Source organism: Sminthopsis crassicaudata, chromosome 5 (assembly GCF_048593235.1).
Source record: "Sminthopsis crassicaudata isolate SCR6 chromosome 5, ASM4859323v1, whole genome shotgun sequence".
Taxonomy (NCBI): domain Eukaryota; kingdom Metazoa; phylum Chordata; class Mammalia; order Dasyuromorphia; family Dasyuridae; genus Sminthopsis; species Sminthopsis crassicaudata.
The window spans coordinates 114,470,477-114,542,565 of record NC_133621.1 but is presented as its reverse complement, the minus strand read 5'-3'; the positions used below and the strand labels follow the sequence as shown (position 1 = coordinate 114,542,565).

At 39.1% G+C, this 72,089-nt stretch overlaps 1 protein-coding gene and 1 long non-coding RNA gene across 5 annotated transcripts in view; one reads left to right on the top strand and one right to left on the bottom strand.

The window, feature by feature from the left end:
• IMPDH1 (inosine monophosphate dehydrogenase 1) overlaps window positions 1–9,965 on the bottom strand; it is a 20,344-nt gene extending 10,379 nt beyond the window's left edge. Inside the window, exons 1-3 of one of the 4 annotated variants that reach the window (XM_074268005.1) lie at window positions 9,745–9,965; window positions 3,634–3,735; window positions 615–663 (exon numbers count right to left, since the gene is read on the bottom strand). In XM_074268005.1, coding sequence (XP_074124106.1) covers window positions 615–663; window positions 3,634–3,735; window positions 9,745–9,944 — 351 coding nt within the window. In that variant the 5' untranslated portion in view covers window positions 9,945–9,965. Of the gene's footprint in view, window positions 1–614; window positions 664–2,990; window positions 3,492–3,633; window positions 3,736–9,744 lie in introns of those variants that run through there. The other 3 variants (XM_074268006.1, XM_074268007.1, XM_074268008.1) reach the window with 3 other exon arrangements.
• Window positions 9,966–35,269: 25,304 nt separating this feature from the next.
• On the top strand, window positions 35,270–60,334 carry LOC141543121 (uncharacterized). Its single transcript, XR_012482341.1, has 3 exons — window positions 35,270–35,525; window positions 56,650–56,749; window positions 59,742–60,334. It is a non-coding gene; the product is annotated as an uncharacterized LOC141543121 (long non-coding RNA).
• Window positions 60,335–72,089: the final 11,755 nt, after the last annotated feature.

Genomic DNA, 72,089 nt, shown 5'->3' with positions numbered 1-72,089 from the left:
ATCCTCAGATCTAAAACCTCTGAGAAAGTTGTTGGGGGCTTCTTACTCCAGGACTAGCTCCTAGCCTATAACACGTTGCTCCTAATTACCTTAACTTAGTATTTTATGTCTGAAGTTGTATATTATCTGTTTTCCTTGTAAATAAACTCTGGGAGGAAAACTGCACTCTCATGCCCTAGAATTCATCAAGACTTGAGTTAGCGCAACAAAAAAGCTATCAAGGCCAGGGGCAGATATCCAGACATGATGACAATGCATAAGAGGAACAGGTAATTAGGGTTTAAATAAGTAGATCTCTCTGCAGGTAGGAAGCCAAACTGGTTCAGGAAGCCAGAAAGGTCCAATAGGCTGAAATGCCAAGGATTAGGGGAAGTCTGGAAAGCAGGGAAAGATGAAAGCCTTTAAAACCAAAGGCAAAACCCCCCATGGACAGGCTCCAAGCAGGGTAGATGATGTCCTAGCAAGATGATGGAATCCTTGGGAGAGCTGAGCTTCAGCATAAAAGATGAGGGCACCCTTTCCCCTTGTAAAAGCACCCAACTTGGGAAGCTCTAGGTGTCTCCTACTCCCAGCTAAAAACAAAACCCTAAACCCACAAATAAAGAGGCACTCACCACTTCATCAGCTGTGAAGTCTATGAATCCTGGCAGGATCAGGAAATCACTGTTGAGATACAGATAAGCTATGATTACTAAGTGGGGAATAGAGGCAGGAAGAAGAAAGTCCTTTCAAATGAAAGTCATCCTTAATATTAGGAAGGTCAACAAAAATGATGCCCTCTCTCTAATATCCCTTGTGGCGAGGTGGCATTTGTGGCTGGCAGCAGTCACTGTCCCTGTCTCCTAAGTTCCATTAGGCTGCAGAGAATGTCAACTCCAACTACTAGTGAGGTTCAAAACGATTTCCCTTTTCCCTAATACACATTTAAGAGGCTTAATAAATGCTTGGTGATGAATCCAGTCACCAGACAGTGCTGGGTCAATAAAAATCTATTGTTTATTGTTTCCCAGTCAATTGAATTTACAAAATTCCTAGTAGCTGCAGGTGTGGAATACCATGGGGTGACCAGTACAGGAAAATCATCCCCTTGTGGCCGCCTATAGATGGTACCATCCTTGTTTGGTTTTTTTCCTCCCATCCAATCCAGGGGGGAAAAAAAGCCCATAGAACTTATTTGAGAATAACTCTTATGAATCCTCTAGGTCTAAGTCCAATAAATATAATTTTGGGGTTTAAACCTATAATTTCACTTGTGTGGGGAACTCCCTGGGGGGATGAGGAAAGCTAAAGCTCCTTATCACCCCAAGAGATCAGCAGCCTTGAGTAATTCATAGTAGTATGGGGAAGCTGAGGACTTCTAAATGACTCCTGGATTTAGTCAGTGTCATCAAACCTGAGTCTAAATGGTAAATGGAACATGGAAATGCTTTCAGTCCCAAAGAAATGTATTCAGTTTTATGTGTGTTATAGAAAGAACATGGGCTAAAAGGAAGACTGGAGACCATTTCAGATGGGACCTTATTAGCTGGAGAGGATTCAGGAAGAGCAGAGTGCCAAGGTTTAGGGATTGAAGGGAAGGAAGAATTTGCCCCTAAAAGAACAATTTCTTAAATTAGAAAGAGCATAGCTCTTTCATGTAGACCCAGGGCTCAAGGCAGTATAAACCTAACAGAATACAGTCTGCCAGACACACCCAAAAGCAAACCCCTGAGCCACTCCCCACAGTGCTAAGCAAAGTGGCCCAACTAGAGCCACGTAGGAGAGGTGCCACATCAGACTACAGAAGGGACAAACAGGCACCCTTTCCTGGTCACCTGGCCTGCAGCTCCTGCAAATCCAGGCTGTCAGGTCCTGAGAAGGAAGCTGGCAAGCTGGAATTTTAGGAGCTGGTGGGGTTCCTCCATCTGCCCCTAATCTGCGCCCCCCCCCCCCAACCATTCTCAGCAGTGACAGCACCACGCCCCCTGCATTCTTTTTGCAGGCTGTCTCCTGGAGTGTCAAGTTTAGCTTTAGTTCTCCTGGTTGTTTTCAATAAAAGCAATGGATAAGCAGGGAGTTAAGAAACAGAGGGGAAACTTCAAATTTTCTTCAGGATCTTGGGAAGATTTCCCACTCTATAATCTCTCAATTCAGGTCTATCCTCACAACAGAGCCCAGAATTTAGATTGAGATGGATGGGACATTTGAGACCAGTCTACCCCTCTTAAGTCCCATAGCTATTAAGGGTGTGAACCCAGGCAGTTCTGACCCAAAGCTTAGTACTCTATCCATGATACCAGTTGACAACAGAACTCAATTTCCAGCACTTTCCCTATTTCCCAATTTCCAGCAACATTCCCTACTGGAACTGATGCAGTCGGGAGTGACAGAATCAGAAAGGGACATTAAAAATCTTAGTCCAATTCCCCCATTGTACTGAGTATGAATTAAAGCCCATTTCCCCCTAGGATCATGAGTGGCAGGGCCAAGAAGGTCCCCAAGAGTTGACCGTTTCCATTGTACCAAAGGAAGGTCCTTCACCATGCTAATGAGCCCAGGTGCCTTGAGCTCATGACCACTCCTCAGAGGTCAACAGGCCTGCCTCCAATCACTCAGCTGGAAGGATTTTTTTTAAACCTGTTGCCAGGGTCACTTAACCCCATCCCCAATTAGGAAAATAAAGTTCTGGTGTTCACCAGGACTACCGGGCAGAAGAGGGGACTGGACAGGCAGAAGGGTGAGAGAAGAGGAGACCGCTTGGCTTGTGAGCGACTTCGGCCCCAGGCTCCAATGCTTCTGTCTGGCATGTGCCCGGCCCTGCCGCCAGGATCCAGGGCTAGTGCCAGGCCTGCGGCCAGCCAGGCAGCCGGAATTGGGCCTGGGGAACAAAAAAGAGCCGCAGACCAAGAGGAATCTGCTCCCTTCCCCCACACCCCCAAATACCCGGCAGAGATGGCCAAGGGAAACTCGGGGACAAAACTGTTCCCACCAGAGTGAGCACCAGTGCCAACCTGTGGGGCACTGAAGCAGCCGTTACAAGTGGAAGAGGACAGGAGGCGAGGCAGCTCAAGCCGGCGGACCCTTCCCCCCGTAGATGACAATCGGCTTCAGGGGCCCTTCCACCACCAGCTCCCGGCGGGGCGGGGCCTGGATATCCAGGGAGGGATGACACCCGGGGGCAGGGGTCCCAGGGAGGCTCTCAGTAACGACCACAGTCCCTCCCACGAGACTGCTCAGGAGTCCACATGGGAGGAAAAGGACGGTATCCCTTCCGGCCCTCCGGGCAGCGCAGGGTCTCCACAAGCCCTCGGGCCTGCAGACAGGCTGCCACCTGTGTACCGCCCCATGTGGAGGAGCGACCACCTCGCCCGCACACGCGAGGTGGGGTGCACAAACATCTGCTGGCCCGGGGGACAACAAGCAGGGAGGGAGGGGCCGGGGAGGGGCGGGAGACACACGCCTGCGGGGCAGCGGCTCGACGCACCCCTCTCCTCCTCGAGCCCAGCCCCCGCGCCGCGGGGCAGCGAGCGGACAGCGGCGCGAGGACCCCCCGCGTGGGGGAGGGAGCCGCTGGGCTGCAGGGGCAGGTGGGGGCGGGGGCGGCTCTGCGGCGGCGCGGACACGCCGGCTGAGGCCCTCGGCGCGCGGACTTACTTGTAGGTGAGGCCGTCGGCGATGGCGAAGAGTTGCTGCGCCGTGAGCCCGTCCTCGGGCACGTAGCCGGTGCCGCCGCTGATCAGGTAGTCCGCCATGCTGCTGGGAGACACGGAGAGCCGGCATCAACGCCCCGAGCGCGCGGCCGTGATCGGGCCGGGGGCTGCGGCGAGGCTGCCTGCGGCGGCCGGGGGAGCTCGGACCGTCGCCTTCTCCTAGTCTTTCCGGCCGCGCCGCACAAAGAAGCACCGAGCGGCGAGTTCGGGCTCGGGATGGCGCGCGCAGTCCGCCCGGGCCCGGGGGCGCAATGAGGGCGCTCGGGGGAGGGGAGGGGTAAGAAGGGAGGAGGAGGAGGAGGGGGCGGCGAGGAGGGAAGCGAGGGGGAGGAGGAAGGCTTAGAGGAAGGGGCCGAGCCAACGCCGGGACACGCCCCCTCCACCGCCCCTCGTCCCGACCCGCCCTCCGAGCCCCCGCTGCGTGCGCCCGGCCCACCCCCTCCTCCACTCACCGTCCCTCTGCGGGGGGCTGCGCGGCCAGCCCCGGCCCAGCCCCCGCTCGCCCCACCCCCGCCGCGGGCCTCTCCAGCCGGCTCCCGGGCAGCCCTGAGCCCCAGGCAGCGTAGAACCCCGGAATCCCGGCGGTCTAGAGAGGAGCTCAGCTCCCGAACGGGCGGCCGCGCTTTGGATCGGACCCTCTGGTGCTTGGGTGGGGCCGGCAGGGCCGCCGCTCTCCCGCGCTGCCCATAGGGGGCCGCCGAGCTCACTCATCCCGACCCGGAGGCTGCTCCAGCCCCAGGGCAAAATGCAGTGTCACCGGTCCGCGGCGGGATGCGGGAGGCGTGCGAGGTAGGATGGAGAAGGATTTGGGAGGGTGCCCGACGCCCGGACCTTTAATTAAGGCTTTGGAAGCGGCCTGCCTCTTCTAGCAGGATGCCGGATGCCCCGTCGTCGGATACTGTAAAAGGCAAACTATGCATCCCAGCTAGACCTGGAATCAAGAAGCCCTGAATTCAAGTGTGGCCTCAAGACACTCAAACTCTGCCTCAGTCTCCAAATGTAATGACCCAGGGTGGTCGTGAGTCATTTGTAAAGAGCTCTGCAGACCTTACATGGCTCCATGATTGCCAACTATTAAGAGCTGAAAGAGACCTCCAGATTCAAGCCCCTTTTTGGAAATGAAGCAGTTTGTCCAAGGTCACCCAAGGAGGAAGAGTCTGGGATGGAATTCTACCTGCCTTTGGCTCCGCGGGTCCTCCTGCCCACTGTGGCCCTGCTGCCCTGTGATTCTCAGGATCAGAGATCCAAAGTGATTCAGCTCTAATAATTGGCCTGACCTGTGGTTTCCCTGTGAGTAGGGAGCTCCCGAAACTTAGGTTCTCCTACTGATGCATTTGGGAACTTTCTCTGTAACTTACACAAATAACTAGTACTAATCAAGAGAGAAATTTTAAAACCAAGAAAACTTAAGCCCAAATTGCAAAGCCAGGCTTCATGATCCAGGCTGCCTCTCATGTGAGGGATTCTAGCCTTGTCATCAACCCTTTACACAGGCCAGTCCCCACCTCTCACCTTGGAGTAGAGCTTGCCTAAGTCCACTCTTTGGTTTCTTACTTACACTACCTGTACAGTATCTGAAGTCACTTAAATTCTCTGAGCCTCATCTCGCTGAAAGATCTCAGGGTTCGACTAAATATCTAGTTCTCAACCTAAGATGTGTTTTGGAAGTGGAAGAAATGGCAGAAAGGATCCAGGGCCAGGATACGGTCATCAGACTGGCCCAGACAGATTCAGAACAGTCCTGGGTGACAACCCTGAGTGAAGGGAGGCTGTGGGTCTCTTGTGCACCTACCGAGCCCAGACTTGCCATCCCTGGGAGGGCCAGAGTTTTGTTTACTCTGTGATAGTGTGGTGATAGTGTGATTGCAGAGGGGCCTCTAGGGGAGGGTTGGCCTCCAACCTGGGATCCTCCCTGGGATATCCGCTAATGACACCTCCAGGGAACCTGCTGGGAAAACACAGGCTCTTCCTACCATCTGTGCAAGGTCAGAATGGATTGGGGTGGGGGGGGTGATCCTAGATACTGAGGCACCCAATGCCTAATTAGATCGAAGATAACTGGAAATGGAAAGCAGAGCAACCCCCGCAGTTTACCAAAAAGAAAACTCAAGGACTTGTGAGGTTTCATACCACCTTCACCTCAGGCAGTAGACAATATAGGGTCCCTAGAACTTTCAAGCCCATAGCTCACACACTCTATGATCATTTGGGTCTAGAACTTAGCTTCTGGAAGATCTTAGTTCACTGGCACCCCGATGGTCTATGCTGTTGACTGTCAGGTCAATGACTAAGACCAGACAAAGGCAAGAATACCTAAGCTTGTGCCACTTGGGGAGGGAGAGAGGATGTCTATTCAGAAGGTTTGGATAGTGGAGGATAATTAGAGGTCTGGTGGGAGAAAAATTACTGGGCATGGAGTCAAAGGATTTGGGTTCAGATGCTTGTTCAGCCTGAATAATAGCTAACATTTAGCTCGCTATGTGCCGGGAACTATGCCGAGCACTTGATAATTATTTCATTTGATCCTCACAACAACCCTGGAAGGTAGTGCCATTTTTCTTCATCATCATCATCATCATCATCATCATCATCATCCTAACATTTATATTATCCTTACTATATGTGCTAAGTAAATTACAATTATCGCACTTGATCTTCACAGCAATCCTGGAAGATAAGTGCTATTATTATCCCCATTTTAAACATCATCATAATAATAGTAGCTAACATTTATATAATGATTACCATATACCAAACACTATACTAAGCACTTTACAATTATTATCTCACTTGATCTTCACAATTCTGGAAGGTAAGTGCTTCTCATTTTACAGATGAGTAAACTGAGGTCAACAGAGTTAATCGACTCGCCCAATGTCACAGAGCTAGTCATTTTTCTGAGGCTGGATTTCAATTTAGTTCTTCCTGACTGTAGACCTAAGGCCACCAGCTATGGTACTAGAGGGGGTGGCCCCTAGAAGCCTCCTTTTTCCACCCAGATACCTTTTTGCATCATCTATTCTAGAAGCAGGTGGAGCTCTGTGCTCACACCCCACCTCTTTCCATTCTGGTGGCCTGCTGCAGGCCATCTTTTTCCTAGGGCATGGTGTATCTATGAGACAGGTACTGCCAAGTTAGGTGTGGGGCTAATGACAACACCTGGATTCTTGTTCTTGGCTGGGATTAAACCACGAAGATATCCTTGCAATATAGGGAATCTTTATCATTCCTGTCCAGGTGTTAGAACATTATAGACCTATTTATGGATTTCTCCAGTGTAGTTTCACTAGGGCAGAAATCTCCTGGAGGGGAAATTCCCTCTACAATGCAGATGAAGCCTCAGTCCTTGATAAGGAGTTGTCTGAAAGGGGTTTAGAAGTTGTGACATGACCAAGGTCGCACAGTCAGGACATGGTCCAGGTTTTTAGATTCTGAAGTCAGGCTGGCTGCCTAGCTTACACATTACATCACAGTCCCATAACAGATGGGTTTTTTTTGTTTTTGTTTTTGAGTCTCATTGAAGTGAACTGCCTCTGACCCAAGATAAAAAGGAAGGCCATTGCCAAATCAGGAATATTGTACTCCTTAGTGATCCACAGATATTTTCCTGTCTTTACTGCCAATGCCAGGGCAGTTAGCTGGCAAAGTGGTTGGAGTGCCAGGCCTGGAGTCAGGAAGACTCTTCTTCCTGAATTCAAATCCAGCCTCAAGACACTAACTGAATGACCCTTTGCAAGTCACTTTAATTTATTGATCTCAGTTTCCTCACCAGTAAAAATGAGCCAGAGAAAAAAAAATGACAAGCCACATCAATATCTTTGCCAAGAAGACCCCAAATGGAGTAAAGACACAACTGAATGGCAACAAAAATCACTTGTGGGAGGCTGCTCATACTACTTTTCTAAGAACCCGGCTAATCTATGATGTTCCCTCCTCCCCCTTCCTGACCTCCAGCTGCTTCCTTGGGAAAGGGAAATCAAGATTTCCCAACCCAAAGCTGTGTGTCCCATGGTTCTCCTGCCAGGGAATAGCAGGGAATAGAACAATGAGCTTTTCTCCAGCCCTGCTCCCAAGACACATGGGTTTAGGAGCTTAGCTTGGGGCAAAAAATATTGTCTAGGGAATACCCTACTCTCTGCGGTACAAAATGCTGGAATGAACCTTAATGATCATTTAGTCCCCTGGACCTGAGTTCAAATCCTATCTCAATCATTTTATTAGGGGTGTAGCAAGGGACAAATCATCTAACTCATCTCACTCCTGTTCCCAAAGCAGGATAATAATAGCACCTACTTCACAGGGTTATTGTAAGAATCAAATGAGATTATGTAAGTAAAGTGCTTTGTAAACCTTAGAGCTATATATGACCGTTAGCTATTAACTATGATATTATCCAGTGACAGAAATGCTAAGCAACAGAGTGGGAATCCATCCCCGGCTTCCCTTAAGTGCTTCTCAAAGACAAAGGTTTTCCCCCTTTTCCTAACTTGTGTATTGGGCTGGAGCAAGGGAAGAGAGCAGCCTTAGAACCAATTCAGCAGTTGCTGGTGTGAAAGCTAGAGTTTTTAGAGGCTCTTTACAGAAGAATGAAACAGTCTTATAGGAAAATTTTCCTCCTTCAGGCAGAGATGGTATCTCTCAGAAAGGCCTGAACCTAGGCTCAGAAATGTGGAATATGGAGGTGAGTGTTGGTCTTGGAGTCCAAAGATTCCAGTTTAAATCCTGAGCCCAAGGACTAGCTATGTGACCTTGGGAAAAGCAGACTCAGTTTCCTCCTCTGTGGATTGGAAGATTAAAAGCTGCCTCCTGCTGAGAGAAAGGCATCTGCAAATATGAAGCCACTATAGTTGTACTAGTAAAAACAATGATCCTTCCTGAGGAACTTACTTTTATCCCTGGTTTTACATTCAGTGCCAGAAATAGGTACCAAATCTGCCATCTGTAGAAGCAGCTACACTTGTGTGTACATAACGCTTCTAGTCACCCTCACCCCAGTAAGGGAGGATCCCATCCCCCTCACCCAGGGCCTTCATTAGCAGGATTTCCTGGGGGAAGATGTCCTGGGTCAGATCCCGGGAGGGGGGGAGGGGAGGGCTGTGTGACAGCCTGAGGCTACTTGTCGAGTTGGGGGAGGGGCGTACTCTAGAGGTTAAGCTGTTAAAAGTTCTTACATAAGCACCCAGTCCCGGAGCTGGAGCTGCATGGCTAATTCCCCCAGAGGACCCCCTCCCTCCAAATCCAGCTGCCAGGGTCACCTCCCCGAGCTGCTGAGCACCAGCAGATGGGGCCGGCAAAGGAGCCCAAATCCTTTGGACAGGAAGGACTACCACTAGGGTTTACATTTCAGGCTGCAGATCAAATCCATAGATTAGCTGCTGTCTCCTTTACAGTCCAGCTCCGCCGCGTCCTTTTCTCCCCAGTGACTCCCCCTTTTAGAAGGACCCTGGCTGCTTTCCTCCTCCCATGATCATTAACAGCGGGAAATACTCATAGAGATCCTGCAGAGGCTTGGCTTCCAGCCCCCATCATACCTGTTGATTGGAGGAGGTGCAGGGTGAACAGAGGATAATGCCTATTCATCTGCCTGCCTCCCCGTGTCCCCCCTGCCAAAGTCAAACCCGGTAAACCAGGGTCTCAGCAGCCCTGAGGCCCGTCTTTACTAAGCAGCCCCAGTTTTGAGAATGGGTCCGGGAAGAGGGTAGCCAAAGAGCTCTAAGGAAAGTTTCTATAGGGCTGGGCCAGGAGGAGGAGGTGGGGGCGTCGCCCCTTCCACGTGCCTACAGTTCCCCACCCTCTCTGGACCGGGAAGGAAAAGGAGTTGGAGGGAAATGGCCCACCGCACCTGCCCCAAGCCCTGCGGAATCCTGCATTTGCATTTGCATCCCCCATCCAAAGTGTACCGGCGGAGCCGAGCCATTGGAGGAAGCGGGGGATGAAGGTGATGGAGGCAGTATGGGAGGTCGCTTCCAGACCGCCTCCTCCCCGATGGTGGGTCCCCTCCTGAGCTCTAGGGCCGGGCTCGCGCCCCCCACCCAAGCCCCGCCCCGGGCGTCACCTCTCGGGCTCGTAGCCGGCCTGCAGCAGGCGGGCGCTGTACCGTTGCGCCGCCGTCTCGTGTCCCTGGTGCTGCCCCCGGGCTCCCGGCTCTGGAACGGCCGCCGCCGCTCCCCCTCCCCGCGGCGACCCCGACCCCGGCCCCGGCCCCGGCCCGGGCCAGTGCCGGGGCGGCGGCGGCTGCAGCAGCGGCACCTCCATGCGCCGGCTGCAGCCTCTCCGCCTCCCGTCCCGGGGCTGGGAAAGGAGCCCCCGCCAAATCCCCGGGCCCCGGGAAGGGGCGGGGCCCCGACGGGGAGGAGCGGAGGCGCAGTGGAGTGGGGCGGGGAGAAGAGGGGGCTCCCCGAGAAGGAATGTGTGCCCGCAGCCCAGCCGAAGGATTCCTTTCCCTGCCCAAGCCCTGACTTGGAGGAGCGGGGCCCAGGCTCCGAACTGGGAAAGGAGAAGCCGGGCACGCTGGCGCAGAAAGTGGGGCTCGCTTTCCCTTGGCCGGCCCCATCCTGGGCCTCTTCTGGGTCCTTCTATCCCTGCGAAGCTTAGAGCCTCTTCCTCCCTCAACCAAGGAAACCCAGATTTCAACGCTTGGCCCATTTCCCCCTTTTTGGCCGTCTTCCAACCGACCCCGGGGACAGAAGAGCTTGTCTGTCATTTGGGAGAGGAGGTTGTGTTCTATTTTTAATAAACCTGAATTGTATTTCGTCATTCTTTCAATTTCCTCCTCCACTTTGGGGAAGGGAAAGTTACCTAGGTGACTGCATAGTGATTCTGGGGGCGTGGAGGGAGCGTGTGCACACGCACACCCAACCCGCTCAATCCGGAGGCTTTATTGGGACTGGATGCTCTGGGATGAGCCAGGCTACCCTAGAAATTAAGAGAACCTCCCTCCCCCGCGTGGGGACGAAAGGCAATCAATTTTACATCAGCGTTCTATTCCTGACTCTATCAGAGCCGTTGGGTTAAAATCCTGTCTCTGAAGCTTGCTAGCTTTGTGATCTCGGGCGAGTCGTCCAATCTCGGTTTTCTGTTCTGTAAAACGAAGGGTTGGAACTCTAGTTGTTGGTCCTGAGTTCTGGAAGAGGACGTGACATAGGGAGGGGATGCCGTGTAGTTCAAGTGAAATGGATGTCTGGAGGGAGGGCTGTGTGAGGTCTCCTGCCTCATTTTCTCCTCCAGAGCCATCCGGGTCCAGTGGCCACATATAGGTCAGGACCGCTGGAGATGGCCTTGGATGCTATGGGAGATCTTGATCTTTTTAAGCAAAGGTCTTCCACAAGTCTCTGACTGAGGCCTCGGCCCATTCATTTCAATGATTTAGGTTAGGAAGCAATTGGGGCAAAGAATCTCCTCTTAAGCCTAGTCTAAAAATAAATCTAAATAAATAAATGAATGAATGAATCTGGGAGGGGAAGACCCCTAGGATTTCTGACCAAAGCAGAAATGATACTATTTACTTTTAATCTGAGTCAGTCAGGTTCCAGATAATGACCAAATCAGGGCTTGGCCTGGGACCTGTTGGCGGGAGAGAAAGTAGAACAACGGTCTACATTCATAAAGACCTTTGCTACAGTCTCACCCTGGAACATTCATCTGCTATGCCAGCTCCCTGTTTCCATGAAAAAATGCCATATGTCCGCCATTTCTGCCCTATTTCCTGCCCTTTCCCCACCTCCAGCTCCCTTTAGACATAGTATGACTTCTTGGTCTCCTCTCTCAAATAAACTTAGGAAAGAAACTCTCCAGGCTAGGAGTATTCAGTAGTGTATCCACAGACAATTAACTGCCCACCATATGTCAGGTATTAGAAGTGCTAAGCCAGCTATGTGACCCCAGGCAAGTTATTTAGCCCTGTTGGCCTCAGTTTCCACATCTATAAAATGATTTGGAGAAGAAAATGTTAAAACATTCCAATACTTTTGCCAAGAAAATCCTAAACTGGGTCACCAAAAGTTGACTTCACTGGAAACCACAGTGGGAAACCACTGGAAACAATAAAAACTTCTCAGTATTGTGAGAATAAAATGAGATATTTGCAAAGCTCTTGGAAAACTCTAAAATGCCATGTAAATGCTAGCTATTATTACTGTTATTAATATAAAAGATGAGAAGGTCTCTGCCCTCCAGGAATTTCTGTGCTATTGGATTTGGAGGCAGAATATTTAAATAGTAAATTTGTTACTTGCTAACAGAGCAAACCCAGTTCCCTTCTCTGGGCCTCAGTTTCCCCATCTATGAAATGAGAGGATGGACTTAAATGATCCCATAGGTCCCTTCTATTTGTAATTCATAGGAGATATAGAAGTTGAGAAGTAAATTACCAGAATTAAAGTTCACAGTCCGGTTTAGAAATTAACTAAAAATGAAAGCATTTGAACCCAAGACCAAAGTTCAGAAGAGCTCCTGCAACTTTAAGCTGGGGGTCCACTTGAGGCCTAGTGTTAGTTGTAGCTGTCAATCTCAAATAGATATGTGCACTAAACTGTACTTGAGGATCCCTGGGATCCGGGTGGAGGGTGGGGTTTGTATATTGACATAGAAAACTATTAATGTTGGCTACATTCCTTGGTATTTTTATTTTGTTAAATATTTACCAATTACCTTTTAATCTGGTTCTGACCTGGCAGTAGAGAAAGTTGCTCAGGCCTGGGGCTCTTGGGCCTAATAATCCTTTTGCTCTAGCTCTAAGGCTGGAGGTCCTTGACCAAAGACTTCCATCTGCTGCTCCTGGATCTGGAAATAAACTACAAGTTTTTTAAGAGGTGGGGGCCACTTGTTTGTCATTTAGTTGATAGGGATGAGCCCTTCCTCTATGTGAGATGGTAGCCTCTTTATATCTTCAGTTGATGAGGCAACTAGATGGCCCATGGAGAGAGCCTGGAGCTTGGAATTAGACTCAATTCAAATGCTTTCTCAGTTATTTGTTAGCTAGCTGTATGAGCCTGGACAAGTCACTTAGTCTCTATCATGTGGAAAATGGAGACAATAACAGCTTCTACTTCAGGGTTGATAAAAGGATATAAAACACGTTGCAAATCCTAAAATGCTGTACAAATGGATCATCATCATTCTCATTGGTCTTGATAGTTGCAACACTAGGAAAATTTTTCACACTTTGACTGATGTCCTGATGGCCTCTCCACATATAACTAGGGTAGTTGTGAGACAGTGGAAATGTAATTCATTGTCAGCCCATGTTAGAAACATATCTAGCTTGGTAGGACACTGAAGGAGGAAGCTGGATGATTCATTGGACCTGGAAACAATAAAACCTTCATTCAAATCCAGCCTCAGACACTGAGTGACTATAGACACATCACTTAAGCTCTGCTTCTCTTCCTCCACTGGAGAAGGAAGTGGCAAGCCACTCCTGTACCTTTGCCAAGAAAATCCCATAGACAGTATTAGTCCATGGGGATCACAAAGAGTTGAGGTGATTGGATGATTGAAAAACAACAAATGATGTGGTCCCTCACTGACACAGCTTTCGAGATACCAGAGTTATCTCAATGCCATGAGATGCTAGAGTATAACTTTAATACCTACTCAATAAATATTGGTTATCTGAGGGGGAAAGAGGGGAAACAGGGAAAGGCATTATGCATAATTAATCACTATGGCTCTACAAACCTTACTTAATGTCTGCCACATATAGGACCCTGTGCTAGGTTTTGAACATGAAAATGTGTAGGACATCATTCTTGGCTTTAAGAAATTAATGATTCTGTTGGGAAACAGAAAATGTACCCTGAAACATAATGCAAAGTAGCAAATTCACCAAATGACTCTAGGAGAGACAATGATCGAATGATTACAGGAGTTCAGAGCAGGGCAAAATAATAATATTTATGTATATATATGAAAATCAAATGAAGCAAAGTATGTCCCAAATGTAAAGAACCATATCTGTATAATTTAGACAAATAGATAGATATTTAATAGCTATAACTCTTTAAGGTTAGTAAAGTACTTTACAAAGATCTCATTTTATCCTCATAACAAACTTGGGAGGTAGGTGCCATTATTGTCCCCATTCTTCAGATGAAGAAACTGAGATAAACAGAGATTATGTGACTTTCCCATAATCTCACAGCTAACAAATTTGAATTGAAGATTTCCTGGCTCCAAGTTCAGCACTCTATCCACAAAGCTATTAGCTACAGAGAGAAATAAATGACTTTATATGCATATACATACACACACACATACACATATATATACATATATATCCTATACATAGTTGTATATGTATTTATGATTTTGTGTGTGTATATATGTATGTGTTTGTATGTGTATGTATGTAAAAGCAACTAAACATTTATTAGTAAATCATTTAACCCTGCTGATCTCAGTTTCCTCACCTATAAAGTGAGCTGGAAAGGGAAATGCCAAAACACTGCAGTATCTCTGCCAAGAAAACCCCAAATAAGGTCATGAAGAGTCTGAAATGACAGATCAACTTATATATGTATATATACAGTTGCAAGGTACTTTGCCCCATTTGATTATGTCTATGGCTCCTTACAGTTGTAAGAGGTACTTTGTCTCCTTTGAGTCCCACAGCAATCCTGAAGGTAAAAGAAAGCTGAAATTTTATCATTCTGATTTTAAAGATATGAAAAGGGACCCCTAGAGAGTTTACAGTCTCACAAAGTTCAGTGTGTCATTGCTGAAGCTTCATCTCAGGCTTCCAATAATAATCCTCTATATTATTTCTAGTTCCTTAGTTCTCTCATCAAGTAGCAGTTTATCTTTTAAGTCTTCTTGCTCCTTGGAAGTTTTCCAATTCCCTGGGCTCTCTAATTTATTCACCCAAATCCTTCAACCAGCCACCAAAATAGCAGTTAGAAAAGGAGCTGGGTAGTTTGAAAATATCACTTCCCCAACTGAGTTCAAAACACTAAAGGACCATGTATAGAGGGATTCTTTCTTTCTTCAGATCCCTTAGATTATAAATCTAATTTCTTGTAATATGTTCATGGTAACAATTCCAGTTTAATAAAATAATCTTGGATTACCCCAAGGAATTAGTTGTAAAATGGAAAATTTTGTAATAAATTGATATTTACACTTGTATCATGTTATAGCTACTAGGGGAATTTTTTGGGGAAAAAAAGGAAGAAGGAAGGAAGGAAAGAAAGAAAAACAGTTACAGGAGAGATACTTGGTTTAAATACTCAAACCTCTGTAATCATATTTGTTGAATGAAATAATCTTAGGAGCATTGGTCTAAAAGGGAACCCTGAGGCCTTCTAGGCCAACTCCATTTTACAAATGAGGATGAGTCCCAGAAATGTTTAATAACTTATTCAATTGCACATGTTTAACATATATTGGATTACTTGCCATCTAGGGGAGGGAGGAGGAGAGAGGGAGAGAGAAAAAAAAATCAGAACACAAGGTCTTGCAAGGGTGAATGTTGAAAATTATTTATGTATATGCTATGAAAATAAAAAGCTTCATTTTTAAAATTAACTTAATTCAAGATTACTTAAGTGACCTCGCAGGCCACATAAATGAACTTCCTCAATTTCGGATAAGAAAAATGAATGTCAGAAAATTTTAATAATTGAATAATATGGATAAAAAAGAAGAATTCAAATGCCTGGGAGCCACCTAAACTGGTGCTAAGGAAAAAAATGATTCATCTGGTTTGTCAACTGTTTTTTCTCTTATTTAAAATCAGAATCACAGACCTAGAGGAAACAAAATTCTTTACACAGAGTGTCAAACAGGTGGCCAGGGGACTCTATGTCCACAGAACCCCAGGAGGGGCAGCCAGAACCAGATTAAAACATAATTCCTACCTGATTTCATGTGGTAATAATAATAATAAAAAGAAATATATAAATATGTGGCTTTCAAAATCAATTTGTAGCCTATCAGGATCTTTATGTATGGTTTAATGATCCTCATTTCTACTTGATTTCAACTCTCCTGCTCTACTTCCTGGCCCTCATTCTGTAGAGGAGAAACTGAAGAGATGATTTTCACTTTACTCCAAATCTAGTAAATGATAAAGCAGGACTAGAACTTCAAATCTTTTGTTCCTCTAGTGCAGTAGATCAGGTCCCTTCACTAAAACTGAACAAACACATAGATACTAGTGAAGTAGTGAAGTTTATCTAGGTCTAACTTGTTCTTTTTAAGTCCTAAATATTTATGATCATTTCTACAATTATGAGTCTGGGGTGACTTTGGAGATGCTTCCTACATATGTCCTGACATTCATTTTTTTCTGTTCAGACTCAGCAGAAATCCCTACTTTTGGAGCCCTATTCCAAGAAGTCATTTTATTTTTTTCGTTTCTTTTTTTTTTTTTTTTTTTTTTTTTTTAAAAGGATAGCCATGATTCTATTAAGATTTAATTGTAGGAGCTTGAATGAAAAGCCTGAGCTCCAAGTGTTTTTGTCTATCTTTCTCCCTCTCTTTTCTTTTTCTTCTTTAATTCTCTCCTCCTTTCTCCTTTTCTTCTCTTTCTGTCCATCTCTCCTCTCTTTGTTTCTCTCATTCTTTCTCCTTCTCTTCTCTTTTTTCCATCTCTCCTCTCTTCTTTCTTAATTCTTTCTCTTCTCTTTCTTCTTTGTCTCTCCACTCTTCTCTCATTCTTTTTCCTTCTCTTTCTCACCATCTCTCCTCTGTCCCTTCTCTTCTTTCTCTCTCTACCTCTCTTTTTTCTTTGTTTCTCTCCATCTTTATCCCCTTTCTGCTCTCTGTTCCATCTTCCCTTTCTCTGTCTCCTTCCTTTCTTTCCCATTCTCACCCTCCTCTTTTTTCCCTCTCTTCTTTTTTTCTCACTATCTCTTACACACACACACACACACACACACACACACACACACACACACACACACAAAACACACACACACACACACACACACACACACATTTTCCAGCAAGAAAAGGTAGGAGGAACTGGAAGAGATTGGAGTAAGCAGTGTCAACCCAGGATTATATACCATGACAGTTTAATAAATAGTGTTAACAGAATAATTTAGGGAAGATTGCACACTGAAGTATTAGTGTGGTAAACAAAGAAACTCAGTCATTACAGAAAGAATGGAGTAAACAAGAGCTTAATAGTAGGCAGAAGAGTTTCCAGAGGGGTGCAGATCAGGTCAAATTTGGGGAAATAAAAAAAAATTCGATGGCAAATATGGGAATGTCCAGAAGTTCTTAATAACCCTTTGACATAAGGACATAAGGAAGGAAACAGGCATTTATTGAGTACCTACTGTGTCCTGATTCTTCTACTAAATGCTTTACATTCCATCCTCACAACAACCTTAGAAACATAATAGATGCTATTATCATCCCTAGTGTTACTGATGAGGAAACTGAGGCCAGTAAGGCTTAAGTGATTTGCCCAGAGTCACATAGCTATTGAAGTTTGAAGGCTGACTTGAACTAGCCTTCTGGATTCCAGGCTTAACTCTGCACTGGCTGGCTCTGATAAGAAAGAAAGAAAACCAAGGACCATTGTGAAATCAAATCCAAGCCTTCAGTTTCCATTTCTCCAGTTTCTTAGCACTTATGTTTCTTGAATTTATCTACTAGGAGTGGAGGGAGTGAGTGGAAGGAAGGGGAGGGGGCAGGAAAGGGGGTTGTGAGCAGCTTTGAAAATAAACCATTGAATTTATTATATACTTAGAAAGAAAAGCAAGCTGTTCACTATGCACCCTTCTCTTTCTGTTCTGCTCTCTATATGGAAATGATGATCTTATTTAGTGTTGGTTGTTAAGATAAAAGAAAAATAGAAAATGTTATATCTAAAAGAGACTGGGGAAGGGGGGAGATCCTGAAGTAAGAAGCCCAGAAACTGAGAAAAAGGGAAGAAGAAACGGGGGAAATAAGAAAAAGAAGAGCTTTGCAGAGTCTGGAAGAAGTAGGACTCAGAAATTTGGAAGGGAAGGTAGTGAACTCTAGGATTGCAATGGCTGTTACTAATGATGTGAGGCCTCTGGTACTGAGAGCTGGGCATCTGTGCCATGATTGTATTAAAGTGAGATCCAAATGGTAGAGGGAAGCAGATGTGCAGAGAGCCTAGAGCCCACACACCTGCACACCTGTGTCTCATTTTGTAGGCTAATACAGATAGTTGAACTCTGGGATTGAGTTGAACTTGATTCTAGGGACATAGGAACCTAGACATCCTTCTCCCCCCTGCCATTTGCATCTCAGTACCACCTTCCCCTCATAGTTCCCTATTTGCTTAAATACTCTCTTCCTTTATTCTGCTTTTTTGCAGATTGGAATACAAATGAGAATAAGCTCTGGGAACTAGTTACTTCTACCTGATGCACCATACCTGAGGATATGGGAGGATATGGTATAGGGACCTCCTCTCCTAGACCCTACAGCTCATTACATGCAAGATCCCCCAGGAAGAGAATGGACTCGGAGCTGCAAGGGATCTAAAAGACTGTCTATTCCAGCCCCTTCACTCTACATTTGCATTCAGAAAAGACCCTTTGGTGGCTTGCTCCACTATTTCTGATTCTTCATGCCCCTGTTTGAGGTTTTTTTTGGCAAAGATTTTGGAGTGGTTTTCCATTTCCTTCTTTAGCTCATTTTACAGAGGAGGAAACTGAGGCAGACAGGACTAAGTGGCTTGTCCAGCTAGTTAACTGTCTGAGGAAGATGAATCTTCCTGACTTGGCATGGCGCTCCATACAGTGCACTGTCTAGCTGCCCTTATTTATTGTCAGTGGGTGACAAAGGAAGGCCTTCCCTGAGCACTAACTCCATTGGAGCCTTGCTCTCTCCCCTTTTCCCACTTATTTCCTAGATCATCCCTACAGGGAACAAAATGAAGCAATGTGCAAATCACATACTTTTCCTCCCCTGAAAGTCCCTGACACTATCAAATGACATAGCACCCTCCGACTTTCACCACATCAGTGACTTGATGTTCCAGCGGAACATTTCTGCCTGCAGGACAGGGCTCTGCAGCCAGAGGGAAGCAGCCCTCCAAGGATATGGGGGGGGGGAGGGTCAGAAATTTCACCACCAGAGTCTAAGCCAAATAAAGCTGTTCATTGGTAAAGCTAACACTGCGTTTGGAGGTCTGGGTTGGAGCCCACTAATCTTGTGAGGATGGCACAGTGAATAGAGCGCTGGAGGAACTCTGTGACTCTAGCTGTGTGGCCCTAGGTAAGTCTCTTAACCCTGTTTGCCTCAGTTTTTACATTTATAAAATGAGCTGGCAGAGGAAATGGCAAACTACTGCAATATCTTTGCAAAGAAAACCCCAGAGCCATGAAGAACTAGACATCACTGAACAGCATCAATCTTATGAATATAATTAATAATATATATAATATAACATATTATTAATATATTACATGTCATTATATTACTATTAATGTTTGGTAATTATGGATACATTTGTAATATAATATAATTAATAATAGGTAAACCTAACAGATAATATAGGTAATAATAAATATAGTAATAATGACTACATTGTTAATATTAATTATACTTATGTCGTATTAATATTATTAATTATAATTAATATACTAATAGTATGTATATGATCTTTAAGATTATAAGGTCTATAAAGGACTTTATACATACTATCTTATTTGATCTTCCTGACAACCTGAGGTGTGATTATTTTCCCAATTTTTCAAAAAAAGGAAACTGAGAGCAAACTTAAGGGACTTTTCTAGGGTCACACAATCGATATGCTTGGTGAGATACCTGAGTTGTAGAAATCTTGGGAATGAGAGATGTGAGTTCAAATTATGACTCCAAAATATAATTAGCTCCAGGATCACTGAACCTTTCAGCACTCACATAAAACAGGAATAATACTAGCAACTCATAGAGTTGCTGTGCATTTCAAATGAATTTAGCATAACTTAAATGTTAAAGTGCTTTGTAATGATTCCTATTATTATTGATGATGTTGAAGTGTGCCATCTAGCTGTCTCAAAGCATTATTAACCCTATTTTGCAGGTAAATAAACTGAGCTTCCTCAAGGTTAATTAACTTGCTGGCATTGACACGGTGAATATTTCTGATCTGGCCCCTGTCAATCCCAATCTACTTTCTTCCCTAATAGGCTATTTATTCTTTGGTGAGGAAGGCAGCCATCAGAGGGCATAGGAGAATATGCAAAAAGGCCCACCAGCTGCTGCTTTCAGCAACTCCCTCTCTCCTTTCAGTTTCATGGTGGTGGTGTGGAGAAAAGGAACCTATATACGTTGGATCAGAGAGAAAATAACCCAAGAAGGCAGCTGTCTGCCCAGTACAGAAATATCCCCTTCAGATGCCACATCATTCTTGGACCTCTGTTCCCTCTAAGCAGTATTCCACAGCTCATAATGTTTGCTCTAACAGTTGTTCTACCAATTATAAACTTTTAAGATCATAAAATTTTTTTACATTTAATTTTTATTTCATTTTTCTTGATTACATATAAACAAAAATATTAACATTCTTTTAAAATTTTGAGTTCCGTATTCTCTTTCTCCCTTCCCCTGAAAAAAACAAGTAGTTTTATATAGATTGTACATGTGCAGTCATGCGAAACATTTCCATGCTAGCCACATTGCAAAAACACACACACACACACACACACACACACACAATCCCACAAGAATAACAAGGAATTAATATATATGATTTGGTCTTCATTCAGACTCTTATCAGTTCTTTCTCTGGAAGTGGGTGGCATTTTTTTCATCCTAAATCCTTCAGAATTATGTTGGATCATATTGCTGAGGATTGCTAAATTATTCATAGTTGATCATTGTACAACATTGCTGTTACTGTTCTCTGGTTCTGCTCATTTCACTTTGCATCAGTTCATTTAAGTTTCCCCATGGTATCCAGAAAACACCCTACTCATCATTTCTTATAACAACAATATTCTATCACAGTCATTTACCACAGCTTTTTCCAGCCATTTCTCAATTGATGGGCATCTCCTCAATTTCCAATATTTCATCACCACAAAAAAGAGCTGCTGTAATTATTTTTGTACCCACAGATCCTTTTCCTTTTCCTTTGATCTCTTGAGAATAGAGATCTAGTAGTGATGTTGCTGTGTAAGTTCAGAGAATCTTGCAATTTTAAGAAACTACTTTTTGGCTGTTTATGGAAAGTCCCTAACCCTAACTGCAGATTGGCTGCTTTTTTATTATTTGTAGTTTTAGAGAATGGCCAGAACTGTCTGAGAAGTTAAATCATTTGCCCAGGGTCACACTGGCAGGAGGCAATGAGATGAAAAATTGGAAGTTGAGTCTTCTTGGCTGCAACAACCAAAGCTACCACTTCCTAACTGACTGTTGGGGGGTCTCAATGGACCATTGATCCCACTACTGTTCTCCATGCATTAACCTTTTACAGCATACTGGGGTAACAAGCTTCTGCTTCAACATCTCCACAGGTCAGAAATCTTACTCACTGTACTATCAAGTACCTGGTTCTATTCTTAGCTGGCTCTCAGTCCATTGTGTTGTGTTGGGCTTGAAAGCAAAATGCCTGAGTTCAAAACCCTCTTCCCTTGAGTGACCCATGGCAAGACACTTAATTTCCTATTCTCCTACATGGGGTCATACCCTATCTCCTAGATTTCTTCTGAGCAAAGGGCTTTTATAAATGTAATATGTAAACATTATGATTTCTAGGAAATTCTTCCAGCTATTACGTTAAACTCTGCCTCCAAGACTGAGATTAAAGTAACAGCCTCATCCTTTTCCCCGGCAGCCCCTTATCAGTGGACTGACACAGCTGACAATGCATACTCCCACCCCTACCATCCTTTACCCTCTTGATCAATGACCTTGATTTTCACAGTGAAACTGGTCTGAGCCTGGAAATTGTGAGACACTTGGGATCAAATTGAGTACAGAATCCCTCCCTGCTGAATCTGAGATCAAAGTTCAGCAAAAGCAGCAGAAAGCTGAAGAACTCTAAGAGAGCTGACTGGTGTTGTGGAGAAAAAACAAGCTTTGCTTGGCCTTGAATCAAGAACTGCTAAATTCTGGCTCTTGGATTTTCCTTCTTAGACCCTCAGCTTCCTTATCTGTGCAATGGGATGATAATCCTCACACTACCTAATTTCACAGAAGAGCATTTTGCAAATTTTCTAGCACTGTATAAATGGAAGTTATATTATTTTATATCACATCAACAGGCCTTTATTAGGCATTTATTAGGAAGACCAATCCAAACAGAATTTAAAAAAAAAAAGACAGTCCCTATCTTCAAATAGCATCCATTCTAATGAGGGAAGACAGCACAAATAAAGAATTCGAAACATGGGGAGAAGGCGAGTACTAGGGTAAAGGACTCTGCTGAGATGGAGTACAGAGGCCCCTTTGACCTTTGGTGCACAATAAGTTTGCAGAAATGTCCTTGTTGAGCAAAGAGCAGTGATCTGTGACATGGGAACAGGTTCAGCCTAAGGGTCACAGTGTAGTTGCTTGTGAGCAGGGATGCCTCAACAGGGCCTCTCGCCTGTGAGTGGGTTGCTACATGGCTGGATCGGCTCTCCTCCCATTGGCAGATGCCACGCATACGCAAAGCCCATGAATGGGCTTCTTTGAATGGTGATTGGGATTGGCTATGTTCATGCTCTGATCACACTTGCAAAAATGTATAACAGCAAGGCTGTATGGCATAATAAACTGGAGCTCTTTTCACACTCTATGAGTCTCCCTCCTCATTCATCTCGCCTCTGATATCAAAGGGCTCATGAGCTCTTAAAAGATGGCCTTGACAATTATCTCCCTGGGGAACAGAGACAAGAACCTGGAGGAGTGCCAGAGCATGGTCAAGCACTGCCAAGTGGTCAAGACAACCTCCAAGAGGACTCCAGAGGGAGAGCCCGCTTAGGTGTGCTGTTGCCAGATCAGGCATAGGGAAACAGAGATGGTTAAATAACCTAATGGGGCAGAAAGTAGGCACCCTACTCCTTTCAGACAGGGAAGCATATATCAGGACTATATACAAATGTATAAAAGAACAGGGGTGCACAGTTCAATTAGGAGACATTAGTAAATTCCTGGACATTGCTTATAAAGTTCTCCTGAGGAGGGCTGTTATAATTGTGATAGATGGATTGTTTTTTGGTGAACAGCTCACTGCTTATGATAAGCAGTGTCCAGGAGAAATACAAAAAAATCATTTTACTACATATAATCTCATTAAACAAAGTCTAAAATCAGAACCAGAAAAGGAGGTCAGGAAGTTTACAGTTAGAACATAGACAGGCTCATCTCTTAGCAATAGATATTCTTCTCCTGAAGCTGAGGATATAATGAATGGCCTCTCCCCACCCTCTACCTTAGTTCTCACCTTAATCTTCTGTCTATCTGGATTTATAGTTTTGCAAAGGCTCTCCTAATGTAAAGGCTAAGAATGAAATCTGGATGACAGAATTTTTAGAACAGACCTGTTTGACTGTTGCGAAGGTTGATCCAAGAGCAAACATCAACTTATATTGTGAGCAACTTAGTGCTAAGGGTAGGAGGCAGTAAGAAGGCTTTGATGTTCGCTGAACCAATAAATTGGCAAAAAGATGGAAAGACAGGAACTATTTTTTCCTTTAATAATAAATGGCTTACATATTAACTTATGGGGTAGGGATATATTACACCAATTAAGGATAGAAACTACCACAGATTTTTAGGAGTGGTCTTTGCTTCCACTGCTTCAAAAATGACTTGGACTATCAACATACTGGTATGGGTGGAGCAATGGCCCTTGAGTGAAGAAAAAAACAGCCCCTCTATATCAATTAGTAAAAGAACAATTAGAATTAGGACACATTGAGGAAACAAAAAGCCCATGGAACTCCCCTGTATTTGTAATAAAGAAAAAATTTGGTAAATGGAGAATGTTAACGATTTGAGACAAGTAAACTAAATTCTGAAAGACATGGGTTCCTTACAGGCAGGTTTGTCACCCCCAAACATGATCCCCAGGGAATGGCCTTTATAGATAATAAATATTAAGGATTGCTTTTACTCTATCCCTCTTCACCCTGAGGATAGGGATAAATTTGCTTTTTCAATATCAACATATAATTCTCAAAGACCTGTGGGGATGGGGATTAACCCCAGAGGTGACAGATCAAATGATACATGGCAAATGGATGTTACACATATGGGAAAAACATGCATTCATGCTACAGTTGACACTTATTCAGGCTTTGTATCTGCATCCTCTCAACGAGGGGAAACTATTTCACATGTAATAAATCACTTATTTCATTGTTTTGCTTCTATGGGCATTCCACACACCCTCAAGAATGAGTATGGACTCTCATATACCTCAGAAATATTAAAACAGTTCTTACAGGAATTCTTCATACATCATATTTTTTGGGATTCCTTACAACCCCACAGGATAGGCCATTGTAGAAAGGACTAATCAGACCCTCAAGAGATTCATCAAAAAACAAAAAGAGGGAGATGGAGGTAAGGTCACTCAGAAAGATATAGATAAACCAGTGTACACAATAAATTAAAATTTGTTTCAAATGATTAAAGTCCAGCTATGAAATAGCTTTGGTGAACATAGGCAGGGAAGAAATAAAAGATAACACCTTATCTTCCTTAAGAAGGTCCCCTAAGAATGAGACCATGGTAATGAAAAAGGGTACTGAAGGATGGGCAGAACCCTCTAGGATTCTAATGTGGGGGCCAGGATATGCTTGTATCTCCACAGAGCAAAACCTTCAGCAGTGGATTCCCACCAGAGAACTGAAGAGGAAAAGAAGGAAGAAAAAGCAACTGTCCAATAGGAGGAGAAGACACGCCCCCAAGACCACTAGATAAATGTTTTCTGTATATGTGTTATGGGGTATCACGTGACACATACTGGACATGCAGGGGATGCCCTCCAACAGCAACACCCTCATCTGCATGGGAGGGTTGCAGGGGTGAGTCTACATAAAGGGTCATCAGATTGGCCTCTCACAAGCCTCCATGGGGCACATTCTTGCCACTCTAGAATTGGGCCGGCAGTTTGGCATGTAGAAAAATATCTTGGGCCCTGCTTCTAGGATAAATACATGAGAATCAGGTACCAGTTTATTACTAAAGCCTGTCTGGGAGAGAAATACACGTTCATGTGGGGAAACTCTGTAACTGTTACCAAAGAAACATTAGATTTTTACAATGTTACATGCTGGAATTGTGCAGTCGGTGATTGTCTAGAGAATGAAATTGAGAATCAGACTGTATTTTTCACTAGAGCTCATGTATCAATAAAAAGTGAGAAATTGTATCACACTAAGACTGATCATATGTTCCATACCATAACAGAAAAGAAGGAAACAGACCTCAGTCCCGTTAGAAAAGAGAGATATATTAGCTGTGTCATGTTAGGTATCACTCTGTTGGTTTCATCAGGTTCTCTTGCGATGTCCATATCTGATGTAAAAACAGTGTCGTATAATCTAGAGAAACTAGCTAGCAATGTCTCAGAAGGTTTTGCCCAACAAGCTAAGATGGATGAACAATTGTATCAGATGATAAAAGGCTTAAGGGAAGTGTCGCTGGAAATAGGAGCAGAAGTGGAGTTACTGAAACTCCAGGCTCAATTACAATGTGATTACAGATATACAAAGGTTTGTGTAACCCCTTTGCTGTGTAATCATACAGGACAAGATTATGATTGGGACAGTATCAAGCAGCGTTTGAATGGCTTATTTCTCAATAACACAATTGAAGATGACATAGAAAGTTTATATAAACTATCCCTGTGTGTTGTTATGTTGTTATTGCTTTGTTGTTGTCCTGTAATATTAGGATGCTTTTGTAGATCTTTCTTCACCATCCTTTCAGAGGTTGCAGCTCAAAAAAGCTTTTTAATCTAAAAGATGAAAAGCAGGAATTACTGTTATGGGACCCTGCCTAGAGGGAGTACCGAGGCCACCTAGACCTTTGGTGCACAATAAGTTTTCTGCCACGTTGCAGAAACGCCCTTGTTGAGCAAGGAGCAGTGATGTATGGCATGGGAACAGATTCAGCTTGAGGGTCACGGCGTAGTTGCTTGTAAGCCTGGACAGGGCCTCTCACCTGTGAGCGGGCTGTTACATGGCTGGATCAGCTCTACTCCCATTGGCAGATTCATGCATATGCAAACCCCATGGGCTGCTTCTCTGAATGGTGATTGGGATTGGCTACTGTTCATGCTCTGATCACGCTTGCAAAACTGCATATCAACAAGGCTATGCTGCATTATAAACTGAAGCTCTTTTCACACCCTGAATCTCCCTCCTCATTCATCTCACCTCTAAGATCAAAGAGCTCATAGCTTTGAGCTCTTAAGAGGGTTGCAACAGGCAGGGAGATGCTAACTGGAAAGTATGAGTCATTTCTGGCTCTCTTCAACAATGAGGATTCAAACCAGTTGCAATTGATCAATGATGAAGAGAGCCATCTACACCCAGAGAGAGGACCATGGGAACTGAGTGTGGTTCACAACATAACGTTTTCACTTTTTGTTGTTTGCTTGAATTTTATTTTGCTTCTCTTTTTCTTTTTTTTTTCTTTTCTTTCTTTTCTTTTTTTTTTTTTTTTTACTGGTTTGATTTGATTTTTCTTGGGCAGCACAATAATTGTATAAATATGTATGCATATATTGAATTTAACATATATTTCTACCATGTTTAACATATATTGGAGTACTTGCTATCTAGGGGAGAGCATGGGGGAAGGGGAGGAAATTGGAACAGAAGGTTTTGTAAGGGCTAATGTTGAAGAATTATCCACACATGTTTTGAAAAATAAAAAGCTTTAATAAAAAAAAAAAGAAGAAGAAGAAGTATGAGTCATTGTGGCCCAAGAGAGGAACCAGTTTTTGGTTCTTTTTGACCTCCAAAGAGACTGAGCATTTACTCTACAAATCCCTTGCTCTAACCTCAGTCCTGTTGGGAACTGAAACTCAGACCTCAGTTGCCAGTCCCTCAGACCATCATAAGTCCAATTCCTTTGGCTTGATGTGGGTAAACTTCCCAGTACTTTCTGCCAGGGAGACTTGGGCCTGTTTTGCTGCTCTCCAGGGGCTCCCTTTGTCCTGGCTCACAGCCCCAGCCTGGTTACCGGTATGGTACAGCTGTTTCCACAGCCTAACTCACCACGGTCCCTTAGGAGCTCTTGCACCTGCAGCTCAGATTCAGGGAAGAGCTGAAGTACAGCCCCAAAGGGAGAAGACAATATCCCTCTGCACTTTCTCCCTCTCCCTCCAGGAATTTGTAATGGAGAAATTGTCATGGTTCTGTCCAGGTATTGAGCCCCCCTACTTTCTGGCCATTGCCACACCATTCTCTCTCCCATACCATCTTCTTTTCGGGCACTCTTCAGAGAATTCTTTCCCCAAAAAAATCTATCATCAATCCAGATTACCTCTAAGAAGATAAGGTAGGCAGGTGTATTGTTTATTGCTTATCTGTGCACACTAATGTATCCAGTTGTTCTTTCTTCCCTCCACACAGGGAATCAGATATGCAGACAGGAGCTAAGATAAGATAAGAAAGCCAATTGCAACTTGGCCAACAAAGTCAAGTAAGCTCTGTAGACCCAGAAGCAAAAAATCCTGTATCATAATGGTATGGAAATGATCTTAAATTCTGAAAAGCCAAATAATCAATAGAATATCATTACTGCTAAGTCCTATCAAGTTGAATGATTGCATGTATTCTGAAAGCTAGTCTAGCTAAGATCATAGAGACTCATCAATGAAAAGTTGGCTACTAGATGACATATTTTTAGGCACAATGACTCAATTCCTCACTGAAGTGAAGAAGAATCAAAATATAATGACATTAAACATCATCTCTTTGTGTCCAAGGTTTCACTTCTAGTACTGCTTCCTGGATTTTCCATCTCCAAATCCAAATGGCTGTTCCACACTATTGCAGGGGGGAGGGTGAGTACTACCAGCCTCTGACACATACTAGCCAAAGTATAGTGGTAGAATACATAGAGCATTGAGACTGGAGTCCAGAAGACTTGATTTCAAGTCAATCTATGATTGCCTCAGGCACTAGGTTGTAGTGACAAAAGTAGCTGCAACTTTGGGAACTCTCAAGCCAGAGAAAGTAAGGGAAAGGATAACTTGTCAAAAAGAGTGCCAGTCATCCCTGTGCTAATGTTGGATACAGGACCAGATACTGTTAGGAAGCTCCACTGTTTCTACCTACTTCTGAGTTCAAGAGTGGAGAGGAATATTTTTGATTAAGAGGAAATGGAAACCAACATGACTATTATGGGAAAATTTTGACTATACATGTATAATCTATATCAAATTGTTTGCCTTCTCAAAGAATGGGAATTGGACAGGACGGGAGATAATCTGGAGCTCAAAAGTTTTAAGAAAAGAATGTAAAAAATCATTTTTACATGTACTAGAGAAAATAAAATAAAGAAATAAAAATAAAAACTTTTTTTTTTTTTTTTTTTTTTTTTTTTAAGAAGAGGAAACTTTGATTGAGGGACAGTAAGATTTCTGGATCCAAGATATTAGTACTCCTAAGCAACAATATAGATTACAATGCCAAAGGATCAAGGGTCCTTCCTTGGTAGGGACTAGAGTGCAGAACAAGAAAGCAATGACTATTCTTCTCTCCAGATCACACCATCTTGAAAGCACCAACATTTCCAAACTCCCAGAATTAAATCTGAAAGCAAAAGTGCAAAAAACTTGATATAGATCTTTATATTTACATAAAATTCCAAATCAAAAAATAAGGTGGAAAAATGAGTAAACAACAACAACAACAAAAAGAACCTGACTATAAAAAGATAACAAAAAAGATAAAACAAAAAAGATAAAAAAGATGGTAACAGGGAAGATTAAGACACAAAAGCAGAAGTCAACAATAAAGTTAAAATAGCTACATGCAGAGCCTCTCAGGAAAAAAAAAGGTGGGAGGGAAGAATAGAAGAGAGGGAGAGAATTTGGAATTTAAAATTTTTTGAAAGTATTGTTAAAAACATTTTTTACCTATAATTGGGAAACATTTAATAAAATAATAAAAATAATTTTTAAAAAGAAACTTGGAAAAGACATTAAGATGAATCATATTTATTTTAAAAATTATTTTAGTTTTAAACTTGTTGGGGTCTCATTCTTAAATTCACTATATCCTGTGTGACTTCAAAATAATCCCTCCCTCTACTGGTGTACAGCAGTAATGCAAAGCCTCTGTAATAGTGATATTGATCATTGTCCCATTTGATTAGAAAAGAAGCTATTTCAGTAGTAGAATGTTTTCAACCACAAAAAATCACAATATCATGGCAGAAATTAGATATGGATCCACACTTAACACCATATATGAAGATAAGATCAAAATGGGTCCATGATTTAAGCATAAAGAATGAGATCATAAATAGATTAGAGGAACAGAGAATAGTCTACCTCTCAGACCTGTGGAGGAGGAAGGAATTTATGACCAGAGGAGAACTAGAGATCATTATCGATCACAAAATAGAAGATTTTGATTACATCAAACTAAAAAGTTTCTGTACAAACAATACTAATGCAAACAAGATTAGAAGGGAAGTAACAAATTGGGAAAATATTTTTACAATTAAAGGTTATGATAAAGGTCTCATTTCCAAAATATATAGAGAACTGACCCTAATTTATAAGAAATCAAACCATTCTCCAACTGATAAATGGTCAAAGGATATGAACAGACAATTCTCAGATGATGAAATTGAAATTATATCCACTCATATGAAAGAGTGTTCCAAATCACTACTGATTAGAGAAATGAAAATTAAGACAACTCTGAGATACCACTACACACCTGTCAGATTGGGTAAGATGACAGGAACAAATAATGATGAATGTTGGAGGGGATGTGGGAAAACTGGGACACTGATACATTGTTGGTGGAGTTGTGAAAGAATCCAACCATTCTGGAGAGCAATTTGGAACTATGCCCAAAAAGTTATCAAACTGTGCATACCCTTTGATCCAGCATTGCTGCTATTGGGTTTATATCCCAAAGAAATACTGAGGAGGGGAAAGGGACCTGTATGTGCCAAAATGTTTGTGGCAGCTCTTTTTGTAGTGGCTAGAAACTGGAAGATGAAGGGATGTCCATCAATTGGAGAATGGTTGGGTAAATTATGGTATATGAAGGTTATGGAATATTATTGCTCTGTAAGAAATGACCAGCAGGAGGAATACAGAGAGGTTTGGAGAGACTTACATCAACTGATGCTGAGTGAAATGAACAGAAGCAGAAGATTGCTGTACACTTCAACAACAATACTGTATGAAGATGTATTCTGATGGAAGTGGATGTCTTCAACATAAAGAAGATCCAACTCACTTCCAGTTGATCAATGATGGACAGAAACAACTACACCCAGAGAAGGAACACTGGGAAGTGAATGTAAATTGTTAGCACTACTGTCTATCTACCCAGGTTACTTATACCTTCGGAATCTAATACTTAATGTGCAACAAGAAAATTGGATTTCCACACATATATTGTATCTAGGTTATACTATAACATATGTAAAATGTATGGGATTGCCTGTCATCTAGGGAAGGGAGTAGAGGGAAGGAGGGGATAATTTGGAAAAATGAATACAAGGGATAATATTATAAAAAAAATTACTTGTACATATATGCTGTCAAAAAATTTATAATAATAAAATAAAAAATAAAAAATCACAATATCCCAGAGCTAGAAAAGACACTAGAGATCACTCAGCCCTGCCCCTTCCTCTCATTTTATATTGTTATTTCTTAAAGCAAATGTTTTAAAATATCTATTATTTTCATATCACTTACATTTCCTAGTATATCTCACCTTCCCAAAGAATATAAGAGTGGGACAGATTGAATAAATCAATTTCCCCACCCACTAAATGTTCAGATGCTCCAGCACTTTAAGGAGGGTGGAAACAAAACTTCACTGACCAATCAATCAAAGGCTTTAGACTAACTATGCACTGGAAAATTTTGTGGATCTCTGTTTAGACTGAGTGAAGAAACTTGGTCATTCCCTGCAGTTCATCTATAAAGTATTAAGCTAAACCATTAGAACCAGGATTATTCAGAAGTCTGAAGAGATTTTGGCATTCTAGTAAAATTCCTAAGAGATAGAGCACCAGCCCTGAAGTCAGGAGGACCCAAGTTCAAATCCAGCCTCCAACTTAACACCTCCTGACTGTGTGACCCTGGACAAGTCACCAAAAAAAAAAAATAAAATAAAAATAAAAATAAAAAATCCCAAGAGATGGAACTGCTTCCATGGAAGGAGAGGCCCAGGTTTTGCAGTTAGGAAAAGTCTCAAGGATTCTCTATCTTATCCATGAGCCTAGAATCAATCTTCCACATCCAGAAGAGTTTGATGGCAGTATTCAAATTAAGAACCATGGACTGAGTGAAGATTCATAGTCTTATCAAAAATCCAGTAAAGAACATATACTATGCTCAAGAAGAATATCTTGGGTACGCCACAAAGGGGAGAGAAGTACTTTCAACAACCCAGAGCTATAAATTACCCTTTTTTTACACTCTAAGTCATTATCCTGCTTTTTGTTGGATCCTGTATGAACTTGTAGGAGACATGCTACAAACTTTCTTTCTAAATTACTTTAAAAAACACCCATTTTTAAGATCTATATAAAGCTGACTGGCTAAATTATCTCAATTGACAATCATGGAAGGACATATATCCTGTGCCTGAAATGCTTTCTTTCATTTCCACCTTCTGGTTTCCTTGGCTTTCTTCATAATTCAGATCCAGCTCCATCTTTTGCCATATCCTTTCCCTACTGCTCTGAGATTACCTCCCCTTTAAATGTTACATGTACATGCTTGTTGTCTCTCTCATTAGGAAATGAGCTTTGTGAAAAGAGCTTAGAAATCATTCAGTTTGCCTCCTCATTTTTTATGTGATGTAATTTAGGCTTAAAATGGTGTAATCATTAGTCTAGAGTCACACAGTAAATGAAAGACCTATAATTTAATGACTAACATAACAATCATAGATTTGTGGAGTCTTGGAATTTTAAGAGTCCTTAGAGTTCAATTAGTCCAATCTTTCACATCATGTAGGAATTCCCTCTTTAACATTCCTGACAAATTCAGCTAGACCCCTAAGAAGAGAGCTGACAATCTCACAAATTAGTCTATTCCATTTTTAGATCACTCTAAATAATATGAATTTCCTATAATTAGTGAAAATTTGCCTGTCTGTGAAATTTACACTGGGAATCATATAAAACAAATCTAATTCATCTTCCAAAGTTAAGAATCAAAGTTCAGGGTTTATGCACTCCAGGTTTAAGAGTGGGGGCTTCTCACAAATTGCATTCTTTTTGGCTCGTGTCCCCACACAGGGTTTCTTCTAAGAGCATCAGAATTTGCTTCCTGTCTATGACTTCATAAAAAAGAGTAAAGGTCCTCAGCTTCCATGCAAGCATACAGGTTTACAATAACATCAAATATAGGTTAGGGTTAGAACAAAACACAAAGACTTGTTTCATTCTTACAACAATCTAGTAATATAGGAACAACAGACATTATTCTCATTTTATAGATACAGATATGGAAATGGGCTGTCATGGTCCTTTATCTAATAAGCATCAAAGCTGAAATGTGAAGCCAGATCTTTCCTATCTCCAAGATTAGAGATTTTTCCACATTACCTCTTGATTCTGGCTCAGTAGCCAATTAAAATGCTTTTTTTCTGGGGTAGTGGGGAGAGTACCAGCCCTGGAGGGAGGACCTGAATTCAAATTTGGACTTAGATACTTAACATTTACTACCTGTATGATCCTGCGCAAGTCACTTAATCTCAATTACCTCTCCAAAACCAAAAACAACTTAAAAAATTTTTTTTGTCACACTGTAATAAAATTGGGGGTAAAGGGAGATTACATCCTTCCTTAGCTAGCTTTCTAACTCTGACTAAAACCCTCTTTTTTTTTCAGTTAAACTGATCCAGAAGGTACAGAGACCTAAAGCTGAGATCAATTTTGCACTTTGAATTCTTTAACTTCCTTTTTCTCTTTAAAAAAAAATTTAAATGAACTAGTGCTATGTAAATATGAGTTATAGCTATTATTACTGCCCCCTCTCAGTTTAGCTGTCACCTAATTTATGGAAGATTGTTAAAAAAAAAAAACAAAAAAAACAAGCAAAAACTCTTTAGGTCCTTTCATACCTCCTGACTGAGATAAATTTGTCCAGGGTGCTACTTCCTAAAAAAACTAGGTTCTATTGTGCTAAAGAAGCTATTTTAACTTCCTCCCAACATGACCTCTCAGGCTTTTGCAGAAAAAATCACTACTTTTTTGGTTAGAGAAGGCTAAAAAACTGTTAGACTTTGTCCCAATCCTCTTGTAGTTCTCCCTCAACTTAGTAGAAGCTAGGAGGAGTTCACAATGAACAAGAAATGCCAGACTTTTTCTTTTTTTTGGACTAGTAAGCTAGGGGAATTCTACAGATAGTTTATATAGATTCCAAAAAGAATTTGACAAAATTTTCTTGTAGAAAAGATGGAAAAATGCAAGATGAATAATAATATAGTATGGATTTAGAAGTGAGATCAAAAGAATAATCATTAATAGCTCAACATGCAACTGAAAGTAAATTTCTAGTGGCATTTTGTTGGCTTCAGAACTTGCTACTGTGCTCATCAACATTTCTACTCATTTGAATGAAAACATAAAAGGCATATGTACCAAATTTGATAACAGAATAAAACTGGAAAGGCTAAGATATTGTATGTGACACAATTAGAATTCAGCAAGATCTTGACAGTTGGAACCTAGGGCTGAAACTAATAAGATGAAATGTATTTAGGAAAAATGTAAAATCCTACTCTTAGGCTTCCAAGATCAAGGATAGGACTGAGGAGACTCAGTGACCCAGCAGTTCTTATAGAACAGGTGAAGTGAGAGGACCTCAATTTCAGTAAGACTCAATAATTTGATAATGGCTGTCAAAAAAGCTTTTGACATTTTAAACTCTATTCGTAAAAGTAGTAGTTAGAATAAGAGAAGTGATAGTCCCATTTTGTGCTATACTCTTCAGACTATAAATGTATTTTGTTTGTGTGTGAGTGGTATAGATTAGGAGGAATATTGATAAGATGAACTATGTCTAGAAGAGGGTGAATGGGATGGCATGAGGATAAGATTATGCCATATGGGGACTGGTTGGAGAAATACAAGATGTTTAGTACCGAAAAGAAAGAAAAAACTTATTTATGTATCTTAGAATGAATAAAGAGTTATAAAGGCAGTACATAGATCACTGAACCATGGGTTTATGAATTTGGGGCTGAGAAAAATCATGTAGGTCATCAAATTCACATTTCTCACTTTTTAATATGAGGATACTCAGGTGCATAAAGGTTAAGTGCCTATTGTTTTGAAGGCATTTTGTTAAGTTCTGGGAGAAAATGAAAAGGTAAGATAAGACAGGGATCTTGCCCTCAAGAAACTTGCAGTCTAGTAAGGGATAAAACACCAACACAAATATTATAATTGCTCCATTATATAAAACAAAGCACTATGTGATGATTGGGTTGTAGTCCTCACTATAGGCATGAAACTTAAATAGCATTTACCATAGGTAGAGGATAGAATAGAAGTCTTAGTCTTAGAGATAACACTTCATATAAGACCCTAATATAAGACACAATAGCAGTCTGAAAGAAAAGGCTATGAAAATTGAAATGATCTTCCTTGAAGAAAAGCTTATCAGCTATTGAACTCCCCAAACACTGGTTGACATTAAGAGTGAGGACATCGGCCCTCTCCAACAATGAGATGAACCAAATCAGTTCCAATAGAGCAGTAATGAACTGAACCAGCTACACCCAGTGAAAGAATTCTGGGAAATGACTATGAACCACTACATAGAATTCCCAATCCCTCTAATTTTGTCCGCCTGCATTTTGGATTTCCTTCACAGGACTATTTCAAAGTCCGATTCTTTTTGTTCAGCAAAACAACAGTTTGGTCATGTATACATATATTGTATTTAATTTATACTCTAACATATTTAAAAGAAGGAAAGCGCCAATTACTCTAATACCTTTGCTAAGAAAACACCAAATGGGGTCATGAAGAGACATATAAGACTGAAACATCTGAACAACAGCGTGCGTGTCACACATGTTCTGATCCAGGTCCATTCTTCTTAAAGTGTGTATGTGTGTTTGTGTAAAAGTGCTTGAGATTTGGGAGTAGGATATTTTGTTGTTACCATTACTACAAATTATTTATTTAAACAAATTAAAATAGTTACTATTTTCAAGATATTAGGAGACACCCCAATTTCCAGAGCAAAAACCCAGCAGCAAGCTGTGCCCTGAGCCTGGCATAACAATAATTCTTTGTACTTGCCCTCCAGATGATCTCACCCTCTGGCAAAAATTACATAATGATTGTATTGCTTTGACCAGCACCAGGTGTTCTCTGAGCTTAGACAAGCACTGGACAAGTATCCTCCGGTCATGAAGCCCTGCTATCAATCAAACTTGTCTCATTGTTGCAGTTACATTTCATTGTCTGGGCCACAGCTCACTACATAGCCATTGGTCTGAATATTAAGATTTCCCCACACTACCTCAGATTCCCTCACTAAGGATGGGACTTTGGCACATGTGTCTAATTCTTTTCCTTGCTTGCAAGCCATTCCCTCACTTTGAAATTAAACTTCTGGGAAAGAAGGAAGAAAGGAAGAAGGGAAGAAAGGAAGAAAAGGAAAGAAAAAAGGAAGGAAAGAAGGAAGGAATTAATTGCAAAATCATGCTAAAAAAAGAGAAGACCTTTGCAGAGGTATGGGGGGAAGACAGAGGAGGAACATTGCATGTAATGTCAGATTTGTAAAAGTACATTAATCAATTTTGCTTATTTTTTCCTCTTTTTTTCTTTAAAAAAATGTTAAAAGGAATGATTCTCTGAGAAGGGAATGGGAAGGAATTATAAGGGGAAATCTGGGTAATATAAAACAACTTTTAAAAATCAATCCAAATTATTTTTTTCTAAATAACCAAAAAAAAAAAGATAAACTTTTGTTTGATTCCTGATTCTCCTGTCTCTAACCTGCTCTGTTCAATTCTGGACACCAACAGGTTAGAGGCTACTATTTAACACTACAAACTATTTATTATGAACTGAGTATACCATCTGACTCATTAGTAAAGATAAAACATATATAGAGGCTAATTGAGATATAATTGGAGAGGGTTATAATCCATAAAGTTTGTAAAATCTAAAATAGCCAACTAGATATTTCTGGATGAAGGAGGTTCTGGGTATTCTATGTCTCCCTTTTAAGTGATGACTATTTACATTCTTAAAATTTCCCAAAGATCACTAGAAAGTTCATCATTCTATAGTTTCCAGAGTCTACCCTTTCCCTGCTTTTGAAAATTAGAAAATTTGTCATGTTTGTCTGTTCCATCTTCCATTCTCCATGATTCTTCAAAGATTTTTGGTAGTTCTTTTGTTCTTTAAGTTTATTCAGTACCCTGGGATATCATTCATCTAGAAATCTGAACAACTTTTCTTCTTCATTCAGCTTTCTAAAAGATTAAATTGATCATGAAACACATCAAGAGTTTATTATATGACATATTACAAACAAAATCCAGCAGGAAGAGATAGAGGAATTAAAATCATTTCAAAATTATAATTATAAACACTTTGGAGTATACCTGCCAAGATGAAATGAGGGACTCTAAAAACACCATTACAAAATGTTTTTCACATAAATAAAGACATATCTAAATGATTGGAGGAATATTCATTGCTCATGAGTAGGCTAAACCAATATTAAAAAATGAAAATTCAATCTAAATTAATTTACTTATTCTGTGCCATACTAATCAAACTGCCAAAGAATTATTTTATAAAACTAAAAAATACCAAAACTCATGTCAAAGAATAAAAGGTCAAGAATATGAGAGAAATCAATTAAAAATATAAAGGAAGAGGGCTTAGTAATATCTGATTTCAAACTATATTTCTTTTTGCTTTTTTTTTTTTTTTTTGAGGCAATCAGGGTTAAGTAACTTTCACAGAGTCATACCTGAACTATATTTCATCAGATCAAGTTGATATTTACTAAGAAATAGAGTGGTGGGTCTTTGGAATAGATTAGATATATAATATACATTGGTATATAGTAAATGACCATAGTAATCTAATGGAACCTAAAGATCCAAGCTTTTTGGGCAAGAACTATTTGATAAAAAATTGCTGGGAAAATTAGAGCAGTTCAGCAAAAACTAGAAATAGTCCAATATCTCACATTGTATGCCAAAATAAAGTCAAAATAGGTATATGATTTTGTCATAAAATATTTGCCATCATAAGCAAATTTGGGTAGCATAAACAATTTGATTTATCAGATCTTTGTATTAGGGAAGAGTTGATGAAACAGGAGACAGAAGATCCCATTTTGGAGGGCAATCAGAAAATATGCCCAAAAAGTTATGAAAGTACCTTACAGCCTTTGACCCAGCTTTATTTGGTCTAATTCCAAGGATGATTAGGAGGAAAACTTTTATGTTCTAAAATGTTTATAATAGCTCTTTTTTGTGACAAAGAATAAGAAAATGAAAGGATGCCCAACAATTGAGGAATTGTTGAACAAGTTGTGGTATATGATTGTGATGGAATATTGTGATGTAAGAAATTCTGAGCTCAGTGATCTTAGGAAAACGTGGAAAAACTTAACATGAAATAAGAACAAAATGAGCAGAACCAATAAAATACTGTTTATAGTAACAACAATATTGTTTTAAGAATGATTTTGACATGAGATACCACTACACACCTGTCAGATTGGCTAAGATGACAGGAACAAATAATAATGAATGTTGGAGGGGATGTGGGAAAACTGGGACACCAATACATTGTTGGTGGAGCTGTGAAAGAATCCAACCATTCTGGAGAGCAATTTGGAACTATGCCCAAAAAGTTATCAAACTGTGCATACCCTTTGATCCAGCATTGCTGCTATTGGGCTTATATCCCAAAGAAATACTAAAGAGCAGAAACAGACCTGTATGTGCCAAAATGTTTGTGGCAGCTCTTTTTGTTGTAGCTAGAAACTGGAAGATGAAGGGATGTCCATCAATTGGAGGATAGTTGGGTAAATTATGGTATATGAAGGTTATGGAATATTATTGCTCTGTAAGAAATGATCAGCAGGAGGAATACAGAGAGGCTTGGAGAGATTTACATCAACTGATGCTGAGTGAAATGAATAGAACCAGAAGATCGCTGTACACTTCAATGTTGTATGAAGATGTATTCTGATGGAAGTGGATATCTTCAACATAAAGAAGATCCAACTCACTTCCAGTTGATCAATGATGGACAGAAACAACTACACCCAGAGAAGGAACACTGGGAAGTGAATGTAAATTGTTAGCACTACTGTCTATCTACCCAGGTTACTTATACCTTCAGAATCTTATACTTAATGTGCAACAAGAAAATGGTATTTACACACATATATTGTATCTAGGTTATATTGTAACATATGTAAAATGTATGGGATTGCCTGTCATCAAGGGGAGGGAGTAGAGAGAGAGAGGGGATAATGTTGGAAAAATGAATACAAGGGATAATATTACAAAAAAACAAATTACTCATGTATATATACTGTGAAAAAAACTATAAATACAAAAGGAAAAAAATTACTCATGTATATATGCTGTCAAAAAAAATTTATAATTATAAAATAAAAAAGAATGATTTTGACAAAGCTCCTACATCCAAAATTTCCAAGAAAAATAAGAATTGTCTCAGGCCACAGAGAAGCTCAAAAGAAATTTTGAAAATCAAGTAAGAGACAGAAAAAAAATTAGGAAGAGAATTGAGAACTGTGCAAAAGAAAATAAAAAACTTACTTTAACTTAAACATTAAACAGCAAATGGAAGCTAATTATTTTATGAGAAATTAAGATACAATAAAGCAAAATCAAAAAGAATGAAAAAATAGAAAAAATGTGAAATAACTTATTGGAAAAACAACTGACCTAGAAAATAAATCCAAGAGATAATTTAAAAATTATTGGTCTACCTAATTGATTGTCATGATCAGAAAAGGAGCGTGAATATCATTTTTTCAAGAAATTATCAAGGAAAACTGTGCTGATATTCTAGAACCAGAGAATAATAGAAATTGAAAGAATCTACCTATCAGTATCTGAAAGATCCCAAAATGAAAACTCCCAGGAATATTATAGGCAAATTCCAGAACTCTTAAGTCAAGGAGAAAATATTGCAGGCATTCAGAAAGAAACAATTCAGTGTCGTGAAGCCATAGTCAGAATAACACAAAATTTTGTAACAGATTTCATTGATAGAACCTCATTCTCACATATGTGGGGAACTGAGTCAAATTTATAAAAAATAAGAGCCATGCCCCACTTGATAAATGATCAAAAGATATGATCTGTGCCCAAAGAACTAAATATCATACATATTCTTTGACCTAACAATACCACTGCTAGGCATGAATCCCAAAAAAGATTTTAAAAAGGGAAAGAACTTATATGTGCAAAAATATTTTTAGTGGCTCTCCTCTCAGAGAAAAAAAAATGGAAACTGAGGGGATGCCCATCAATTGGGGAATGGCTGAATAAATTGTGGTATGTGATTATGGTGGAATATTATTGTTCTGTGGGAAATGATGAGCAGGATGCTCTCCTAAAAAACCTGGAAAGTCCTTCATGAACTCAAGCAAAGTGAAATGTACTCTGTACAAAGCTATAGCTTTGTTGTGGGATGATCAGCTGTGAATGACTTTGCTATTCTCAGCAAAACAATAATCCATGATTACTCTGAAGGACTTAGATTGAAAAATCCTGTCCATAACCAGAGAAAGAACTGATTGTATCTGAAAACTGATTGAAGCATACTTTTTCTCTCATTTTTTTTAACTTTATTTTTCTTGAGGATTTTTTTTTTTTTTTTTTTTTTTTTTTTGGCCGGGGGAAGAGTCTATGTTTTCTTTTACATGACTTATGGAAATGTTTTGCATAATTCCACATGTGCTTTCTTAATGGGGACTAGGAGTAGGGATAAAAGAAAGAATTTGGAGCTCAAAATTTTAGAAACAAATGTTAAAAAATGTTTTAAATGTAACGGGAAAATAAAAATATTTGAAATAAAATAAAGAGCAAGATAAATGGAATTTTTAAAAAATAATGACTTTGAGCAAATAAGTTATTTTTTTCTATTATAAATACCCAAAATAAGAATAAAGGACAATGTAAATATATATATATATACACATATACATATATATGCACATGTGTATATATATATATGCACATATATGTACATACATACATACAGATATATATGTTTTATAATAGCCATCTCTAGGAATAGAGGGAATAAAAAATGGAGAAAAAAGAAATTTACATGATATTGTAAATTTAAAAGGAATGGCAAGTTGTATATGGGAGATTTGCAGTTTTATGTATTATTGTGCTATGTTATGGAAATGCTTGTTTTATTCCATACATTAAATTTTTAAAAATAAAGTAAAAAAAGAGATAGAGAGGATCAAGGGGAGTAAAATAGATAGGTCTGATTATATAAAATTAAAAGGTTTTGTACAAACAAAACTAATGCAGCCAAAATTAGAAGGAAAGGAGGAAACTAGGGAAAACAATTTTTTTCAGCAAATTTTCTGATAAAGGCCTCAGTTTTCATATAGGAAGCCAAGCCAAATTTTAAAAAGTAAGAGCCATTCCCCAATGGAAAAATGGTCAAAGGACATGAACAGACAGTTTTCAGAAGAATAAATCAAAGCTATCTATAATATATTTTTAAAATGTTCTAGGGGAAGCTAGGTGGTGCAGTGGATAGAGCACCAGCCTTGAATTCAGGAGGACCCCAGTTCAAATCTGGTCTCAGACACTTAACACTTCCTAGCTGTGTGACCCTGGGCAAGTCACTTAACCCTAGCCTGGGGGGGGGGGGGGGAAATGTTCTAAATCACAAGTGATTACTTTTGCCTTATTCATCTTGAATTTTAATTTCATCTTAACAGTGCTTCTTCTAAGGTTTCAAGTTTGGAAATTATTCTCTTAGAGAAGAAACAAATAAGTTGATTTTTTTTTTAATTACAGGCTACTATTACACCATCTCCTCTATATGTAGGTCTATCCTTTCTTTATTCTTCTATTTTTATTTTGAAAGTGACCTTTTCAAAGCCCTTTTTCATTGATTTTATTATTTTTGTAAGCCACAACCAATAGTATGCTGATATGTATAGTGTATATATATATATATGTGCATATTACATGTGTGTATATAATATATAAATATATGTATATGTGTATTATATATTCTTATATAATAAGCTCTCCACAAAAAACCCCACAACATAAACCACGCACATTTTGAATTTAATATTTTTTTCATCAGTTTTCTTCCATCACTTTCTTAAGTCTATATAATCAACAAAATAAAATCTAACCCTGATTTATAGCATTTGCCAATTTCTGAGTTGGAAATGCTCACACAGAAAAGGTAACAACAATTTCTCTCAAGCCAGTAAGAACTGGCTCAAGCACATTCCTGGCCTCACCTCATCCTGGGCTGTATAGTTTTCCTGAGATTTTTACAATTCTGTACCCCTTAATATTCTTGTGGGGGTTTTTTTTGTGTTTTTTTTTTAAGTAGGAATTTTTCAGGGAAGTCCTTTTGCAGCTATCTCTAATTCTTTTTTTTTTTTTATTCATTTTTCCAAATTATCCCCTCCCTCCCTCCACTCCCTCCCCCCCCCCCATGGCAGGTAATCCCATACATTTTACATGTGTTACAATATAACCTAGATACAATATATGTGTGTAAATACCTTTTTCTTGTTGCACATTAATTATTAGCTTCCGAAGGTATAAGTAACCTGGGTAGATAGACAATAGTGCTAACAATTTACATTCGCTTCCCAGTGTTCCTTCTCTGGGTGTAGTTGTTTCTGTCCATCATTGATCAACTGGAAGTGAGTTGGATCTTCTTTATGTTGAAGATTTCCACTTCCATCTATCTCTAATTCTTTAGATGTTCCCTATACAGATATCACTTCTTATAATTGCACATGTTTAACCTATATTGGATTACTTGCTGTTTAGGGGAGGAGGTTGTGGGAAGGAAGGGAGAAAAAAATTGAAACACAAGGTTTTGCAAGGGTGAATGTTGAAAACTATTTTTGCATATATTTTGAAAATAAAAAGTTATTATTTAAAAAAATAAATCTTTAAAAAATATTGCTTCTTCTTCCATTTTGCATCTGTTTCCGTGCCTGGAAACAAGATACCTCTGTGCTGGATACCTCTGTCAACTATTCCCTTACTTTTTCTGCCTCCTTTTGTGTGTTGTCTTCCTCCTCCATTAGATTGTAAGTTTCTGTAGAGTTAGGATTGTTTTTCCTTTTATTAAATATTTCCCTATTACTTAGCACAATGCTTAAAACAGCAGGCACTTCATACATATTTATTGGATTAAATTAGATTGGATTCCTTGGTAGCCATCATTAGAGATCATAGGAAAAGGATCGAGCCTCACAGTAATAATAGCTGTCATTTATATAAGTGATACCATATTTCAGGCACTTTGCTAAGCACTTTACAAATATTAACTAATTTTATTATTACAATAATTCTGGGAGGTAGATGCTATTATTATTCTCATTTAAAAAAAAAAAAAAAAAAAAAAGAGGTCACACAGCCAGTGTCTTGAGGTCACATTTGAAATCAGGTTTTCAAGATTCCTAATCTAGAAGTCTATCTACTAAGCCATCAGCTTCCCCTACTATGAGTATGGAAAACCATCCTCTTAGACCAAATACAGGCAGACTACTCTAGGGCTTGTGTTGAACAACAGGGACTATGCCCAGGATCCTGCCTAGCTTAGACCAGCTTCTCCTAACTCCTGCCACCTATATAGATATAGACAAACAGGGTCCCCACAAGGTATTTACATTGTCTTAAGAACATACCAAAAAAAAGTCTGTCTCCCTTGAACCAGCGTGGAAATCAGAAAGACAGCACTAGGGTGTTAGCAGGAGTGGAATTCCCTAGGAATGCTTAACTATAACAATACCTAGTAACCAACCCTACTCTGCCCTGAGTCCCCATCAAAGCAAGGAACAATAAGATCAGAATCACCAGCATCAAGGAGCTAGACCAGCAACTGATCTACAGACCTGGCTATAGCTGGATCAAAGTGGGAGGAGACTGTTAGTCTGCCAAGTCTGTGTCCTAGCTTCCCCAGGGCACTTCTGCTGTGAAGCTATAAACAGTCAGCTGCAAGGGCTCCAATCTGCTGACGCATCTACCTTTCTCCCTCAAAGGGATCGTTTTTCCATGATATTGTCAGAATTTTGTTTTTGCAAGGCTTCCTTACATGCTGAGTTGTCTTCCCTAGGAGAGGTTCTTCATGAGATCATACCTATTATTTTCTTGTAGTAGAATGTAAGCTCATTGGTGGCAAGGCCTATTTTTTCTTTTGTTTCTTTATCCCCCATACTTAATATGCTGCCTTACACATAGAGTTTTTCTGTACTTAAATTGTTATTGGTACAGTTTGTTGAATTTTTTTTTTTCCATTGGGGAATGGAGAAGAAAGGACTCAAAATATAACAAACTTTAGAAAAAAAAAATATATATATATATGTATGTATGTGTATATATATATATATATATATATATATATATATATATATATATGCTGGATTATTGTTAATTTTCCTGAACTTTATTGAAATATGATTTCCTAAAGTCAGGAGTACAAGTATGCCTACAAATAAGTTTGGAAATTATTCCCTCCCTTAATTCTAAGTGAATTCTGAAATGGCATGGCCATTCCCTGAGAAAGTTTTGAGTCTCTTTTTCTTGTTCTTGTTCTTCTTCTTTCTTCCTTCTTCCTTCTTCCTTCTTCCTTTCTCTTCCTCCCTTAATTCTAAGTGAATTCTGAAATGGCATGGCCATTCCCTGAGAAAGTTTTGAGTCTCTTCTTCTTGTTCTTGTTCTTCTTCCTTCTTCCTTCTTCCTTTCTCTTTCTCCTCCTCCTCCTCCTCCTCCTCCTTCTTCTTCTTCTTCTTCGACACACAACTAAGTATCTGAGGTCAAATTTAAGGTCTTCCTGATTTCAGAGCTGGTGCTCTACCCACTGCACCAACTAGCTGCCCCTCAAGTCCCTTCTTCTTAACCAATCTTCTTTTGGTTGATCAAAATTAAATACCAAGTAGCAATCCCTATTATTGCTTCTTCTAGGACTCTAAGTCTTTATATATATGTATATAGTAAAAATATAGAATTTCTTAGGTGCTTATCAATTGGGGAATGTTAGTAAATGATATCAGCAGAGAAGCATTGGAAGACTTATATGAACTGATAAAAGATGAAATAAGTAGAACCAAGAAAACAATCTATACAATGACCACAACAATGTAAATAGAGAAGGCAACAATGAAACTTGTTTGAAATTTAATGCTGATTTGGAACTATGTCTCAAACTATGTCTCAAAAGTTATTAAACTTTAGACCCTCTTTGACCCAGAGATATCATTATTGCACCTGTACCACAAAGAGATCAAAGAAGAAAAAGGACTTGTACATATTTAGGACCTGAAACAAATAAAATAAAACAAAAAGATCTAAAAATATTTATAGCAGCTCTTTCTATGGTAGCAAAGAACTGAAAATTGAGGGGATATCCATTGTTTGGAGAAGAACTGAACAAATTATGGTATATAAATTGAATACTATTATAGAATAGTGGAATCATGGAATATTATTGTGCCATAAAAAATTAAGAGAGTTTAAGAAATACTTGGAAAACTTGTATGAACAGAAGCAGAGTAAATTAAACAGAATCAGAACAACCATTATAATTATAGCAATATTGTAAAGACAACTTTGAAAGATTTAAGAACTATGGTCAATATGATAATTAACTATGTTTCCAGAGGACTCATGATGAAACATTCTACCCACCTTCTGACAGAGTGTATCTATGTATATACACTCATACATTTACATATATAAATATATACATACATTTTTGTTGTTGTTTAGCCATTTCAGTTGAGTCTAACTCTTCATGATCCCATTTGGAGTTTTTTTTGGCAGAGATACTGGAGTGGTTTGGCATTTCCTTCTCTAGCTCATCTTACAGATGAAGAAACTGAGGCAAAGAGTGAAGTAACTTGCCTTAATAGTCTTCCTGACACTAGTCCCAGTGCTTTATCTGCTGTGCTACCTAGCTGCCTCCTAAACACACACACACACACACACACACACACACACACACACACACACACACACAATTTTTCTTCTTTCTCAAGGTAGAGAGAGGGAAAGGGAAAGAAGTAAAATTTAATACTTATTCATTGAAAAAATAAAAGCTATTCTGAGTTTCTATTTCATAGAAATCAACTAGGTAAAATTATTAATCAATGAAAATTCCAAATGTTGGAGGAGCTAAAGGAGGAGACAATACCTTGATGTCACATTGACAGACCTAGGATTTAGTACAAATAATCTGGAAAACAACTTGGACTATATTCTGAAACTTTGCATATCCTTTGATCCTATAATATCACTAGTAGGTATATGCCCAGTGGGGTCAAAGAGAGAAAAGAACCCAATTATATAAAAAGGCTTATAGGATCTTTATTTCCTTTTATCTTAGTTTTATATATAGTGACAAAAAAATGTAAACAAAAGCAATTCCCATCAATTGAAAAGTGACTGATCACATTGTGGTATATAAAGACTCTTTTTTCTGACGAGAAAGATGACAGTTTCAGGAAAAACCCTGGAAAACTTATATGAACTGATGGTTAGTGAAATAAGCAGAACCAGGAGAACAATTTATGCCATTATACCATTGAGTAATGTGCTTGTGCAGACCCTATCAACCTGTTAATTCAATATTGCTTCCCTCCACCCAAGGTTACCCGAGGAACCCTGAAGGGCAGTTTGCTTCCCAGAGAAAGAGCCACTGTGTAATATTACAACTATAAAGACAAAAACTTAGAAAGACTTGAGAACTACTGTCCATGTTTTTACAACCACAGTTCCAAAGGGCTGAGGATAGAGCTTACCTCCTGACAGAAAGGTGATTATACAATGTGCATAATGATAGATACATCTTTGGAGATCATCAATGTGGAAAGTTGTTTTTCTTGACTATATTTATTTCAAGATCTTTGCTTTTGTTGTTCCAATTGTAGTGTGAAGGGAAGGAGAAAAAAATGCTTATTAATTGAAAATAATTTTTAAAAAATTTTCAGGAGATACTGCAATTAAAGCCTTCCATTTGCTTTTATGTAGTTATCATCTCTCTTATGCTGGACACTGTCTTAATTATTTCAAATAAATTTGGACTAGATCTGGGAGTGCATTGGTGTAGGGAATTTTTGGTAAGGAGACTTCCTTCTTCCCTTGTAGGTTGGTAATTGCTCTATGATAGTCTTCTAGAGTTGTTTGTGATACTAAAAGGTAAGTGACTAGTTTTTGGTAACACAACCAGTAAATCTCTGAAAACTTGGATCTTACTGACTGCAAGTCCAGCCCTCTCCACTATATCAAGCTAATTATCCTACCCAGCTCTTCCTGACTCCAAGGGCAATTTTCTGTTCACCAATTCAGGCTAATTCTCCTTTTTCATACCTTTATTAATTCAACTCAAAATCACATTAGCAATTTTTGGCTGCAATGTCCTATGGTTCTAAATGGCCCCAAATGATTTTCATACACACACACACACACACACACACACACACACACACACACACACACACACAGGAGAGGCAAAGGAGAGACAAACTTCTATCCTTCCTTCCTTCCTTCCTTCCTTCCTTCCTTCCTTCCTTCCTTCCTTCCTTCCTTCCTTCCTTCCTTCCTTCCTTCCTTCCTTCCTTCCTTCCTTCCTTCCTTCCTTCCTTCCTTCCTTCCTTCCTTCCTTCCTGTGTCCTATATGACGAATAGTTCTTCCTTTATAAATTTCCCATGATTCAATGAGGGGAAGCCCAAGAAATTGCTAAATTAACTTGAGTCTGGAATCTTGGCTTGTTAGCCCAAACCCCAAACTCAGATGTTACTTTCTCATGTTTTATGGTTCTTGGCCACTAGATGTCTAACCAAACAAGTAAATGAAAACAAGCAAGAATAATGAGCCTATCCCTGGATAGGTGAAGGGAAGAGGAGGAAACCACCTTTTATTTTTATAATGTTAAATAAAAGATTATGTACAATAAATCAGCATTAAATGAGGCAAATGTACAAAGCCCAAATAAAAAACAAGAAGCTAAATTACCTTCATTTATGTGCTCAGATTTCTGTTTTAACATCAGTCTACCTTTTGATATGGGGCACCAACCTGAGAAATCAGTTACTTCTTGGTCAATTAGCCACCTGGTACAGAGCCCTCCTTTATTTTTAATGCCTTAAGGGTTCTTTGATGTATGTAACCTTTAAAAAAAATCCTTTGTTTTTCTCTGTTATTCCTCTGTTTTCCCATCTAATGAATTAGGTAGTACAGGGAATAGAACCCTGCCAAGCTTAGTCCAGAAAACCTGAGTTCAAATCTGGCCTCAGACACTTAAAAGCAGTGTGACCCCAGGCAAGTCATTTAACTTTTGTCTGCCTCAGTTTCCTCATCTATAAAATGGAAATAATAATATCAGAATTATAGTGAGGATAAATGAGATAATAGGTGTAAAGTGCTTTGAAAACTTTTAAAGTACTATATGAATGCCAGTTATTATCAGTCCTTTTATCCTTCAGTTATAGTTTGTTTGTTATTATTTTTTCTCATGGTTTTTCCCCTTTGGTCTTATTTTTCTTGTACACATGACAAATATGGAAATATCTTTTAAAGGATTGTACATGTTTAACTGATATTGGACTACTTGCTGTTTTGGGGAGGGGGAAGGTAAAGGAATGAGAGAAAAATTTGTAAGACAAAGAAATGAAGAGACAGATTCACAGAAACTTAAGAAGAATTATATCAACTGATGTAGAGTGAATTGAGCAGAACTGAGATATCCAATGTCAGCATTGAAAAATAAGCAATTTTGGAAGATTTAACAACTTAGATGGATGCAACACTCAACCATATTTTGAGAGGACAGATCATGAAGAATGCTATGCATCTCCTAATAGAGATGATGAATTAATATACAGGTTGAGAGTTTGAGACATGTTTTTAGACATGATCAATATGGGAATCTGCTTGTTTGTTACAAAGGTTTTAATTTTCTTTTCTTTAAGTGGGAGGGGGGCAGGAGGAAGAAACAATGTTTGATAATTGCAAGAATAAAATTTGATTAAAAGAAAAAAAGCAGAGCTTGGTATTATGGTATTATATAACAAATCTTAGGCAGTCTCTAAGTCTTATCTTGACCCATGACAATACTATCTCTACATCTATTATTACCTTCTTAGAAGTGAAGATGACCATCAGCAGAAGGAGATGAGGTTGGAAGATAATGACCTGAAGGAAATCGGTTTAACAGTTCAGAGTCAAGGTGAAATGCCAATTTAGCAATTTATCAAATTGTATTATGCTCTGACAGCTTGGGATAGGAACAAGAACCCAAATTCTATCTTTAAAAAATAGTTTAGGAGTATCTGAGGTGTTCAGGGAGGATTAGCCCCTGTTATGTGAAGGCTTGCTGATTCCCTGTCAGGGCTGCTCATCCATTTGTGGTGTCTATCTGTCATCCGACTTTCACCTGGGGCTCCAAGAAGCTATAGCATGCCAATGATCCGGGCTAAAATGGATTGAAGGTAGCCAATAGGTTTTAAACTCATGGGTGAGTTAGAGAGATGTCTACCCCAATTATGAGAAGAGTTCCTTGGGGACTGGACAGATGAGAACAGTTTGTTCCAATGGCCATGAAGGCATCAGGAGCTGAGAAGCACTTAGACATCAAAAAATGCCAAGGTCATCCACTGCCAGTTGTCTTTTTTTTTTTTAGCATTAATTTTTTATTAAAGCTTTTTTTTATTTTCAAAACATATCCATGGATAATTCTTCAACATTGACCCTTGCAAAACCTTGTGTTCCAAATTTTCCCCTCCCCTAGATGGCAAGTAATCCAATATATATTTAACATGTTAAATTATATGTCAAATCCAATATATATACATACATATGTATGCAATTGCTACACAAGAAAAATGAGATCAAAAAGGAAAAAAATGAGAAAGAAAACAAAACACAAGCAAACAACAACAAAAACCATGAAAATGCTATGTTGTAATCCACAATCAGTTCCCACAGTCCTCTCTCTGGCTGTAGATGGCTCTCTTCATCACAAGATCATTGGAACTTCCAGTTGTCTTGACTTTTGTCCTGCCCCTGAATTAAGATACTCTGGAAGAATGAGGCTGACAACTTTGTACAGCTTTACCTTACTTGAATCCAAGTCATGCATTCATTTGTAAAATCATTAATTGACTTCAACAACAAGAGTTCTTACTATCAAGTTGAAATTTTAAAAAGTTTGTTCTGTAAGAAATGACCAACAGGATAAATACTGAGAGGCTTGGAGAGACTTACATCAACTGATGCTGAGTGAAATGAGCAGAACTAAGGGATCATTATACACTTCAACAATGATACTGTATGAGGGTGTATTTTGATGGAAATGAATATCTTCAACATAGAGAAGATCTAATCCAGTTCCTATTGATCAATGATGGACAGAATCAGCAATACCCAGAAAAGGAACACGGGGAAATGAGTGTAAACTGTTACCATTTTTTTGTTTTTCTCCCCAGATTATTTTTACCTTCCGAATACAATTCTTCCTTTGCAATAACAACAACAAAATTCGGTTCTGCACATATATATTGTACCTAGGATATACTATAAGATATTTAATAAGTATGGGAATGCCTGCCATCTAGGGTAGGGGGTGGAGGGAAGGAGGGGAAAATTTTGGAACAGAAGGGAGTACAAGAGATAATGTTGTTAAAAAAAATTACCTATGCATATGTACTGTCAAAAAAAGTAATAATTATAAAATTAATTTTTAAAAAAGAAAAAAAAAAGAAATTTTAAAAAGTGGATATGAGGGGAGAAAAGATCAAGGTCCTTTGAGACACTATGAATATAATGGTAGGGGAATGGCACATTATGCTATTCACTATTAGGACAAATATTCTTTTTTTTATTATAGCTTTTTATTTACAAGATATTTGCATGGTAATTTTTCAGCATTGACAACTGCAAAACCTTTTGCTCCAACTTTTCCCCTCCTTTCCCTCACCCCTTCCCCCAGATGGCAGGTTGACCAATACATGTTAAATATGTCAAAGTATAAGTTAAATTCAATATATATATACATGTAGGACAAATATTCTTGCCAGTCCCAGAGTTTGATACTGTTATCAAATACCTGCTTCTCTTCAGCACTTTGTCTTAGTCCTAATTCTCTATCCTCCTCCCTCCCTCATATTGATAGCTTGGATTGCTCAATAATTCAATTCAACAACATTTATTGAGCTATTACATACAGTTGACAAAGGGTACACAAAGATAAATAAGACAGTCTAACTCTCAAGGAACCACAGAAAAATAAGAGGCATATAGAAATAATGCTAATTCAGGTAAATGCAACAAACATTCATTAAGCTTCTATTCATTTACCTATTATGTATGATACGGTGCTAGGTCCTGGACACACAAAGATAAAAATGAAACACTCCCTGCTCTCAAAGAGTTTATATTCTATTGAAAATATACACATTCAAAGATAGGGGCTAAACGATAGCTCTAGAAACATGATCAAGGAGTATTTGAGGAAGGAGAACAATACTTTCAGCTAGGGGGATCAGGGAATACTACACCAAAGAGGTGGCCCTTTAGCTGATTCTTGAAAAAAGCTAAGAATTCTGAAAAATGGACATGAAAAGGAAACATCCTGGGAATAAGAGATATTATGTGTATAAGTATAGTATATTCTCCAAATTTGGAGAATAGCTACTAGTTTTGCTAGAGTACATGAATGGGAGTCTGTGAAATAAACTAGAAAGTGAAGAAGACTTTTAAACCTTTACATTTTATTATATAAATTTATTATAGAAATAGAAATATCCCCTTCCCTCAATTATGCCATCAGTAGTCTTTAAGCCAGGGGATGATGTAGTTTAACCTTCATTTTAGTAAAAATTATTTTGGGTGAAGGAAATATACAATAAAAAGGAGATAGAGACCTAAAAGAGAAGAAAAGGAAGAGGAGGAGGAGGAAGAAGAGAAGGAAGTAGAAGAGAAAGAGAAGGAGGAAGAAGATGCCTTTCTCTTCAGCTGTTCCCTTGGCATCTCTCCTCTGGGCCTAGTTTTTTCTTAAAAAATACTAAAGTTTGAAATCTTTTTCCCTTTTAGAATTTTCCTTAATCACCTCCTCTCCATTGCATTTGAACTCTGGACAGTTAGGTGGCCCAGTGGATAGAACACTGGATATGAAATCAGGAAGACTTATCTTCATGGGTTTTAATCCAGCCTCAAACACTTAATAGCTATGTAACTCTGGGCAAGTCACTTAATCTTGATGGCCTCAGTTTCCTTATCTGTAAAATGAGCTGGAGAAGAAAATGGCAAACCATTTCAGTATCTTTGACAAGAAAACCTCACATGGAATCACAAACAGTTAGACACAGCTGAACAAAGGAACTGCATCAATGGATGAATAAGTTATGACATATAAATATTATTGTTCTGTAAGTGATGGTAAGCAGATTGATTTCAGAAAAGACTGGAAACAGTTATGTGAACTGATACTGAGTGAAGTGAGCAGAATCAGAAAAACACTGTACACAGCTACAGTTAGATTATGCGTTGATCAACTACAATAGACTTGGCTCTTCTCAACAATGTGGTGATCCAAGACAATTCCAATAGACTTGGGATGGAAAATGCCATCTGCATCCAGAGGGAGAACTATAGAGACTGAATGTGGATCAAAGAATACTACTTTCATCTTTTTGTTTGTTTGCTTGCTGTTTCTTTCTTGCATTTTCCCCTTTTGTTCTGATTTTTCTTTTACAACAAAATTAATATGGAAATATATTTAAAAGTATTGTACTCATACAACCCATATAAGGTTGATTGTTGTCTTGGGGAGGAGGAAAGAAAAGAGAAAAAATTTGAAACCCAAAATCTTACAAAAATAAATGTTTAAAAAGTATCATTACAATGTAATTGGAAAAATAAAATACTATTGAGAAAAAAAGGGGGGGACTGACTGGCAGCTTATTTTTTTTTATCACAATGCTAGGACTTAAATGACAAATAAATGCTTAAGCAAAAGATGGTAAATGAAATTTTATTTAATTTTTTTTTTTCTGAGGCTGGGGTTAAGTGACTTGCCCAGGGTCACACAGCTAGGAAGTGTTAAGTGTCTGAGACCAGATTTGAACTCGGATCCTCCTGAATTCAGGGCTGGTACTCTATCCACTGCACTACCTAGCTGCCTGGTAAACGAAATTTTAAAGAAACAAGGATAAACTTCCTATGCTAGGGGGAAACTTCAGACTCATTTCTTTTGGAAGAGAAGGTTAAAAAGAACAAAGGGAAATACAAAGTAATAGATTCCAGTTTGCAGCTGCCCCATGTCTAGTGCTTCATATAATCAAACTAAATCAGCTAGGACTCTGACCTCCTAACTTCCTCAGTTCTCACAGAATCTGTTCTCTATATCTTTCCCTCTTTGGCTCTTTGGAACATCCCCTGTTCCCAAACTCTCCTTTCTTGCTCCCTTCCCAGGAAGAAAGTTCCTCCCTACTTTCATTTAGCATGGGAAGACAAGTTTGTTAAAGTTTGTTGGGACTGGAACTTGAAACTGAGAATGATAGGAGACCTCCATGCCAAATTAGCAGATGTCCATCTCCATTGTCCTGTTAAACCTTTTTGTGGATGTTGTCTATGGACTGAATTGTAAGCTTCTTGAGAGCAAGGACTGTATTCTTTTGTCTTTGAATCCTTAACTCTTAGCAAGATGCATGGTACTTTAAGGATACTTTAAAATTCCTTTTTGATTGATTGATAGCATCCACCAAATTTTAAAAGACTTAAAGGAAAGCTTTCAATAGCCACTGTGGAACATTTCTGGAGGACTTATAAGAAGTCATAAATCCAAGAATTTGTCACAGTACAGAAATCCCTCCCTTTTCCCAGAAGCACCTTAGGCATTCCATCATCATTTTTCCACTGCCATGTTCAGGTTTGTCCAGTTCCCAGATTAATTGAGACATCTCAATAATCTTCTGCTGTTCATGGATATTCAGGATACACTTCAAAAAAATGTAGTCAATAATGTCTCTGCCTAGAAACTTTTTTTTTTCTAGAAGTACTTAATAAATCTTTATTGAATTAAATTAAATTGAGATTGCATTTATCTGAGCCAGATCCCTGAGTACAGGAATTGTTGAGCGGTAAAGAGTTTCTTTCCTTTTTATTATATTCTGTGAACCTTGCATGATGCATTGCACTAGAAGGTGTTCAATATATATATATACATATATGGATAATATAACCTTAGGGAAAAGGACAGAGGCTATAACTGTAACTTTGTTGGTATAGAGCAGAGGTATTAAACACAGATCCCACAGCAACATGCAGCACACAATACTCCCAAGGGCAATCTGAAAAAAAGATTAAAAAGTAATTAGAAAATATTTTGTTATGTACTTTTTAATGACCTAGTTTCTATTTAAGTCTGGCATTCCTGATAGAGAGAATTTCCAGAGGAAGAAATTCTATCAGTGTCCTTTCTCTGTAACTTAAGAGTTTCAGGGAATTGGCTAAAGTCTTGAGAGGTTAAGTGCCTTCCCACAAACACAATGCCAGTATATTTTGTTTTATTTAAATTTCAATAATATTTTATTTTTCTAATTACATGCAAAGATAGTTCTCAACATCCATCCTTGCAAGATTTTGAATTCCAAATTGTTTTTCTCCTTCTTCCCCCCCCCAACCCCAAATAGGCCATGCATGTACAATCACTCCAAACATTTCCACACTAATTATGTTATGAAAGAAAAATCAGAACAAAAAGGAAAAACCACAAGAAGAAGAAAAAAAAAGGCAAAAAAATAACTGCAAAAAATAAAAATAGCAAGCTTCAACCCGCATTTACTTTTCATAGTTCTCTCTGGATTTGAATTCTGCCTAAAAATTATTCAGGTTACCCTCCCAAAAATGTAGTCAATAATTTCTGCATATAAACATGCTTCTCTCTAGTCTTTTTTTTTTTTTTTCTCAGAGTGTGCCCCCTTTTCAAGGCTTTCATCCATCATCATTAATGTGTTATCAATTGGGTAGTGAGGACTCAGGATACTGCTACAGCAAAACTATCACATTAGCAAACTCCTCGCTGTCCTAAATCTCTTTAAGACACTTTGAATTACTGAACTAAGGAATGTGGCTTGAAGCAGGATGTTTCAGACTGCTATATATTTCCAGCCACAAAATGGTAATCAAAACTTGATCTCTATCAGATCTCTCCACTGGGTATGCACAAATCACACTTTGTGGTCTTGAGATAACAGCTAGATCCTACCTGTGGGTATACAAGTCGAATTTTCCTAGAGCCCTGAATTCTATATTAAAGCATAAGGGAATTGATTATTTCTTAAAAAGTCATTTATAACTCTTAGCTCATATGCCTTCAATAATTTTGAGTTTTAATCTTGCTTTTTTTCTCATAGAGTTCCAAAGAAATCACTTAGCATGTGAGTTAAATGCATTTTCTACAGTGAACTAAACATGAAATTAAGCTTTTCATTTACAAGATCTATGCATGGGTAATTTTTCAGCATTGACAATTGCAAAATCTTTTGTTCCAACCTTTCCCCTCCTTCCCCCCACTCCTTTCCCCAGATGGCAGGTTGACCAATACATGTTAAATATGTTAAAGTATAAAGTTTTTGCTGTATACAAAGAATTGGACTTTGAAATAGTGTACAATTAGCCTGTGAAGGAAATCAAAAATATAGACAGACAAAAATAGGTATTGGGAATTCTATGTAGTGGTTCATAGTCATCTCCCATAGTTCTTTCGCTGGGTGTAGCTGGTTCAGTTCATTACTGCTTTATTGGAACTGATTTGGTTCATCTCATTGTTGAAGAGGGCCACGTCCATCAGAATTGATCATCATATAGTATTGTTGTTGAAGTATATAATGATCTTATTTCATTCAGCATCAGTTCATGTAAGTCTCTCCAGATCTTTCTGAAATCATCCTGCTGGTCATTTCTTACAGAACAATAATATTCCATAATATTCATATACCACAATTTTTTCAGTCATTCTCCAATAGATGGGCATCCATTCAGTTTCCAGTTTCTGGCCACTACAAAGAGGGCTGCCACAAGCATTCTTGCATATACAGGTCCCCTTCCCTTCTTTAAAATCTCTTTGGGATATAAGCCCAGTAGTGTAAAATTATTTTTTATCTCAAAAAAAGAAAGAAAACCCTAATTTTGTTACAAGTTAGCGTTCGAGTTTAGTCTATTCTGTTTAATTTCTAATTTCCAATTCTTCTATCCTCTCTCCCACTCTTTGCTTTCCCACTTTACCTTGGAGACAGATATCTATAACTGAAAACTACCAACCATCCTTAGGATCAGAGGTCAATGGGGAAAGGGGTTGGTGAGAAGAAACTACTTCAATACTATGTTCCAGCCCTTTCTTCTTTCATCATGATTAGCAATCCCTGAATCTAGCTTGTGTGGAGTCTATATTCAACTCTTGATCAAATACAATGTATTCTTTCTTCTCTAAGTTCTTTCCTAACTCTAGTAGAATAGGCCTACAATGTCCCCAGAAAACTTCTCACCCAGAAAGCTCATTTCATCCTTAAACTTCACACAATAGAAGTACTCTCTCCTCATCCCTGTGATTTTGTGCTTAGAATCTCCATTTTAAGGAGGGTGCTCAAGCCAACCAGGCTTCAAACTGAATGCAGAATTCCAGATAATAGTAAGGAGAGATTAAGAAAGTATATCATTCACAGCTGCTCCTCTTGACAAAATAACTTTTTAATCTGCATGCTATTATATAGGAATTGAGCTTTTAAAAGGATGTGATAAGAAACAGATATTTGAAAATTGTTAAATATTTAATTAAATAATATATATGAAAGTAAATTTTCATTTGAAATTCTTGGCTATTATGAAAGTCTATAGGGTGGTTTAATATATCTTCAATATATTAAAGATGAGTCAACTATCAGATATTTGCTGTATGTCTGAAGCCCCAGAATATGTTTATCTTATAAATAAAGGATAAATGAAATGCTAACTCTTAGGAAAACATCAGGAAAGACTAACTCCAAGTTGTGGTTAATGAAATTTTGCTATTTAGGATGAAAATCTTGGGACTGTAATTTACTATTGTTTTGAGCTTTGATTACAGGGATAGTTGATTGAATTGTCATGAAATCAGTAGTAGAAAATGGTATGGGATACAGTCTGGGAACTGCTAAAAGTGAATATCTGTTTCCACTTGGTTGATCCTGCTTTTGATACATTCTGATTACAAGATTGGCTTCTAGATAGGACTCATGCCTGGAATCAAACAAAGTTAAGGAAGTTCTCCTCTCTGTTATGATACATATATCTGTTATATATTGCTGCTGTTATATAACTATGTCCCTCTTTCTTTTTATAGCAAATTTCTATAATCAAGAAATTCTTTAAGTACAATGTCAAATCTATTAAATAATCCATTAATATTGGAATTATATTAGATTGATACTGAGTTAGCATAATAGGATGCAAGTATGAACATCTTACAATTTTAACCTGTATTTGTGATCAAATTATGACACAGGGATTATATTTTCCTAAGGGGGAAATGATTAAACAAATTAATAAGACAAAAATGTAATGCAAAAATTTTCTAATTGGCCAGCTACTTGGCACAATGGATGGAGTACCAGCGCTGAAGTCAGGAGGACCTGAGTTCAAATCTGGTCTCAGATATTTAACACTTCCTAGATGTGTGACCCTGGGTAAGTCACTTAACCCCAATTGCCTCAGCAAAAAACAAAATGTAAATTTTCTAATTAAATGCAATAGTAAAATTTGAGAAAATCAACAGGATTAGAGTTTTCTCTAAGAACTATTTACAGATATATATGATTGGCTTCTGAAATTTATGTATCATTGAGTATGTTTTAGTAGTAAATTTTCAAAGTTGCATTAAGAATTTATTAATTTAGGATTAAGATTTTACACATAAATTGTATATCCATACAATGGTAAAGTGAAATTATTTTCTCATTATTAAATTATCTGTCTGATAATTTTATTTTTTTCCTTGATAGTATTTTATTTTTTAAATACTTGTAAAAATTAGTTTTCAACATTCATTTTTGTAAAACTTTGTGTTCCAAATTTTTGTCTCTCCCTTCTTCACCTCCTCCCCTCCCCAAGATAGCAAGTATGTCTCGTAATTTTAAAAGGAAGAAGAGTTCATTTTACAGTTGGATCCTATACATTTTTAGAAGGTTTTAGGTAAGACAGAAATAGCACATGGAATATGTATACAAACTGAAATTCTCTGAAGTTTCAAGATTGAAGAAACAGATTTAAGTGATTGTACTAAATTATATTAAGTTAGAATTATCTAGGAACCTTTAGATTTAGAATCAGAGAAATAATTGTCCAAAATACTGTCCAATATGGTTCTTTTCAATAGCGAGGTGTTTCAGGCAGTTCCAAAGGTGTTATGATGAAGATCCATTCTTGTGAATGCACCCAGAGAGAGGACTATGGGGACTGAGTGTGGATCACAACATAGACTTTTCACTTTTCTTTGTTGTAGTTTGCTTGCATTTTATTTCCTTTCTCTTTTTTTCCTTTTTGATCTGATTTTTCTTGAGCAGCAAGATAATTGTGGAAATAAGTATAGAAGAATTATACATGTTTAACATATTTGATTTCTTGCCATCTAGGGGAAGGGATGGGGGGAAAGGAAGTAGAAAAAAAATTGGAACACAAGGTTTTGCAAGGGTAAATGTTGAAAACTATGCATATGTTTTGAAATAAAAAAATGTAAATAAAAAAAAATAATAAATATTGTCCAAGAAAAGATATCTAGGGACCAGATAATGACATGAGAAATCTGGGACTCAGAATGTGTTGATTGTATAGATATTAAGAATAGGTTACTAAGTTTCAAGGAGACTTGATATTAGTTAACACTGATAATTATCGTATTGCTTTGAATGATTTTTGTTTAAATTTTCTTACATACCACCTTCATGACACAGAAGTCTCCCTTCTCAAAACTAGTCCCTTGTGAGCTCTCTAAATAGTTTGATTTGTAATGTGACCTGACAATGTAATTATGCAATTATGGAAATTGTGAGAAAACCTTATTGGGGTTTTTTGAAACTAGCCCTGCATGATTGGGAAACAGAATCATTTCTTGCATGCTGTTAGAGACCTTTAACCCAGGATGCTGACCAGAAACTCAGATCCAAAGATTGATGCAAGGAGTTTTCTCACACTTATACATCTCAAGCTAAGGGCACTTCCTAGGTCCTTCTTATTACTGCCACAGCTGCCAAACTTGTGGGTGTGAACTTTTGGGTCTTATGATGGAAGCCACTACTCCTGAGTGGACAGCAGAATTCTCCAGGGACATGGAGGTTTATCTAGTTTGGTCACAAAAGCAACCAACATCCAGATGAGATAGTGCTCAAAGATTCTGGATGAGGGCTGAGGATATAGTCCTAGTTTTTTGGTTTATTTTTCTCTTTCCTTTTGTTATATGCTTAACCATGATAGCCCTGAGTCAGGATGGTGTTGACATTTTCTCTCTCTACACTGCTTAAAAGCAAACAATGGCTAGACAAAACTTATTCAATTTAATATCTTGTCCTGGCCCAACTGGTCTCTTGTGACATCTTGGCTTATACTTTTATGGGTATAAGCCTCTCTTTGTTGGCCAGAGGGTAGAGGTTCTTTCAGACCCCTTCCCTTTGGCCAAAAGGGGGAAGTGTCAAGATACTATTAGGAGAAACCTTGTTTTCCAGAGTTAAGACTCAGGCAGCAAGCTGTGCCCTGAGCTTGGCTGACCAACAATACTTTGTGCCTCCCTTCTGAAACAGATGGTCCCTGAGATTCTTGATTCTTGACTTTCCTGTTTCCAATCTACTCCATTTGGTTCTGGCCATCCACAAGTTAAAGGCCAGTTTGGTCCCATTGATACTCTATCCTTTTCCAAGCTATTGACTCTCTCATGAATATCTCTCATTTTTTTCTCCTACCTCTCTTATTTGCCTCTATGAGCACTTCCAAGAAGCCTCTTAAGGCCTGAGCCCTATTTATCGGATTCTCTGAGATATTTTCTGTGCATATTTTGTCCTTGTCTGAGTCTGTCTTTTGGTCTGCCCTGTCACCATAGTAGCTTTCTATGATCAAAGTTCTTTTCTGTTTCTTGCTAATTTTCTTTCTTTCTTTTCTTTTCTTTTTTTTTTTTAAACTTTTGTGGTCAAGTTCTGCTCCTGGGGTGTAAGGGACACTGTCCCAAGCTTTCTGGGCAACTCTGAGCCTTGGCTTTGAACACAGGGGCCCATTGTGTTTGTAAGGGGTAGCTTGTCTGCTCTTTCCAGGAAACTCTGGTTTTCCAGAGTTTGCCTTTTGAGCTGAGTCAGGAAACTAACCCTCTGATTTGCTCCTCTACTGAGCCAAAATTGAGTCTTAGTTGCTGATTTACTGTGATTAAGAACCTCTCACCAGCTTTCCCAGAGTCTAAGTTAGACTGAACATCCTTTTCACCCCACTGAGACTATCTTTCTTGAAGTTTTTCTAGGATATCTTGAGTTGAAAAGTGGTTTTGTTTATCAGATTCTGTTCAGAAGTTTGGTTTCATGTGGTTTTTGAGGAAAACTGGGAGAGTTTGAGCAGCTTCCTGGCTTTATTACTATTACTTTATTACTTGGCTCCACCCCCATACCCAGTTGACACTCCACATTTCCTCTTCATGTATTATAGGTATGCCTAGAAGCATGAGAGAAAGAAAGACAGAAAATACTGTGCATAAAGGCAGAGATAAAGAGAAGAAACCAGAAAAGAAATGGAAGAAAAGAAAAGTAATTATATAGTATCAAGCATGAGGATTCTAGGAACATGAAAGCTGGATTTGAATGTTTGCCACTTGGCTAACGACCAATATCAAACTATAATTAGACTTTGAATGACTACTAAACATCCATAAAATCATGCCTTGAGGGACAACCCACTCAACTTTAAAATTCACCCCCTAGGGATTGGATTTTTCTGCTTAGTAAGTACAGAAATGCAAATTTACATAGCTCATTACATCTAGCTTCAGTCATACTACCCATTCCAACATGACTGTCTTCTTGCTATCAGTCCTACCACATGGTACATACCATAATCAACACCTCTTCCTCTGACAACCTGATCAATAGGCCTATTGTTCCTGGAAAGGGTGTGCAAAACAACTTTCCTAACTACTCCACTCATCATCCCTGTAACTTCTCAAACCAAAATCTGGCCATCCTCTATATTTTTTGTTTTATTTTCAATTAACAAACATTTATTTTCTCTCTCTTCTACTTCTCTCCCACATATTCCATACAGACTGAATTAAAAAAAAAAAAAAAAAAAAAAAAAGATTATTTTAATAAGTATGCATAGTTGAACACATTGACCATGCCTAGAAAGGAATGTCTCTATCTCTGTGTCGAGTTCATCACCTCTCTGTCAGAATGTATCATCATCAGTCCTCTGAAATAATTGTTAATCATCGTGTTCACAGTTATTAAGCCTTTCAAAATTGTTTATCTTTAAAATATTGATGTTCTAGTATAAATTGTTATCCTGCCTCTATTCATTTCACTCTGCATCTATTATAAGATATGTTTTCCTAGGTTTCTCTTAAATATCCCCTTTCATCATTTCTTATAGCACAAATATTTTTGTACATCTGGACCATTTTCCCCTTCTTTGATCTCTTTGGGGTATAGTTATCACTGAATACTCTCCTATATCTCTTGTAAGCACCTTAAGGGCAAGGACTCTGGATTTTGTGTTTGATTCCCCAGGATTTATTATGGTACTTGACACATATTAAGCAATTAACAAATGCTCATCTATTGACTCATTCATTCATTCACTGAAAAGCCTAGAAACACCTTATCCTTTGCCACCCTTTCCTATTGTATCCACTTCTTCTTTTTGCTGCTAATATAGTAGGGCCAGGAAAAGCTATCAATATATCCATTGTACCCTAGAACCACTTCCAGAGCCCATCCCCAAACAATCATTCAGTGACAGTTTTTTTTGCCATGATTTTCCTCTGAAGCTCATCACTCATCCAGATGCTTTTTGCTATATCTAGTGGCCTCCTGGTCATTCTCCTTCCTTTCTCAAAGAACATAGAACCTAGAAAATAGTTTTTCTGACCTGTCCATTTTCTAAGCTGTCTATTTCTTTCATCCTCAGTAACTTCACTAATTGTATCAATATTCCTTCAAATACCATCCACTCCCAGTCCATCAGCTCCCTTACCTCTTGTCATCTATATCTATAGATATAGTCATAAAATTCTGGCACTAAAGATCCACTAAAAATTCATTGTGATTCTGCAATGCACTAGGCCCTTGATCTGCACAGCAATCATTTTATTCGTCTCTGAATGACCCTGCATCATACTTTCTAAAGATGCTGTTTCAGAGCTTTTCCTCTCTTCTACAAATATAGATAAATATGAATTTAAATTGAATGAATTGAATTTAAGATGAATTTAAATAGGAAAAGTAATACATTCAACAATTACCAAATGATTGCTTTGTGCAAAGCACTGTTCTAGGTACTTAGATTGCAAAGATGAAAATAGCAATCTCCAAACTCAAAGAGCTGACAGTCAAGGAGCTGAGGAAGACAGATTAGAATTGACAGACAAGTATATTACAAGAGAAAATATGGCAAAAGATTCCAGAAGAGTATTGTAGAGATAGACAGAGAAAGGCAACATCATTTCCAACTGAAGGCACAAAGTTTGATTTCCAAAAGAAGGTGACATGAAGCAGAGGTACTGAGGTGAGAAACAAGCTTTTGGAGAGACTTGGAATAATTCAATTTGGCTATAATATAGCCAAGATCTTTTTTCTCTTTCATTAGTTTTTTTTTTTTTTTTTTTTAATAAAAATGGATATTTTGTTGATAGACTATCAGGAAAACAATATGACACGATAGTTTATTCTTTTCTCTTTTTTCAGTTTAATTTTTTCATTTAAGCAATATCTTTTATGTACTTCCTCCCTCCTCCCCCACATATTTTTTTAAAATTATAAAATATATATATTTGCAAGAAATATGTATAGACAAGAAAAACTAATGCCTATATTTGGTCATGTCCAAAAAAATATATACCTCATGGTACATCCTCTGGAGTCCTACCTCTCTGTCAAGAAGTGCATAGCATGCTCCATTATCAGTATTCTGAAATCACAATATGTCATTGCAATGATCAGTATTCTTACATCTGTAAATGTGGTTTGTCTTTACAATGTTGTTATTGTTTTATACATTGTTCTCTCTTGCTCAGTTCCCTCTGTATTTATGCACATGATCTTCTCAGGTTTCACTGAAACCATCCATTTAATCATTTCCTATAGCATAATAATATTCCATATTCATATACCACAATCTGTTCATCAATCCCCCAGTTGATGGATATTTCCTTAGTTTCCAATTCTTTGCTACCACAAACAGAACTGCTACTAAAATTTCAATTCCTGGAATAGATGTTAATTTTTCTTCTACCTCTGCCCTGATTCCTGCTTGGGAAAAAACAAACAAACAAACAAACAAAAACAAACTTGTAATTTCTTTTGAGCAGGGCAAAGTCAATACTAAGTTGAAGTTACCTCTAAAGGGAAAATGTGTTGCTGGATTCTTGGAGGTCTCGTTCAACCCTGGGACCAAACCATGGATCCATTTGATCCCAGTATATCTCTCCATTAAGTAAATTATTAAATACTCTCTAATTTCTATCTTACCTCAGTTTTTCCGGCATTACACTAAGAGTACTGAGGTAAAAGGATCAAATGGACAGAATGGATCAAAAATCAGCAGAAGTGAGCTCTCTTTCCAGTAAAGTACAAAAATTGTCCAAGAGACAGGATCACTACTCACTACCCAGAGGCAAAGTGGGAAACCGAGAGCTTGCAAACAGCAAACACTCTCCTTCCCTTCCCCGGGGTTAATCCAATTGTCTGGTAGGGTGGGGCTAGGCAGAGTGAGGACTGAATTTAGTAACCTGGACCTTTCCTCTACTTCCTTCTTTTCAAAGGCTAAGACGGGTTTATACAGTCATGCTTCACACTTAGATAAATATACAGTTTGACAGAAACATACCATCAGACAGATACACATAGATGTAACATTTCCGGTCCCAAGAAGATCAGATTGGTTCAGAGCCTCCCGTTTCCAGGGGGCTGGAGCACTAACGGACCCAAAAGTCTAGTTCAATGCACAGCCACTGGGGTCCTCCTAGTCCTTCTTTCAAGGGAGCCATAATTCAGAACAACTCAGCCAGACAGAAAAAGGTTTGGCTGAAACCAGACTAACCTTGGAAAGGCAGAGAGGCTAACAGCTCTTCCCAGTCCAACAGACTGAATTTTATGACCCAGGAACTCTTAGTACAAAAGAAAAGGGGTAAATGCACACAGATGTACACCCACTGATTTGCTAATTTATGGCTGGGGAAGAGAGTAGTTTTCTTTCAGAGTGAACTGGTAGTTCGTCACCCAGTTAGTCAAACCACTCTAGAATCTTTGCTGAGAAAACCCGGGTCAAGAGGAGTTGGACACATTTGAAAAAATGTCAATTATTTATTAAGAGCCTACTATGTGCCAGACACTGTAATAAGAACTGGAGATGTAAAGAAGGGACATATATTCTCACAGGGAGCTCACAGGCTAATATGGAAGACAATTCACAGACAGCCACGGACAATATCTGTAGGATAATTTGGGAATGATGAACAAAGGGAAGATACTCAGATTGGGGGGTTTGGGGACGACTTCCAGTAGAAGGGGGGATTTTAGCCAAGATTTAAAGCAAGTGAAGGAAGGCAGAAGGCAGAGATGTTGGGGAAAGAAGTCCAGAGCCTGAAACCTGGACCAGGAGTGTTTACAAATAATGAGTATGAGGGCAGGTGAGGTGCTGGAACACGGGATTCCACAGGTTCTTCTTGTTGTGTTCACATGTAAAAGAGAAGAAAGGAGGCCAAAGGTGAAAATCTGAACACAAGCTCAGGCACCCTCAGGCTGCACGGTCTGCACGTTCCTCCACGGTTTCCGGGACTACAGCGGGATTCTGAGTCAGCAGCAGCCCTGTCAGTCAGCACACACAATCCTGAGCTTAACTCGGGCCAGCCCCCGGAACAGTGAGGGTGAGAATAAAATACACAAAAACTACAGGCAGTCCCGCTCTGATTAGGTGGGCAGCATGCCAGACAATAGCCACACCTTGAGAAGAAGCTGAGAAAAAAGTCTGAAATGGGTGGATTTGGAGAATCTATCCTAAATCAGAATTTGGTGTACTGATGCCCCTGGCTGCTGGGGGAGATGAAAAAGCACCACACATTCAAATCTGAATTGAGTTTAAAGGAACCCTGCTCCTCTGGGCCCCACACTGGAATCTGTCTCTGAGCTGGGGGAGGGAAAGGCAGGGTGTGTCTGAGAGCCCGGCAGAGTTCTGACTGTTTTGCGGGATTGTGCCTGATCACCCCTCCCCCAGCCCAGGCCAGAAGCCATTTTGGGAAGTAGATAAAGCCACAGCAAGCTCTCCACTCCTTCCAGGAATATGGGAAGATTGCTAGTTTTGAAATCCAAAGAGTTAAGTTCAATCCATCAACCAATGGATCAATAATTAACTAGCATTCATTAAGCAACAACTTCAACAGCCTCTGTGTTTCTGAAGATTAATTACACGAATAGGAGAGAGATAACATGCACATTTGTCTTAATGCAGCTAATATTTATATAGCACTTTAAGGCTTGCAAAGCATTTTACATATGTTATCAGATATGATCTTGGAAATAGCCTTGTGGAGTGGGTACTATCTTCACCCCCATTTTACAGGTAAGAAAACTGAGGCCGAGGATGGTTAAGTGACTTGCCCAGGATCATATACCTAATAAGGTCCTAGGCAAGATCCAAACTCAAGCCTTTCTAACTCTAATTTCGAGTTCTATCCCACTATGTAATATATACATATCCATCCATCCATATACATATATATGTATATATGCACATGTGTATAAACCTATATGCAGTCCTATATGCGAGCCACTGCATTAAATACTGAAATAGTTGCACTGAATTGCAATAATTGCCCTGAAATACAAAGAAAGATCAAAAGAGTAGTAGAGTTTATATTCTAACTGGTATAACTATACCCAAACACACAAAACCAATAACACAAGAGGGGAGGGAAGGCACTAACAACTAGCGGGAGGGATTAAGAAAGACCCAGTAAAAGGTGTTTTGTCACAGTTCTCTTTTATGGTCCTGCCTCGGTTTCCCTAATAGTTCTGGCTCAGTTTACAATTGTTCTGCTCCATCCAGAAAAACCACCCCTTCCTCTAAATCAGAATACTAGATAAGGATAAAAGACCTTCTGTTTTAGAATATCAGAATGTCTCTCCCCAGCCCAAGCTATCAGAATATCAGATACCTTATCAGATATCTTATCAAAATGCCTCCCCCCCCCATTATGTCATCCCCCATCTCCGGAGGTTCACCCCACCCTGTCAGAGTCCCATTCCTCTCCCAGCACCCTGACTCCGCCCCTGCCTCAGTCTACCCCCTAGGGTCTGAGCCACGTGGATATAGGACTTTGAGAACTCACATTGTTTGCAGGATTCTTGGAGACCATAGTCTCATTCAGCCCTGGGACCAAACCAAATCTCTCCCTTTTAAATAAAGTATTAAATACTCTCTAATCTCTACCTTGCCTCAGTTTCTCCTGCATTACAAAGGTAGCACTTAAATCACCTCAAGTTTGTTTGCTTTTCTTCCTGGAACCAGAGATTCCAAGAGATGGAGATGAGGAAGAAGGACATTCCTAGCATGGAGAACAGCTAGAGAAAAAGCATAGAGGTGGGAGATGGAATGTGGTCCCCATCTGAGGAACCACAAGGTCAGTTTGGATGGAATATAGAGCATGTGGAAGGCAGTCATGTCTAACTAAGCGGGCAGATTGGAACTAGGTGTAAAAAGCTTAATATATCAAAGAGTGTTTATATTGTATCCCAAAGGTGATAGGAAGTCACTGGATTTGAAACAAGAGGGGTGACATGATCAGGATTATATATTAGGAAAACCATTTGGCAGCTGGCCATGTTAGGGATGGATGGGAACCTTGGCTCTTCCAATAATTGCCTATCTTACCTTGGGCAAATGATTCATTTTATGTCTCAGGGCCTTAATTCCCTCAACTATAAAACAAGGGGGAAAACCTCAAGCTGTAAAGTTTTGATCCTCTAAAGCACTTCTTATATTTACCAGGTAGGTTTATGTGTTATGTGTGGGAAGAGGGAAGATTTCCTGATGTTCTCTTCCTATCCCATGTCCAACTAGCTTCCCTGCCCCCCATCCTCAAGGAGCATCCTATTTGTCACAGACATATCCAACAACCCCTTTAAAAACTATGCCCTTTCTCTGGCCCTATATTTTTGAAAGTGACCGTTTTTCAGTGTGATAAATTAATGATGTACCAATGGGGAAAAGAGACTGTCCCTTCTTTACTTTCTGATTCACTTATGTGTGATAGTATTTTTGTTGCTTACTCATGTCCAACCTTTTGTGACCCCATGGACCATACTCATACCATGAATGAGGTTTTCTTGGCAAAGATACTGGAGTGCTTTGTCATTTCCTTCTCCAGTGGATTAAAGCAAACAGGGGGTTAAGGGACTTGCCTAGGTCACACAACTAGTAAGTGTCTGAGGCCAAATTTGAGGTCAGGCCTTCCTTATTCCAGGCCCAGTATTCTATCCACTGAACCATCTAGCTCCCTTTTATTGTTGAATGACTTGCTGAGGGTCACACAGCTAGCTGCCTTCTTATGTGTAATTTAATAGGAGCTTCTTGTAGATAAGGTCATAATCCAGTGCTTTGTCACAAAAGGTAGGAATTTCAGATGGTAAGATATTAATAAAAATAGTAATGACTTCCATTTATACCTGCTTTTCTCACAATAACTCTAGGAGAAAGATAGTACAAATATAATTATTCCCATTTTATAAGTGAGACAATAGAAGTCCAGAGAAATAAACTGCTTTTCAAATCACACTGTGTGATTTGATATGCCTCTGTTTCCCATGGAGGTAAAATATCTTCCAATTAAGTACAGATTGGGTAGCAAAGTGGCAGTGGTTAAGAGTGTGAAGCAGTCTCAGACACTTACTAGTTGCATGACCCTGAGCAAATCACTTCACCCAATTTGCCTCAGTTTCCTTCTATATAAAATGAATTAGAGAAGGAAATGGCAAAATCACTCCAGTATCTCTGCCAAGAAAATTCAAAGCAAGGTCACGAAAAGTTGGACAGGACTGAAATGATGAATAAATAGAAGTACAAGCTGGAAGTTTTGGAATAGAAAATGCTAAAGTCAACCTTTGATGTCATCTAAATCCTCTTTTTCCTCACTGACAGCAGAGTCACTATCCTACATGTTTCCAGCTTTTTGATCCTGAGTGATGGGACCTCTTTGTCCACTCCCTATGATCAATTCTGGTTCCTTTGTTATAGCTCTCAGTTCAATTTTTTCTTCACCATCATCAAAGCCTTCATTCAGGCTATGATTAGGGATTCATTGAACATTTTGGGGTCATTCCTTGAGTGCTGAATCTTAACCTAAACATCAGGATAAGTTTGGGGATTTGAAGTGACTAATCTGACCTATGTCCGACATCCAGAATTCCTCCACTAGCTGCACAGAGATAAGAACACTCAGAAGATCCCAGTTCTAGTCCCATTCTCCTACTCCCTTACTCTATGACCTTGGACAAATTATTACCATTTCTATCCCTTCGTTTCTCCATTTGCAAAAAGAAAAGGTTGTTAATTCTCTTTTTCATTTCTAGCATTCTGTGGCTCTACAATTCTTGGAAACTCCCTTCCCACAACTAAAATATTAGAGGCCAAAGTATCTGAAGGCCTCCAACAGGGATTCTGGTTGTTATGGTTTCTGATTCTATGATGATTCTTCCTGACTTCCTGACTCTGGACTCAACATTCTCTCATTTTCTAATTGAAAAATACATCTTGAACATAGGATCTTCCTCACCTTAAGTTTGTGGACTGACTACAGCTTTGTGGGACATTATTGTGCTTGATACATTTGTTTTTTTCACATTCATATTTGTAAACCAATACCTATTTTGTTCAATGATTTATCTACCATGTTAAACCTTTATTTATTTAAAAATTTATTAGTTTATTAAATCTATCAAATGACAAAGTTGAATTAAAGATGTGAGGTCTCTTCCAGTTCTAAGGTTTTTTCTTTCTATCCTATCTCTTCACTTATTTGGAACAAATCTTGAACTTGGGAATAGGGGCAGGGCAGGCCTCTCTCCCAAATCATACAAGCTCTATATGCTTTACAGCAATGCTTATTGCATATTTGTGGATGGCAACTGAGTGACAACTACAGGAGGTTGACCTCATTCAGTCCTAGAACAAAGGCGGGGATTTTCTTTGGATGTTGAGAAATTCTAGATTCTCTGTTTAGAATGTTATAAGACTATTGTGACTTTTTCCTCATCCCTAGTCCCAATTCTGCCTCCAAACTGGAAAAGAACTTCACCTTAAATAGCTAAGACCTGAATAGTAACCACCTAGAGCATGGTACCCATTCCCTGGCTCAGTTTCAAAGACAAGAAGATGTAAAGGAAGGAAATGATCAGTTTGCCTCCTCTCTCTAGACAAGAAAGGAAGAAGCTGCTGCATGGGGGAAGGATTCTGAGGAAGAATGGACATCTAGTCTTCCAGAAAGTACCTGACTTCTCTTTCCCCCAGTAACCTCTCCAACCTTAGTCACTGCAAGAGAAATAGAGGTAGAGATCAGTGGGGCTGATTTCCAGGGTAAAAGCATTGTTTGCTTTCCTTTGGGCATCTGTCCAGGTGAGTAAATGGGCATGAGGTACTCTGAAGGTACTCTGAAGGAAGGAATCAGGATCATCATTTCACAGCTAGAAGAGATTTTAGAGGTCATTAGTTCAACCTCTTTCTTTTATGTGCATTATTGGAATGTGACAGTTTCCAATCTTTGGGCAGCTGTGGAATTATTGAAAGGGGAATTTATCTCATTAAATGACAATATAGAAAACATCCCTTATGTAGATTAAGCAAATCTATAATTATTTTAAAATGTATATAGATGCTGTTATAATTAATAAATACAACGGCTTCCTTTAAATTAATGTAATATAATAAATCAATTTAACTTAATAATTAATTAGATGTGTATGTACTGTTTCTTTTAGAAGCATTGCTAACCTTTTTGTAGTGGCCAGAAACTGGAAACTGAGTGGATGCCCATCAATTGGAGAATGGCTGAATAAGTTTTGGTATGTGAATATTATTGTTCTGTAAGAAATGAGGGGTAGGATGATTTCAGAAAGGCCTGGAGAGACTTACATGAACTGATGCTGAGTGAAATGAGCAGGACCAGGAGATTCATGGCAACACGTCAACAATGAGGGGATTCAGACCAGTTCCAATAGTCTTGTAATGTAAAGAGTCATCTACACCCAGAGAGAGGATTATGGGAATTGAGTGTGGACCACAACATAATATCCTCACTTTTATTGTTGTTGTTTGTTTGCATTTTGTTTTCTTTCTCATTTTTTTTCCTTTTTGATCTGATTTTTCTTGTACAACATGATGATTGTGGAAATCAGTATAGAGGAATTGCACATATTTAATATATGTTGGATTGCTTGCCATCTAGGGGAGGCGAAGAGAGAGAGAAAATTTTGGAATACAAGGTTTTAGAAGGGTGAATGTTTTCTATGCAGATGTTTTGAGAATAAAAAGCTTTAGTTTAAAAAAAGCATTGCTGAATTCAAAGTAGCATTTTATCATTATGTATTTTCCTAATAAAAGTACAAATAATGTCATGTGAAAGTTCACTTCTTCCCTCCCCGTTTTTTTAAATTTTAGCAAAGGCCCTCACACTAAAAAGATAGGAAACAATTACTTTCTGTGTGTGGGTTCTAGGTTCAATGCTAAAAAGCTGTGTGTAATAAGCTGTGGCAATGGACACATTTCTTCACCTCCAGTACCCTAGTTTCCTCCTCTATGATGGCGAGAGTAACATTTAAAATACCAGTTTTAAGGGGCAGCTAAATGGTGCAGTGGATAGAGCACCAGCAGTGGAGTTAGGAGGACCTGAGTTCAAATATGGCCTCAGACACTTAACACTTCCTAGCTGTGTGATCCTGGGGAAGTCACTAAACCCCAATTGTCTCAGCAAAATAAAAAAAAGAAAATACCTGTTTTACTGAGTTGTGAGAAAAGTACATTATAAGCCACAAAATACCATATTAATGTGGTTGTTTTTGTAATTACTGATAGGGATGGTTTTGTCTAGGTATGACTATGTCTCTGTGTGTGGGACTTTTACTGTCTATGTGGCTTTGGTTACTCCACATATCTGCCTCTGGGTCTAGGTCTGTGGCTTCCACCTTAATATTTATTTTTAAATTCAAGTTCATGGAACTCTAGGTGTTCCTAAATATAAGAGACTGTGTCAGGGTCCATGACACTTCAGGAAGTGTAGGTAAGTTTGGTGTTCTCTAGTTGAATCAGTGAATCATCCAGGAAATCAAGGGTGCCCTTGTAAACTCCCCCACCCATTTCACACTAGAGGACAGCCCCAGTTTCCTCATTCTCCCCCTACCTCATTCTCTACATGACTGGCACACCCAAGAAGACCCTTCCCCTGGAAGATCATGGGATATAAGGAGATAGAACTAGAAAAGACTATATACAGTGATGATCTAAGTCACTTTTATTATTTTATAGATGAGGAACTAAAGCCCAGAGAGATGAAGGGTCTTGAGAGCCAAGAGGATCCTTTTTTAAAAAAATAATATTTTATTTTCCCAAATATTTGTGAAGATAGTTTTCAACATTCATTTTTGTAAAACTTTGTGTTCCAAATTTTCCTTCTCCTTCCTTTATCTCTGCCCTCCTCAAGACAGAAAACAATCTGATATAGATTAAATATGTGCAATTAAGATCATCTACTTCAATTCCCACTTGAGGAACATGAGACTCAGACAGGTGAAGGAAGCTTGCTCAGTGTCTCACAGGGAAGAAATGGTAAAGTGGACATTTGAATCCAGACCTTCTTATTTCAAATATCCTTTCTGATGTACTCCCCACTCTCCAAAAAAGGTGAAATAAAGCAAGACAACAACAAAGAAAATACCTGCTCATGGTCAGGGGTGAGAGATCAGCTCAGAACCACGCTGTGAGTCAGGGACAGAGATTGAAAGGAAATCTGTGAATTCCTCACTTCATCCCCAAGTCTACTGAGTAGTCACATAACCTAGTTGCCTCAGGGAGGGCAAGATTTACCCATGAACAGTCCTGGTAAGTTGGTATTATCATCACCCATGCCTCTGACTCATACTCACTGAGTTGACCCTGGAGCAGACCAGGTAGAAAATCCGATTGAGAGATTCCCCTACTACTTCCACACTTCTCATTTGTCCCCAACTGGGGAAAGAGTCTCATAGAACACAATATATCAGTGGGACCTATTAGAAAGCTCTCTGAAGTCTTCAAAGACCAAATCTAGGTCCTCTCATCAATCATCCAAGACAATCAAAGTGTGGTAAAGAGTGTGAGAATGGAGAAACATCTCAGGATGAGGTTAACTTTTGAATCTCCAGAACGCATGAATGAAATGACTTGAGGTGATGAAGGAGAGGGAATGACTCTCAATAAGCTTTCAAATGAGCACAAGATAAACTATAATGCAAATTAGATTAACTAGCTAGTACCTTATAAAAAGAATCAAGAGTGTCCGAGCTAGGAAGGAGATTAGAGATTATCTACTCCAACACCTTTAGGTTTTATAAAAAAAATTTCTTAATTAAAAAATGTTTTTACATCTACCCTTTTGTTTTTACAAATGTTTTAGTATATGAAATCAAACACTTTCATATATATATATGTATAGATAATATATATGAAGACACACATATGAGGTGAGAGAAGTTTCTCTGTAAACCAAATATGTCAATTATTTTCTCTTTGAGCCAACTCTGATGAGAGTAAGATTCA